We start from the raw sequence: 72089 nt of genomic DNA on the forward strand, positions 1-72089 counted from the left end.
CTGTCAATAATTTTTTACTTTTATTTTATTAAGCAAAATTATCTCACTACATTGACAGATAATTTTGCTTGTTTTAAAAAATGTGCTCAGAAAAAAAGCAAAACTATCTGTCAGTATAGCGAAATAATTCGGTAACACAGACTTAAAGTAATGAGATCACAAAGTAATGGGTAATGTAATCCCATTACATTTGAGAGAAGTAACCTATAATGGATTTCTTTTCTGAGTACTTACTGCAACACTAAAGCGATCTATGCTATCATTAACACACACGTATAGCGTTATGTGTGGTCTGCTTAGCCTGTTCGGCACTCTATTCTGACTGAACAAACAAAGCTTTTGCTTTCTCTCTATTAGCTTTTGCTTTCTCTCTATTTTTGTGTTTTATTGCTGCACTTAGACACTTGATTTTCTCTCACATTTAGCCAGGAAGAAATACATGTTTTTGTATTGCCAAAAGTGCATCGCATTGCTAAGGTGCTCACCAGCCCTGCTTTATTGGTCTAAAAGAAATTGGTTGGAAGCTGGACCTGCAAAAAGGTAGAGGTTCAGGAAGAGGTGTGGTGACCACTGAATTGCTATGAAAGATTCATGAATCATGAAGTTAGCGTGAAGAGGTAAGGTCATGACTGAAAAAAGGGCAGTTTGAACATGAGAGGGAAGCTTGTTCCATCACTGAGGGACAAGATCTCCAAAGTCAAATCTAGTCAAGGCCAAAAATCAACTTCATTTTCCTCTTACGCCAAATGTTGTTGCACTGGAGCTATGATGCTAATGTAATTAACAAATAATAATGGAATGAAAAATAAGAAAGCTTATAGCCCCCAGTTAGAATTGTGAGCCTAGTTATCAAGCATACATAAAGCAAATGAATGGACCGAGAACTGACCCCTAGGGAACACAAGGTGTAAGGTTATGAGATGATGAAAGTGACCTTCTCCAGACCACCTGGTGCGATTGACCTCGACAACATAATAGGAACCAAGACAGGGCACAGTGATAGATGGCCAAGTCAGATTGTGTGGCCTGTGCAACATTATTTTGTGATCAACAGTGTCAAATGTCTTGGACAATGACATTATCTCTCAGGAGATTTTGTTGACATCAAGGAGCTTATAAACAAAACAATATTTACCTAGTATAGCAGTCCCACCACCTTTTATTAAATGACCTTGGGCTGTTTTTTCCACTGAATGATGATGCAATGGTGCTTGTATCAAAAGTCAGTTGGTCAAGGCCAGATGACTTCCCTGCATTTAGCTGGGAAAAGAAATCTGTCTTGGAACCAGAGCTAAATTTGAAATATTTTTTATATTATTCTGATACATGGAGTATGTGGCACGCACAACGCTTTTTGAAAATGACCTTAAGAAATACAATGCTGATTAACATTTTCCCACCATGGATGTGTTAAAATCATGAATACCCTTCATCTTGGCACAGTGTGGGGGACTGCAAGAAGAATAATCCTTAAACAATGACTTCTGAGAAAGCTGTTCATTTAAACTTCTGGATATTTCATTGACACAGAACATTTCTTTTTGAGTGAAATCATGAATGCAGACCTGTCATTTACTGACTCATATTGTATTGCTTTTGCAAATTTCTCCTTATTCATGAAGTCAAATAAGTTGATCTGAAAATCAAGGCTTTTCCTTTTACTCGGTAATCCCAGAAGGGGGCAATATATCTTTACCTTACCTTTAACCCCTAGAGCTCGTTTATTATCCAGTTGTTATTATTCAGTGACTGCTATAAATCATTTAATAGCTACAATGAAACTAATATATAAGTTATGTAGTCCGGAGTCCAGAGTAAGGAACTCAAGCTCACATATGGAGCCTTGGGGTTTAAGGGGATTAAGTAAGGTAGACAGAAATTAAGCTCAGTGCAATTTTAAACTTAACTCCATGCAATTTCCAGATTCAGGACAGGGAAAATAAAAATACATTGTTAACTGTCTTGTCTAAACATTTTCTCTTAACATTTCATTTTCATCAACTTTGCATTACTATTTCTGACAAATACCAACTATTACTGACATCATCTGAGCAGATTCCAAGCACAGTCTCGATAGTTAAGCTCAAGAATATAACTGAGAATTGATCTAGCTTAATTTAAAACATAAACAGCTTGATAACCCCACAAAAAAAAACAAAAACTTTTTAGCATGATGTGCCAACTAAGAATGACTGGAATTCAAATGACTGTGTGCATCAACAGGCGAAAGGTCATGTAAAGCCACATAATATAGAGAAAAGTGAATTTTTCCAAAGAATCATGTTCTTCGAAGGTTCCGAGGTTGCATCTATTGGTCTGTTTCCAGAGGTGAGTTCAGCAGCCTAAATCAATACTTAAGTAAAAGTATTGATACTTGGGTAGAAGTAAAAGTAAAATTACATTAAAAATCAACTTGAGTAAAAGTACAAAAGTATCAGGTGAAAAACTACTTAAGTACGGAATAATTATAGAATAACTATAGTACTGCAGGGGAACTTCTTAGTACTTCCAGCATCTACTATCTTAAAAAGTTGTATATGGTTCTAAATAGAACCTTTTTGAAAAATGTTCCAAATGTTCCACAATGTCAAGCTTGTAACAATTGCAGAACCCTTTTTGGTGCTGCACAGAACCATATACACCATGTCCATCAATCTGGAGAGACATTTTACCATGCAAAGAACCATTTAAGCATGCGAAATACTCTTCCATTCTAGAGAGCTCTTGAAGAACCATCTTTTTCAAGAGTGTATAGCATAGGAACTGAAGTTTTTTAGGCTCTATTCTCCTCTTTTTTAGAATTCTTTTGAAGTCTAAAATAAAATGCTGAACCTCCAAAGTTAGAGGTGTGAACAATCACAAAGCTCTCTAAATGTTGTCACCAGCAAAACATAAACAAATTAAACAAAAAAAAGGAATTCATAACTAAATTTGAAAAATATAACTAAAAGTAAAGAGTAGATACCTTTACTCACTATTATACTTGATTACAGATACAAGTACTATGATTTGGACATACTCAGGAAGGTACAAATCCATCAATATTTTTTTACTCAAGTGATTGTACTTAGTTAATTTATTCCACCTCTGTCCATTTCACACATTACATTCTCTTCACAGAGTACTCCACTGAATTAATTATTAAGCTTTATTTTTCACACGCCTGCAATGTGGTAGATCAGCCCAGGTGTGGCTGATGAGCAATTGAATTTGTTATCGTTTTCCCTGAGCTTAGTTTGGACTAACATTCCTTTCCAGAGTCAACAGAGGTTTAAATATATGTAAGAACATCACACCACCAGGAGTAGGTTGACAAACCCCATAAACAGAGCCTTTGTTTAGCTTCACCATGGAGGAAACTTCATCTCCTTGAGGTTAATTGCATGTCATGTATTGTGGATAATAACACATTAATGGGTTTACACAAGTCATCTTTTTTTTCATGGAGCAGGAATATATTTGGAAGAGGCCAAAACAGTGAACTTATTCCATACTTGTAGTCCTCAAGAAAATGTCTGTATTTTGGCATTTTGATAAACATTTGATGAATTATTTTCCTGTACTTTGCAGCAACGCAACAAAGAACAGTATCTGAATGTTTTGTGAAAGTCTGAATATGCATGCTGATATAGAGAAAACCATTTATGGTTTGTTAATGTGAAAAAAAAAATGATAATACAAAGCCAAATCTAAATAATAGTTTCAAAGGTGTTTTGTAAGTCATTTTTTCTAGTTTTGTTCAGGAAAGGTCTGCACAGTAATAAAAAAAGACTATAAATAATTTAAGTGAGATCTTTAAAACGGAACAATAATAGAGAAAAACATCACACGTGACCTTCTTCAGTGCATAAACACTCAACACAACATCGTGGTTCTATTGTCACATCCAAATCAAGTCGCATAGAAACCGCCCAGTGAATACAATTCACAGTGCAAAGATGTAATCATCTTACTAAAATTACGACCCACATAGAAGATAAAAATATAGTAAGCAGTGTAAAAAATACACTGTGTTTCCCTGAAAATGTGACCAAACCTAATCTACCTGGCCTTTTCACATTCACTCCAAATATGCCTTTAAAAACATAAACTTACACAAGTTATACATCCATAATCATATTATATTAATAAAAAATGTGAAGTAAATTAAAAATATCATTTCTGGAACTCACTATTTTAAGCTCTATTATAGACTGAAATACATGATCCCAACTTTTATTATCTTCTTTGTTCGACAGGCATTGGATGTGATGCATCATATCATTTCTTAGCTTAGAGCTTGGTGTGAACAACATGTGGCTACATATCATCTTCCCACCAACAGTACAGAGAAAATCCACTGATTTTTTCAAAATTCCTATATAATACAATTGTTCAGATGTGTACAAAATAATTGAATGGTTTGATGTGGAATGCTGCTTTCTAGAGAAACATACAGAGTCAGAATCGTTCACAACAGTTATCTGAATCATTTAACGCCTCTAGAAGCTACCCCACAGAAAGTTCTTACATGAAATGGTTACAAATACATTACCTGATGCCTGAGACACTGCTTTTCTATAGTTTTGAGATCAACTTTTGGGATAAATTATATATTTTTTAAATCAATTCTTGGTGGAGAGATACATACATAATAGTTCGTAAAGAGAACATGTTTACCTCTATTTACCACTATTTTATCAATATCAACATTACATATAAAACACCAGAAGACTCATGTAGGTTTGACGGTTGTTCTGAACAGCAAATGAAATGGCTATAGTTGCATCATAGATATTAAAACCCCTGGTTCCTATGGCCACCACTGTAAAGAAAATCCAAATCATTATGTTCCTCTACTATTAACCATTTCACATCAAACCAGTCTGAATGACTTTGTTTGTTTGTCTCAACCATTTAATTCTTCAAGAATTTTGAAAAATCAGTGGAATTCCTTTTTAATGTGATCCTTGTATCATATACTTACCAGTACAGGCGAGTGGAACTGTTGTTGCAGGTTTGATAACATTTGTGAAATTTACTAAATACCTTAATCACCCAAACACTGTGTAAACAACATCACTGACTCAAATTGGAGTAATCTGTGGATTTGTATAATCTTGTTCTTGACCCCTTTTCACTAATCAGCTTCATATTAGAGTGGCACTCTTAAATCAGTTTTATTCACATCATTCTGTTATTGATGGTATTAACACTGTATGTCCAAATGTTTATAGACAGCACTTCTAATTAGTGAATTCAGCTACTGTAAGGTCACCCATCGCTGATACAGGTTCAATCGCACTCTCACAGCTTGTGCAATCTCCATAGAAAAGTATTTCCAATAGAATGGGACACTACGGAGCAGCTACATATGAGCCTAAGGTCACCAAGCCAAGCGTTACAAAGCTGTGGAGCAGTAGAACTGTGTTCTCTGGAGTGATGGAGCCCAGATACCTTTGGGATGAGTTGAAGTGACGTTTGTGATCCAGAATTAATCATCCAGGATCAGTACCTGACCTCACCAAATCCTCACAACACTGTTCCATCTAGTGTAAAGTCTTCCCAGAAAAGCAGAGGCTGTTACTGCAGCAAAGAGGGACAAACTCCCTATTAATACCCTTGATTTCAGAGGAAATCCTGGAATAACAGGTGTTTTGGCAAACTTTTTTGGAAATATAGTTTATGTTTGTCATGCCCAATGATTTTGATAACAGTCTTATCAAGTTTTCTCTGTTCTTTACAGTGTACTTAAACCAGGATTGCCTAAACTGTTGCATGTAGTGTGCTAGTCTTTTAGTCATTTCTTTTTACCTCAATCTTGAGCGCAAACCACAGCCACAGCATCTACGTCATATTTGTTCCAACACATGGAGTGAACCCAGAGCTTTTCGGGCATAGCCTTTAAAACATGACGCAACCACACAAACATTACACCATGGTGCAATAATTACGGTTATCATTATTGTTGTTGTTAGTAATAATAGTACAGAAGTTGTAGTATTAGTATACATAGTAGTAATAATGGTATTAATAGTAGTAGTAGTTGTATTATATGTAGTAGCATTAGTACAAACCTCAATTTAGTACAAACCTCAATTCCAAAATTGTTGGGAAATGTCTGTGAAATGCAAATAAAAACAGAGAACAGTGATTTGTAAATCCACTTTGACCTATATTTCAGTGCAAACAGTACAAAGACATAATGTTTTAGCTGTCAATGTTTTACCTGTTCATGTTTTTCTTTGCAAATATATGCTCATTCTGTAATTGTTGCCTGAACACATTGTAAAAAAAAAGTTTGAACATGGGGCAATTTAAGATCAGAAATAGTGAACTGTTCAAAAAACACCTTCAACAGGTGATGCAATCATGCTTGACTATAAAAGGAGCTCCAGGAACGGCAAACCAAACCAAAACTATGCACATGAAGTTTAATCCCTCAAACAAGGCTGCATTAAAAACTGGCATGCTTCTGTGATAATTATCGCTGCATGAGCTCAAGGATACTTTGACAACCCACTGTCAATAAACACTGTTCATCATTGCATCCACAAATGCAAGGTAAGACTGTGCTCAGACTATGCTATGCTCAATGGAAGCCATATGTCAACAACATATATTTTTGTATATTTACAAAAAAATACAATATAGCTTATAATGTAAAAATAAATAAATAAATATTGTGTTTTTGTACTGTTTTTAATTTAATACAGGTCAACACAATTTACTAAACTCATTGTTCTGTTTTTTTTCTGAAAAATTCACATACTGTCCCAAATTGAGGATGGTATTAGTAATAGTAGGATTAGTTCTACTATTTATTGCTACTAATAAAAGTAGTATTAGTAGAGTAATATTAGTTGTAGTAACAGTAGCAGTAAGTAGTATAAGTAGTAGTAGGGTGTTATTAGAAGTAGTATAGTATAATAATACTATCAGTACTAGTAGTATTGGTAATAGTACTAGTAATAGTAGTATTAGTATTAGTAATAACAGTATTGATAGCAGTAATAGTACCCAGCAAATACAGTTATGTTGTGACAACATTGTGACAACCTATTGTTTGGGTGCCCACATCATTGTCACAACGTTGAAATGTAACCTTTCCTCAGAAAGTTGTGACAATGTTATCCAACAACATTGTGACAACGTAGTGGCAACACTGTCGGTACGTTCTCACAATGTCCTAGAATGCTTCCATTGTTTTGTGCATGGAACTCTACTTAAGCAATAGAACATGAGAGGGAGTGTGTTATTGCGAAATAACATCACGGCTGTGATGTCATTTCACGATAACACACGACCTCGAGTGTTCCGTTGCTTTTATGCAACAGTTAAATAAATAAAGTAATAAATTAATAAACTGGGCCGTGAACGCGGCGTTTAATATGTTTTAATGTTCGCAGTTCCTTCTGCCAAATTATAGTTCCTTAACAAGCAGCTTGTTGCTACATCAGAGTAATGAGCTCCGCTCACTCGCTGCTCCAGCTCCTTACACAGACCAACAGACAGTTTGGGAATTTAGTGTAGTCTCATCTTCAGAGTCTGAACAAATCAGCTGTCGGTCAAATGTGATCTTAAAAGTATCCATTTTCTGTTTGTGGCAAAGTAAGAAGTAAAAACGTTCAAATGGCTTGAGCGTCTCCTACAGCTGTCAAAGTCGTTGCTTAGCAACAGCGTCTCAGCGGAGTGATACAGTGTTTGTGAAAAAAAACCGTGATGTTATGGTGAAAAAACAGCACGGTTAGAACACTTCTCAACCAATCAGCTTGTGTGGCCAGAACTAACTGCTCTACAGCTAGTCATATTACCGCACAGCAATGTTACTTAATAATGAGTTTGTAACAACATTGTGACAACCTTGTTCAGACAATGTAAACAGCACCACCTACTGACAACATTGCAGCAATGTTGTACAAAAGTAAACAAAGTTGTGACAAAGTTGTGTGTTAGTTGGGTAGTAACAGTTACAGAAAGTAGTATTAGTGATAGTAGTAGTAGAGTAGTATTAGTATTAGTAATAGTAATATTAGTATTGGTAATAGTAGTATTAGTAGTTGTTGTAGAAGAGTAGTATTAGTATGATTATTAGTAGCCGTAACAGTAGCAGTGGAATAGTATTAGTAATAGTACTATTAGTATGAGTAATAGTAGTAGGAATAACAGTAGTAACAGTTGCAGTAAGTAGTATCAGTAATAGTAGTAATAGTAATAGTAATAGTAGTATTGGTAATAGCTTTAGTAATAGTAGTAGTAGTAGAAGATGAAGAGTAGTGTTGGTGATCATCATCATCATCATCATCATTTGTATTTTTAGTTCGATCACATAACAATTTAAAGGGCAATTTAACACGCTAAATTAACAACTCTATTGTCAAATCAATAAAAAAGCAAATATAACGTCGTGCAAAAACTGATCTTGTGCTTTGACTGAAGGCACATTAGCAGCACTGGACCGACGGCGTGTGTTTACGGGGCTTTACTCAGGCTAACTTTAAACTAATCCGGGATGAGCCGGGCTGACCTACTTCTATTGGCTCGTCCAGTGGAACCATGGAAGCATCAGTAAGGGGAGGGAGGCGCTAACGGCTCACATGCGGCATCAGTTAAACCTCAGAATGAGAAACATCCTCCAGCCAGCCGCCCCTTCTCCACCCATCGCCGTGCTGCTCCGCTATTGGAGCTCCTTCTTAGCTCTAGCAGCAGCAGGTCCACACACACACGCGCGCGAGCGCGCGCGCGCACACATACACGCATCCGCGTGCACACGTATACACACCCTCCCCTCGCCCATCGACGTCATCGCTACGGTTTGGAAAGCGACGAATTCAAACAGTGTGTTTAGAGCGTCTTCCTGCAACACTGACAAGGTCAGTCAGCCAGGAGCGGAGAGCGGAGCCCGGACGTTACGGTGTCTTAGCGTTTCAGAAGGTAAATCACCATTTCTTTTTCAAAGGCTTCCGCTGCGGAAGTCGACTCGTCACTGTCACTACATTCGCTGACTGACACTTTACAGCTTCGCTCGTTCCTGCTCTTGAAATGATGCTTTGGCAAACTGTAGGCTATCCTGGCTTTATCTTCTCAGCAGACATCGCCCCCAGTGCTAATTATAACGTGCTGAGACAGTTAGTGCTGGTCTTGTTGGTGTTCACGGTCATACGGAGCCGGTCAGGTTTATTTACGTAAGCTCCGTCTATGCCCATTGCATACTGGCGTGTCTTCAGCGCCATTGGTGCTAATGGCAGGTCTTCATGGATGGAGACAAGCACGAGTAATGCATCACTAGGATGGACACCGCGCATCCCCCTCAGCCCTCTTAAGCTTTTCTTCCACCTGCTGGTTGCTAAGAGTGTCAGAGCGGCCCATACAGTGATAGACAGCCAGCTGAATTGAACAGAGCTGCCTGCCTCCCTGTGAATGGTACTCTATAAATATCTAGGATTTGATCAGGAGGCTGTGCCGTAAGCAGGTTTGGCACTAGAAGAGGATGTTCCATCTGGGTCAGCTGGTGCTCTTGCATTATTACAATATGTCATGTGATTCTGACTGCAGAAAGGGGCCCAAGCACCAGAGCCCTGCAGCGTGGCAGCCCGGATGCACAGGGTGGATAAGATGCTCGGCTTGTACACAAACACATTCTTTGATAATGAACAGTATAACTGAGGTTTCATTTCTGAACAATGGTGGGACGACATCCCAACAGTCTTGGTGCAGATTTAGAGATAACTTCCACTGCAGAGGACAGCAAGGATAGAAGGGGCAAAATAAATAAACGAGTGCCCCGCTGTGCATTCCTAATTATTGATGAAGCTGAGATTTATTGCCCTGACTAAGAGCAGCTGGTTAGGCACAGACTCTATGGCACCACTTTTAGATAATCAAGCACGGGTGGAATTGTTTAGGGTGCTGCTGGTGCTGAAGTTTAATTATTCTAATGCCTCAAAAAAACATGGAAAACAGACAAACATTAGGGTAGTAGAAGGTAGTAGTAGGCAATATGGTGAACAATTTATTTCATGGTATAAATAAAGTTTCTGATTTTGTATGTATCGCAGTATGTATATATGTTCAAATGAAACCATTTCTGATGCTTAATCCCTTAAATGGCCATCAGCAGGCCTAAATTTTAATACACACTTCCATAACCATAAGAATAGCTCAGCCAATTTGCATTGAAGTCCCTGTAGTTACTGAATAATAAGTCTTAGTATGTAATAAGCCTGGGATTATAAGGGGTTAATTAAAGCTATTTTTGTAGGTTAACAGTAGCCTATGATTTTGGGATGACCCCTCACTTTTCAAGAGCTATTTTTAAAACCCACATAAATCTGAAATATTTTTATTGTCCCAAATAGTAAAAAAAAAGAACAATATATGGATAAACCTATGTCAATATTGCTTTCTAACACTAGCCTCGCAGGCCAGGAAAGAATGGTCCTAAAAGTTGAGTCACATCTGAATTTCTGCAAAGCCAGCTTTTTGTTCAAATTTTCTGTTCCGCCTTAATTGGAGCACAGGTACATTCTGGCACCTGTACAGGAGCTTGAATGTAACTGTTGCACTATTTAAGGTGGAATGGAAAATTCAAATAACAAGACAACTTTAGTTTCATCATATTTCTCAGATCAATTGTCTCATAGGTGCGACCCATATCCTCATGCCTCTGACTGTCAGAAACGGACGGAATCTGGAAAATATTACAGTCATTTATGCTATCAGTACCAGATGGCTTGTTGCGCAGACGATGTCGGGAGACGGCGTCATCTACTGCAGCTGATCAAGTTACACAGTTCCTCAGACCGCTCTGTTTGGTCTGGTGTCCATGTTAGGCTAAGGCTAACCCCAAAAGATCGGCAATTCCTTTATGTCTGCTGCCTAAAAAAGAAAGCGGACTACTTCAGATGCAACATGCTAGACAGTGGGAGGTGATCGAGGGACTGCTGCCTTTTCATTATCATTTTAAAAGTGACTGAAACACTCTTGGCTCAGCCACCCAGCTAAAGGAGATAATGTTAACATGGTGTGCACTGTTTGTGCAATGCATTATCTGCGCTTATTTGTGGCGTACCCATATAATGTCATACCTGAGGCAGAATTTTGACCAGTATACTGCCGACGACTACAAGGTGACTATTACTGTTTTGAGCTAAGCAACATGCCCTTGTCCATTTTTATAGATAACAGTATGACATACAGTTTCTGAAACCACATGAAGACTATTTGAGATTATTTGAGGCAAATGAGTAATGATTTAGATGTACCATGCTAATTGGTTGGGTATAAACTTTAATTACTTCTTAGCTGCATTAGTCTCGTAGCTCTAATAAAAACAGAAGCAAACTTTAGACCTCGAACATGTCTTTGCTTTACTGAAAATTATACTTCATGCCAGCAACATTATAAGTAAACTATGTCATAACAGTAAAAGTGATTTATAGCCTGTCATTTATTTAATCCTTTCATTTATCGATTCAGGCTCAAACATACTTAAAATGAGTAGCAGAATCAATCACTGCTGTTGTAGATGTTATTTTTTTTGGCCTGTTGTGCCTTGTTACAAAAAAACTTGCCACAGTGAAAGCACGGATGTTCAGGAGGGATGATATTGGGACCACTAGTGAGATCTAACATATAGGAAGGAAATCATGCTGAGTAGTGTAAACAAAACATTTTGTATTGCTCTCTGTGTGTACTACTAACAAACAGAACCCACATGCTTGACTTTTGCCCCAGTTAATTAGCTAACTGCAAAAATCTCTCCTATAGTGTAGAGCATAAAATATGTAATATGTTATTTTTTAAGTCACATTGGGTTTTGCCATTGGAAAATCGGACTGTTTGCTTTTGTATAATAAAAGCTTTCATGTTTTATGTAATACAATTCAGTCAGTGTGGCAATATAAGCTCAAATTCATATCCCACTATTCAGCCAATTACAGTATGATATACTGATACAAATAATAATAATAGTAATTGTAGCTAAGTTTACTTTTCTGCCGTAGTGTGTAATTTACATTCAGTATAGCACAACAGATAAGTGAAAAAAGAGGTATATACTCTACACTAAATATTTGTGCATGTTTTTAAATTGTGTGTACACTTTTCCGTGAGTTTATAAGAGCAATTATGATGTCAATTTTTAATTTGTCTCATAAGTAAGATTGTGGCCAGTGTGATTTTGCTTCATTGGGCGTATCACAGCAATATAGTAAAATCAATATAGTGGGACAATGCCACTGTTATTCAACGTTTTACAGTATAGCTCCCACTCCAGCAAGTCAGTCGTGTTCTCTTTTCAACAGTAGTGTTGCACAATGATATTGGTCAATATCAGTATCAGCAGATATTTGCTTAAAAACAAATACTGGCATTGGACAGATTTGACTGATATTGAAAACCAATATTTGATAACGTATTTATTGTACGACAGAAGAGTGAAAGCTTTAGGTAATCTTGGGCTCCTGTGCTAAAATGCCAGCATTTAATTTGTTTTACTACATTTGCACCTAATACAACTAAATGTTAGACATCTCTGTAATGCTAATCCAGGCAGATTTAGTCACAGTTTCTACAATTTAGGAATGTTTATGTACTGACATTGGCAGACATGTACATGAAAAAATTTGGACATTGGCATCGGCACAGAGTTGCGAAATGGATAGATATACTAAATATCATATCTCACAAGATATGAATCTTTTTAAACAGACTGGAAATCGGGCAGATATGACTGATCCGTATTCAACACTGTGTCTTAGTTCTGGTCATTATACAATTGTAACAGTTTTATAAACTTTGTAGACCACTGTGGTGCATTAGCATCTACTGTAGGGTTGGGAAATATTATGATATTTATCATTTTCATGATAAATTATGTCACAGCTTGCTATTCTGAACAATAATCCTTATTAATTGCATTTAGTGTAGCGCAGTGTGTGTAATACTGATAAAAACAATGCACCTATAGTTTTTGATCGTATTTTTTAATGTTGTTCTGTTCCCACTTATTAGATGTCAGAAAAAATAAATATCATGGCGTATCGTGTTTTGTGAAAATGTATTGAAATATTGTGATCATATTTTTGCCATATCGCCTACACCTACTGTTTATTTCTATATGCTACTACAAAACACAATTGCTTTAACAGAGCACTGACATCAGATCAGGACTCAGTGTCGACCCATACCCTGAGTTCAGATATCATTGTCAATTTCAGAAGAGAAAAAATCGGTGCCTCCCTAGTTTAGCAAGAATCTTTAAAGTTTCTTCTTTCACTGGTCCTGTAGGGCACCTGCACTGAGCAGTTTTGTATTCGCTCTCCAGTACCATATCTGGAAGTGCAGGGTGCAGGGAAAACACAAATGTGGAGAACAAGTGGACCCTCCGTGTTTCTGAGTTGCAAAACACTGTCCTAGTGTGCTGTAATGGGCACTGACTGTTCCTAATACTTACCTTTAAGTGATGTGTTTCACCATGACTGACTCTTTTTCCCAACAGCCTGCATGCTGTGATTGTGTTGGTTGAGTGACACACCTCAGGTGATGTGTACAGTCACATGTTGGAACACCTAGTCATAAGAGAAATGTCATGCTTGGTCAGGAATAGTCAGACCGCTTGATATTTATAGGTTCAATAACAGCTGATGTGGTTATAAAAAGAGAGCAGGCACTTTATTGCGGGTACTTGGATGCTGAATCTTAGAACTACACAGAGTTACCAGTTTATTAGATGTATCTACACTCACTGGCCATCTTATCAGGTACATCCACCATGAAGGTACGTTGTAGGTTTACAGTTACTGACTGTACAGCATCTCTTGCTGCACAATTTGTCATGACATACGTCACCAATTAATCCCAGTCTGGAAAAGGATCAGTGGCTCATTGATTATCTTAAGGAACAGCCCCACAGCTTTGAAGTAACTATTTTCTACTCCAGACCACAATGGTGTCTATTGTTTGTCTGCAGCCATTCTTTTAATGGGAAATTGGAGTATTTCTTGTTGCCGTTTGCTTCACTTACCCTTTGCTCCACTTAACTCACACAAAGAGCTTCAAAGCAGCCTGTGAACCACCCATCCAGCCACTTTTCCTATTCCAACAGCAAAAGACATGGTGAGAAATAATAAGAGCCATTGTTATAACCCAGCATGAAATTACTGACCTAGAGAGAAAACAGTGTGATGTTGTGGTTAATGTTAAACTACAACAAACATTAATCAGTTGATTTGTACAGTAGTTCCGTTTAAGACCAAGGTCATCGTTGTAGTTGAGGTATATAAAAGCTGACTGTTGCTGGTAGCAGTTACAAATAGAGAATGTTTACATTCAATATAGGATATTAACGGCGGTTATAACCTGCTAGTTATGAGGCTAATTGTGTTTTATTATCTGGGTGTTCTGCTCACAGTTGGGAGCCGAAAATGTGCTTTTGACCTTTGACCAGAATTTTTGTATGAATACAGTACATTAGCCAGTGTAACTTTGAGTATTGTTCTGAAACTATGCTGATTCTCATAAGCTATCACTTTCTTATTACTTCATAGATTTATTCTACCATTACCCAGTTTTCTTTAGACAATACAGTGTGTTAAGTGAGCCTATACAGGGCACAGAAATCATGTTGATTTGTGCCTAAAAGGGGGATGATACAGTTTTGGTACCGTATCGGGTGTCTTAAGGTGCACAACAATGTCTAGTTCTGGGAAAATTTTGGGTATAGAATTGGATATTGTACAGTACTATATGAAAATTGTAGGCAACTGAGAAAATTATATTTAAAAAGCTGTTTATCTGTTCAGTAAGCATTTTTTGCTCAGAAAAACACCAATGTTACAATAAATGTAATTGATAATAAAGTATGTCAGTATGTTTGTTTAATCATTTCCAAACCTCTCCTTGAAGCTGCCAACATCTTGTTTGGTTAATCAATAAGAAATCAAGAGTCAAGAAATTCTTGTTACTTTTTTTCACCTGTATTTATGTTTATTTCTATCTATCGTAATGATATATGGTGTATATATGGTGCAAGCACAAACACATTTATTGCCAAAATGAATGATTTTAAACAATGTGCTTAGGTGCCTAAGACTTAAATAAGAATGAACTAAATTGGCAAAATTAAACAATACTCAGCCTTTCAATGGATGCCTCTTTAAAGAATCCAATGATCGACGTTTTTTGCCATTTACCAAATGCATTTTTTAGTTCTATCCAATTCCACTGTGATTTGTGAGAAAAATGCTCCAGATGAATGTGGGCCTATTCCACAGTAGTAGTTCTTTTGAGGGTAAGGGAATCTGAAAATCGGGTGAAAAAAAGCCAGAAGTGGTGTACTGCTGTCTGTTTGTATGACCTTTTCATTCAAATAACATTGCCAACTGGAACAACAAATACAGTTCAGCGATCTGCGGGTGTGTGCAAACAGTGTGATGTGGATGTAGGAGCACCAAGTACAAAGCATTTTTAGCACCTGAAATCTGCTTAGCATGTTTTCTGGAACTAAATGATTTCGATTCCATTATAGGATTTTATACAATATAAGGTGATGGTTATAAACAGCAATAAGGTGATTTAAAATTATTTCATGCACATATGAAATATATATGTTGTTTCTCAGTTTTCTAGGTTTCTGTGTCAAATGTCAAGACTCATCTGTTGGACAACTTGAATTTGACTTGATCTGAGGTAATCATTATCCAGTCTCTGAGGTCGGCTAATAATTATCCAATATTAAACTTCTTTCTGGACATGTTTTTCTATATCATGGAGCCCCTCTTTTATTTTTAATTACACTTGTTGCCAATGTGCTGTTATGTGCTTTTTTAAGCTTAAGCACCCTTTTCCTTTGCTTTTAAACTAGATTTTGCTGTACCTAAGCATTACCAACCATTTTAAGGATTTGGACTATATCCCAAACAGGGCTATTACTTTCTATATGCGATATAAGCAGTTGCTTAGAGCCCCCCAAGCCACCAGGCTTCCTACGAGTATGCACACAAGTAAGATAACAAAACAAAAGTCTATGATTTATGTTCAGTTAACTTGTTATTTGATGTTCAATTAATGCAATATCTTATTGCAACAAAGTTACGTTTTTTAGTTAAGACACCCATAAAATGTGTACAGTGCAGCAAATCAGCAGAAAACATAAATTTGCATTTCCTGCTTCTCACAATCCAAATAATCCTGAACGCATTCAGTAATTTTGAGGTCTGGGGTGGGGTGGTCAGTCCATTGTTTGATTTTCAAATATTATTTTTATAATTATCTATTTTTCTTTTCTCGGTAACAGCTTCCTGACAGCTACACATACTTTCAGGCCTATAGTGCTGAGTTATCTTCTGTCAGTGGGAGTATTTTTTAGAACTGAAGCAAGAGTGGAGCTTGATTTTCCCCTGTCTCTCAAAAATGAAAACAGCATGATGCTTAGGGTCTTTAAATGTTCAGAAACAGCTCTGTTCCCAAAGCCATTTTTATATATCCAGTGCTAGAGGGTAGAGTAAGTATTAGTATAAGTCAAAGGTGTCCAATCTTATCCTCAAAGTGTGCAGTGTGGCTGCAGCTTTTCTTTCCAACAAAACAGGAGCACACCTGATTCTACTTGTTCAACAGCTAATCAGGTGAGCTCCTGCTTTGTTGAAAAGAAGACCTGCAGCCACACCGGCCCTTTGCCAGTAAGATTATGTATAAGTGCTATTAGAGCATTACATTATAATGGTTTTATGTCACCAACCATTTTTTTATATGAAAAACTGTTGGATATATCAAAAAACTGTGCAAATATAGGTCATTAAATTTGTTTTGCTGTTTTATAATCTTCTCAGTGAGCATTTACAGATCTAGCCAAATAATGTAGCTCATATATAAGAGCCAAAGAAAATGATTAAAACCTCTCTATCTCTCTCTCTCTTTCCCTCCCTCTCCCTCTCTTAATGAGTTTATTCAACACTGAGTACCTCCTGGCAGTCTCTAGATGAAGGTGACCCTGGATGTCCTTAGGCACAACACAGACTACACGTTGTAGTCGGCCATGAGTGTGAATCTCTAACTAGGTTAAAGAGAAAATCCTTGATAAGGCATGAAAGGGCCAATGTTGTAAAAAAACTGATTTCCCCACTTCTTTCAAGTAAGAGTTTGATGTGGAATGTAAACATTGCTAAAGTTTTAAAATGTACTGTTCCTTCTTCCCAGTCCACACAGTTCATATGAGGAAATGAATCTCTAAAAACAGCTCATTGTTTCTGTGATGTCATGAAACCCAATGCATTTACATATATCATATTACAGCAGTTTAGCTGTGCCCATTCACATTTTTTTGACCTGGACTGTTTTTTGAATAAAGCACATTACATGGCAGCCAACTAGAACAGAGGTCATTTGCATATCATTCTAAAAAAGCACAGTAACAAAAACAGCTTGGGAATCCAAGGGATAAAAAGAGACTGGAAAACAATTTTACTGTTATGTGCTTTGTTATCCATGCAACAAAACACATAACAGTCATGAACCCTAAAAGTGGACCTCAGGGAATAAAAAGAACAAATAAAATGTTAAGGATACAGACCCTTCAACAATCAGTCAGAATACAAGTGAGAGCTACTCACCTGCTACAGAATTCAGAATTCCAAATCTATATTAAAAATGGAGTTTGAACTGGGCTGTAGGCACCATGCCAGTTTACACTTTGTGTGTGTGACCTTGGAGGAGGGTGAATGTAGGGATATACTTTTATATGTTGTCATGGTCACAGTCACATGTTTCAACAGCAGATTAGATGTCTACCACTACACCTTGCAGTAGAATGGGTCGTACTGAAGAGCTCAGTGACTTTAAGGGTGACATTGTCATAGGTTTCTGCCCTGTTAGAGCTGCCCCAATCAACTGTAAGTGCTATTACTGTGAAATGGAAGCGTCTAGAGCAAAAACAGCTCAGCAACAGAACGGTAGACATTACAAACTCATAGAATGGGGCCACCGAGTAGGATGACTCTGGAAGATCCATCCATGACCTAATTATAGCTTTTTGGCAGATGGATCTTCATTTAAAATCTCTTAGTACTTCATGTTCCTAGGGACATCCTTCTCTTATACCCAACCCAGCTTGAGTGTTGCCAAAAAGCTCTATATTTGTTTCATCTGACAGTAGAACCTGGTTCCAGTGCCACTAGCACGTAGAAAAAATTCCAAGCTCTTACGCTCTGAATATTTTGTTGGCATAGAAGTGACATCTAATTTTGGACACTTGGTGACCCCAGAATGATACCATCTTCTGCAAACCTCCAACAGTGATCCTTTTTGCCTCTCTAACCATCCTCATCTTACAGGCAGGTTGATGAGTGATTAAGGGAAATTGTCCACTGTGGAACCTCATATTTATACCCCTGTGAAACCACTCAAGCTTATGCCAAATTGTCTCTCTCTCTTTCTCTCTCTCTCTCTCTCTTTCTCTCTCTTTCTCTATCTGCTTCTCTACATGCATGAAGATACAAGCATAAGCCTATATGCACTCTCCTTGATGACTCCAGCCTGTTTCATTATTCCTTATGTTTTTATGTCATTTATCAGTAAAGCTGATGCCGTCGTGGGGCCTCTTTTCTTATTGTTTAATCTTGGGGCGGGGTGTGTTTCTCCAGGTATACAGTGACCTCTGGTTGAGCGTATTGTATGACAAGAGCAGACACTTGAGCTTTGCTTGACACATTGTAATCACTACTGGTGGCTTGCATGGGTCAACAATGGTCTCAGGCATGCAGCCGCAGGCATTGGCTACAAAGTGACACCTCTCCAGAGAGAGAATTTCGTTGGTTCAGTAATTTGAATAGATCTGACGGTCGTCTCAGTGGGGGTACTAAGATGCAAATAATGATAGTTTATGTCTGTGTACAAACTGAAAGATCCTGGTTGGCATGATGCCATTTCTTAGAGCACAGTCAGTGTTTTCCCACAGTGTGTTACGAGGGCTTATGGTGTTCTCAGGTGTGAAAGTTTGCTCCCTGGGGCTCTATAGTCTGATGCTCTAAAGCATTGTGTATATTTAGTTTGTATCCATTTCAGGGAAGAATTGGCAAGACTTTAGACCGCTTCCTGTTCTCAGTGTTATGACTGGGTGGGGTGGATGGATATGAACTGTTACCATGAACAGGATAATGTATGTCACGTTGTGTTTTTCAGAGTATATTAATTGTGAATATTTGAATAGTTATAGAGCACTGAATAACTGTGTGTCATAAATAACATCAAATTTAGAGAATGTATAAATAACAACAGAAAGAATAGCAACATTCAGTGTATAGTGACTGCACGAACTGCGCAGAAACAAAATGTGCCACAGTATAGAAAACCACTTTTGGGTCCCTGAAGAACCTTCCAATGTATGGTTCTTTCAAGAACCATTTTTTTGTGCAAATGAGATGTGTGAGTGTAAAGAACCTTTCTTTTTTTTTCTTTTTTTCGGTCGTACAATGGGAAGGTACATCCAAGACAAACACCATTTAATACCTTTTTTTCAGAGTGGATCTTATGCCATTATCTTATTTTACCTGTTTTTTTAGGGGGGACTATTTTGACTTACAATGGCAATTGCCATGAATGGAATAAAAAATTATGTTTTACAGCAAGCTGGTAAAAAATTACATTAACCCACCTCCCCATGTAAAACTAACTTGAATAAGTCATATGTCCGGTCTTCTTTGTTCTTGCTTTCTAGGTGGTTTCTGTTGGTTTCCTTAACACTTACACCTGCTTAGGGGAAGGTATTAATATTTATTAACTACTAAGTTCAATGTAAAAACTAGTTTGTGTGGTGCAACCTGTTTTGATTAGTAATGCATAAACCTGAACTTACTAAACACTTACGTTATAACTGGTACAGCTGGTGCAACCGGCCCCAGTTCCAAAGGCAGCAAATGGCCGGCCCTGTATCACTGTACAGTCACGGCTTAATGACAAGGTTGTTTTTGATTTGAGGGACACATATAAAAGGACAACAAAAGCTTAACCAACACAAGGCCTATTGTTTAGGGCTATATTCAATTGGTACAATATGAAATGAAAGAAGAGTGAGTGTGTGTGTATGTGTGTGTGAATGAATGTGTGTGTGTATGTGTGTGTGAATGAATGTGTGTGTGTACGTGTCTGTGAATGTCAGGGGCACAAGCCTCTTATTTCACACGCTCAGACTCACTAGAGGTGTTGTTTGGTTTGTAAATACAGTTGTGATTCGTTACAGTTGTTTTGCCAGCCCAGATTTCCATGAGCTCTCACACCAAGAAGCGGAAACCAAGATAAGTCGGAGGTGGGAGTTAGAGTACAGATTAGCTTTCCAATTGGCTGTGGAAGGTAAACAGTGTCGCCAAGGTGATTAAATTACACTGAAAGACCTCAGGTCACTCAGGTCTAGCTTAGCGGACGTCCTGTCCAACATATATGATGTGTAGTAAGAGTCCAAAAGCAAAGTCCCTATTTACAATCATATGAAGAAATGTTTTGGGTAATGTTATGATTTGCTGAAAGTCCACTAGTACTTTCCAGTAGTGCGCTGGATTTTGAAAGAGCCTGCTAACTCAATGTCATAGTGACCTAGACTGGTTTAATTAGAGTGAAATGGCGATCTGCCAAGAGCATGACTCAAGACAAAATGCGTTCTTACTCTTCCTTCTCTCTGCCTTTTGAAGGTATTTACTGACGCATTCTCATAAAATGTGTACACTGCTGCATACCTATAAACTACCAACAACACAATCACTGTTATGTTTCCTTCTTTCTCTTCTCTCTCCATAGCAATAGACCTGGGTTTAGAATGCCACCCCCTGTTGGACAACCAGTTGTGCCCCCTCCGGATGGAGGCTGGGGCTGGGCTGTGGTGTGTGGAGCCTTCATCTCCATTGGCTTTTCCTATGCTTTTCCCAAAGCTACCACTGTCTTCTTCAAGGACATCCAGAAGATTTTTGACGCATCATACAGTCAGGTTGCCTGGATCTCTTCTATCATGTTGGCCGTCATGTATGCCGGAGGTAAAGATGCTGTATTTTGTGCATTTCTTTTTTACAATGTTTTTAAATGTAAGGCTCCATATCATGGAAAACCAAATTTCCCTCACTTTTTAAAAAAAATGTTTCATATTATATATGAAATGTTTACATATTACTTTAAAATTTGAAGTAATCTGTAAATATTGACAAAGTTTTACTTTGTTGTACAATTGACTACCCAGTCCATAGAGTCCATATATTGAAACTAAGCTCCGAAAAACAGCCCACTAGCAATTCGTTGTTTCTGTTATGTTGTGAGAAGCATGTATTTACATCTGTCTGTCTGTTCAGCTTACAGCAATTTAGCCCCACCCATTCATAATGAAGTTCTACAATGCTTTCTGAATGAAGCACAGTACAACACGCATCATTAACCAATATGTATTTGGTCTCACAAATGTGTTCAGAGAAGCAGTGAACTTTCCAAAAGGCAAACCAGGACATAGTTGTGCACATAATCTCCTTTCTGTCATGAGCTGAAAGTCTTCTGTTCTTTCTTGATCACCCGGAGCATCCAAAATTATATTAAGCATCAAAAAATAAACCATGCTTCCTTTGTTCTTCACTTGCTTCTTCTACTTTTTATCTTTTTTATATCATCTGCTTTGTACTTTCATTCTCCTGTGGTTGAGGATGGACAACAGCCATATACAGAATTTTACTGACAAAAACATAAGACAAATGTGTAGCTCATGACTTTCAGTTCCTGATTAATAACAGCTGGCAAATATACAGAAAATTGTGATTAAGTGGTGCTTTCTAGACTTTGATTCTACTGTTGTAATTAACCTTTAATGATACAATGGTAGCACATGGTGGCACCATTCAAAACATCTGAAAATATAAGAGAAGCATTTGTTGACAGGAAGCATTTCTTAGTTTATCAGTGTTTGTCACTGGTTGTTTATAAACCCAGATGAATTGTGATGTTCAAATTATTCTCTTTCTGCAGGCCCCCTAGTGGTGGAATCAGATATTCCTAATTAATATAATCAAATGAAACATTATCCCCAGAAAGCTGTTATCAGATTACCTAAAACTCTGTTCGGCTCTCTGTGGGTGAAAGGTGAAACGTAACTCTGTGTTGATCTGCCAGCGAGCAATGAGGGGTAAGAGGGGAGGGGTGGGACCCCTCTGCTGTAAAAACAATTCACACCTCGCCACAAAGGCGGCTGTGTTGAGACAAAAGGGAAGGCGCTGCAGCTTTCTTCACATCAACAAACTGCGGACAACTACCACAATGACAAATAGCACTGAAACAAAAACACTTTCATAAATCTTGACTTAGAAGTCGAAACTCCAGTTTGCTTCCAGTTTACTAAATCATACACGTTTCCATCAGTGTTATTGAAGAAAAAATTGCATAGGTAAATTGAGGGACCTCCACTAAAACAAGCAGCATTAAATGGTTGCTGTGAAAAAGAGTTAATGGGTGCTTGTGACTTAAATTGCCAGATGTATAATGTTTTATGGCTTAGAAACTATGGAGAGCAATTTGTGCCAAATTGAAATGCAATCACTACAGTGAAAAAACATGACAAAATGAAAAGCGACACATAACTATTACATTGCTTTCATGTCGCTTGACTTCTTTACTGAAGAACAATACATGAGGATTTGCATTAAAAAATACATAATTTGTGTCAGAACTGAAAACAATCCATCTTGAAATGTTATCAACGCACAACTGTGGAACTTGCTTTTCACTGTAAACATGTTTGCCATATTGAAATACAGTCATAGCAGTGAAACAAGTGAAATGCAATGCATATATGAAATTTAAACAGGGACATGCAGAAAAGGGAAAGCAAAAGATATTACATTGATTTAATGTCGTTTGAAGTCCACAATTGAAAGCATTATAGCTGTGCGCTGATTACATTTCAGGGTGGATTGTATTCAATTCTGACATGAATTTCATTTTAAAAGCAAATCGTCATTTATTGTTTTTCAGTAAGAGGTCAAGTGACTTGAAAACAATCTAACAGGCTTTGCTTTTCATTTTGGCATGTTTTTGCATGGAAAAGTAATCACGTGTGCGTTGCATTTCCCATTTTCTCACTGTAGTAATTACATTTCAATTTGGCTCAGATTCCTCTCCATGAATACCAAGGTAATAATTTTAAGTAAAAGAAACAGCTTGTGAATTGCCAAACTTCAGAGGCCATGAGTAGGCTGGAAAAAAGTTATGGCACCTTAGAGGAAAGATTTAGGCCTATGAAGCACTTTGAAGTTATGACATAGATTTGTACTTATGCTTGAAGACACTTGATTTTATTTGAAAAGAAGTAAATCCAAAAAAAATATATTATGAATATTTGATTTAATCACTATCTGCTCCTATTATCCTTCTGATGTTTTGACCAGGCCTTCAGGTAATCACTACACAGGTGGTTGCATGTTTACACCCCATTAAGAAGAAGTGACAGATGCTTCTGGACCATAACAGCCTCACAGGTCTGAACCAAAGCAACTTGAGCAGCTTGATTAAATATGTAGACAATGAATACCCTGGCCTCACTTGTGTCTCATTACGAGAAGTCTTTTCCAATTAGAGGCTAGCTCGGCCCTGACACCATTGCTGCTTCGTGACGGGATGGATGCAGATCCACATCTAATTTCCTTCGAAGGCTGCATGTTGTCTTCTGAGATCACAGTAATGATTTTGTCTACCTTTTCTACTCGGGCTCTGTCTTGATTTGTCAGTTTTGTCCAGCCATTAGTTTCCCGATCCACTCCTCCTCTGCTCCAATAGGGCCTTCAGATATCACTTTGATTGGGGTGAGAGCAATCATCTTATGCCATGCGGTGAGCAAATCAAAACTTAGAAGGCCAGCCGTCCTAGGTATTATGTTTGTCTTTGATGTGGGATGCTCTACTTTTTTCGATTAACTCATCCTGTATTGGGGTGGGAATATGGATCAGCCTTTCAAAAGACCTTTTGGTGCAAGTTAGAGGCAAAGTGAAAACTCTTGTCTGACATGAGAAATTCTGGCGTGCCCTAGCAATGGCTCTTTCGAAAGGGAACAGCTTAGCCCAATTGCTGCAATAATCCACTAACATTAAGAAGTACTGTTGTTGCCTGGGGAATCTGAAGAACGCATTTCTGGACCCAGGGGTGCAAATTTGGTCTGACAAGTGCCGGGGGACCAACACTGGAAGAGAAAAGCGTACTTACAACAATTCAAATGTAAGCCTAGGTGAAACAGTATACCTGCATATTATTGGAATATTATTAACAGAAAAAATCATACATAAATAGTATATAGTTTCTTTCGTTGCCCCATTGTTTGGCACTGAAATACACTGAAATAAAAAAATTGTTTGTTTAATACTACACTTACAGTAATACTGTAATGTAATAGTATGAAGTAAGTACTTATTATGTAGTAAATAAGTGTTGCAAACAATTTAATTTATAAGGGCAGGGCAGGTCAGTGCTTAAAGTCTGGGTTCTGTTGCATTTAGTACACATAAAAACATTTAGTGCACAATTTTTTTAACTTCATAACTGGATCACAACAGAAGAGCATCAGTCGCCAATCAGACTGATGATATTCATGACATGCAAAACTCCCCAATTTACTTAAACTCAAGAGTAAACAGCTAATGTACAGTTGACAGTAGTGCTGTACAGTTCTCAGCCTTTTAGAGCCACGACATTCATTCTAAATGACAAAACGTATTTATAAGCTGAATAAAGGCATCAGGAGGCAGAAATACATTCTGATATGATGTAACTGACTGGTCTGCTTTAAGTGGCAGACCTTGTCTGGCAAACCAGCGCTCCAAATGTGGACATTCTGTAGTGTAGATAAACAGTCATTGCGTAATGTTTATAGAAACAAAAGGTCGTTTGGTCGGCTGTTAGACCACACTGAGCGCTGCTGCTGACTAGCAGACTGTATTTCCCGCAGCTCAGCATGAGTACAGCACATCATCATTTACACAGCTACTCTGTTTTAGCTTACAGTGACAATGTGTCTGCGGAGGTTTAATAGGTTATCAATAATATAGACTATGTACCTTTTGTGAAATCATCCCGTGACCCCCAAATTTATCTTGCATACTTTCAAAAAGTAGGGGAATGTCCCCCGTCCCGTCATTATTTTATGCCAGTGTCTTGACTTGTTATATACAGTCAGGCCTATAATTTTGACTTAAATAAAGTTATTGTTATTAAGGTTATTGGAGTTGGAGTTAAAAGATGAATATGAAGTCAAAGTGCAGATTTTCAACTTCAGCTAATTTCAACTAATGTGAGGGCATTTACATCCAAATTGTGTGAATGGTACAGAAATGACAACCATTTTTATACACTCACCCACCCCCCACCCAATTTTTAGGGGCTCAAAAGTGATGCAATCATAACAAATATAATCATGAAATACATTGTCATTCTTAATACTTGATTTAATACTTGTCTAAGGCTGTATTATTTGCTCAGATTCAGCCAAATGCTTCAGAACTCATTGGATGGCACTTTACTAGAGATGGACAATAACAGGAACCATACTGCAAAAGAATGTTCTGCAATAGCAACATCAGTCACCTGATGTTAATCTAATCGAGCATGCATTTCACTTACAGAAGGCAAAACTGAAGGTAAAAGAGCCTAAGAACAAGCAGGAACTGAAGACAGGTGCGGTAAAGGTCTGGCAGTGCAGGGAAGAAACCAAGCATGTGATGATGTCCATGGTTTCCAGGTTTCAGGCAGTCAATAAATGTAAGGGATTTGCAACCAAGTATTAAAAACGACTGTTTAATTTATGATTATGTTAGTTTGTCCAATTACTTTGAGCCCCTAATAATTAGGAGGCTATTTATGAAAGTGGTTGCAGTTCCTAGATGAAAATGAAATCAAATGAAAGCTGAAAGTCCACACTTTAGATCATATTCATTATGTAATTTAAATTCTAATATATTGTTGCAGACAACAAAAGTGATTGCTACAAATACACGTTATAGGCATAATATTTGAGTGAAAACAAAGGAACTGAAATAAAAAAAAAACCTGTATTAGGTAGTTTGTTAGAGCAGTAAATTGACTTAACTGTATGGACTTTTAGGACTGTAGTTGGGAATCTCTTGTCTGTGCCATGAGAAACTTTTACTGTCTTGATATTCAAGAGTGTGCAACATTTTCCCCTTTGCCCATAACACTTGTATTATGTTTAGCATTTATCAGGGTTGCATCAAAAGCAGTTGGAACAGACATTGTACTGAAGGTGAATTAACTACAGACACAGTTGTTTGGTAAACTTTGGAAATGAGTTTGTTCTAGCAGTAGCAAGCTTTGCCAATTATATTCAACATCAGTGTATCATGTAATGTGATTGAAGGGCCCAGGCTAAAACGAGCTGAATCTGAATCCTAGAATATTATGTTCATATGTTGCTTTGTTCCTGATAAACCACAATTTGTACTATACTGGTTCAGTTTGAAAGTTTGTGTTCTTTTGATATTTGGCTAGATGTGAAGGCCAGTTAATTCAGTAATGTTCTGAACCTGTATGGAGTTACATATGTTAGACCTTGGTATCCTTTAGTCAAAGATGCTGTTTGCACATTTTGTGTAGATGACTATTTCACTGATCTTTCACTTCTCATGCCCTTATGTTAAAATCTCAAACCAAACTGCCTTCTTACACACATGTTGAGCATGGAGTTAAATCTACCTGCCTGATCATAGGCCAAGAGAGGCTAGCACTGTTGTGCATCTTTAACATCACCTGGCAACAGGCTTAGCCTGATGTTTATGTTACACGAGTCCTTCAATGTGCAACGAACCATATAAAGCAGATTCATTAGCCTTTGCTTTGGTCATGCATTTCAAAGAGGAGGAACTGAATGGTCTGTTGTCACACATGCATTAACTTGTTATCTTTCGTGTCATAGTGTTGTATCCATAATAAAATCATCCAGGTGTGTCTCTCTTTACTGCACCTACCAGTTGAACTCCTACCAAAGGAAGCCCCTACAAATGTTGGCCAGACTGCTTGTTTAGTGTCTGGTTTGGACTGGCTGTGAATGGTGCTGTTTAGAGATGTAATGATATGCACAATTCATGATATATTTTTGATACAGAATTAGAAAAGAAATGCTAATACAACTTCGACATTTATTTTTATATGTATTAAATTTTTACGAATTCCTAAAACGTGTTTGTTTGTTTGGTAATTTCTCTGAAAGACAACAGTGCTTGTTGGAGCGATAACTGAAACAAGTCATTTTCTTAGAAGACATAAAATATATAAAAAGAATATAAACTCTACAACCGAATAGAGGTGCTAATTGGTAGCTAGTAACATCCCTAATGAGCAAGTTGGTTGCTTTGTCTAGAATACGACGGATTGACTCCTATATGGCTGCTTGAATCCTGTGGGGAGAAGTAACTGCTGAGACTTGTGCATTCACCACAAGGCCAAAGTTGGTTTGTTAAAGCTTACATTCTACCTTAAAAGAAGCAGCACTACCATGTAACTGCTGCTCCATTTAAGGTGGAACAGAGATTAAAGCTGGCTAAATTTAGCTTTGCGTTTTCTCCTTGCTCTGGTAACTGACATATTTGGGTAATGTCTTCGTAAATAAGTGAGCATGTTAGCACAATAATATGAGCCTTGCGTTAAGCAGTGCCAGCACCTTCGCCATTTCAAACAGCTTGGCTAATCAAGCATCCAAGCCTCCTCCTTCCAGTCCAACGTTCTTAAATTTTCCATCTCAACTTTCCCTTTCTGCACCTCACCACCACCCCATCTTCCGTTCATTAAAAAGGGGAATCCAGCCTTGTAGCTTAAAGTAGATGCCGCCCAGAAGTCCTGCCCGAGTTCTCAGCGTTCTCTCCTCCTCTCTCTTGCACTCTTTTGATCAAAACCGAGTGTTTGATGTGTTTACTACATAAATTTGTCAGTGGCATTAAATTCCATTGACTTATTTAGTAATCGTAAGTAATTATTGAGTTATATGATTAATGATATTGTTTTTTATTATTTTGGGCCCTTCGAGTTTGATGTAGTGGTCTTCAAAGTGGTTCTTAGGCCCTGAGGTGTTCCACATTTTTGCTCTTTATGCATTGTGAATTAGATTGAATCAAAAATGTGGGCTGTCTGGACTAATATGAAGACCACAGGTTCAAAGAATTAAAAAGGAAGTTGGGCAGTGAAACATTTATACAACAAATTGTTCTGTAGTGTTTTAATTGACATAAAGCCAGTCAGAAACAAGAAGACAACACAAGCATTAGGCCCTCACAATTTTACACACACCTAAAGATATGGCCTTGTACATGTAGCAGCTGTCAAGTACAAGGGTGAACAAGGGTTGTTGTAAAGTTTTTACATTTTACTTTGTGTCATTTTTAGTGCAAGAATTCAATGATTATTTCACTCAGCCAAGTGCTGCATGCTAATTTTAGCTCCGTCCAGTTCTATTTAGGGATTAAACCATGAGGGAAGGCCACCTACATTAACTGCCTTCATCAAACTCCAGAGCACGGAAGAGTGTGACATTATAAGCCTTTTAAAGCAGAGATCATTTGAAGGCCTGAGTGTAACGGCTGCCAGTGAACCCTTACTCTCACTGGTAGAACTCTCCAGCTGCTCTGCATGCAAATAAGGTGTTCCTGATAGCTTAAGGTCTAATGCAAATTTATATGGGACAAATTAAGCATAGCAGTGTCTCACCTAACCTGATTTCGAACAGCACACTTTTTCAGCAGCGGTAATAACACCTCTCAGGACATTACTGGGATGGTGCAGATTATTTTTTCATTACCGCAGGCCTCTCCTTGTGCTACCATGTTCATTTTACTTTGAAATGTTTTTTCACAGCAATTGTATGGGTAACTATGACAATGATGCTTATTTTTGAAGTTATGTGTATATATATGGCATCCCATTGTAAATCCATAGGTATTAATATGGAGTTAGTTCCCCCCCTTTGCAGCTTACAGCTTCCACTCTTTTGGGCAGCTTTCTACAAGATCTTAGAGTGTGTTTGTGGGATTTTTTGCCCATTCATCCAGAAGAGCATTTGTGAGGTCAGACACAGATGCTGGACGAGATGGCCTGGCTTACAGTCTTTGCTCTAGTTTATCTCAAAGGTGTTTGACGGGGTTGAGGTCAGGGTTCTGTGCGGGCCAGTCAAGTTCTTCCACACCAAACTCACCCAACCATGCCTTCATAGGCCTTGCTTTATGCACTGGGGCACAATCATGCTGGAACAGAAAATGGCCTTCCCCAAAGTGTTCCTACAAAGATTGAGGCATACAGTCCAAAATGTCTTGGTATGCTAAAGCATTAAGATTTCCCTTCACTGGAACTAAGGGGCCTAGGCCAACCCCTGAAAAACAGCCCCATAGCATTATCCCTCTTCCACCAAACTTTACAGCTGGCACAGTGCAGTCAGGCAGCTAATGTTCTTCTGGCATTCACCAAACCCAGGCTTGTCCATCAGACTTCCAGATAAAGAAGCACGATTCATCACTTCACAGAATACGCTTTTCAGTGCTCCGGAGTACAGTGGTGGCGTGCTTTACACCAACCATCCCCCCACCACCCCCGTTTGGCATTGTGCATTTTGATTTTAGTCTTGTGTATAGCTGTTCAGCCATGGAAACCCATTTTGTGAAGCTCCTGATGCACAGTTCTTTTGCTGATGTTGCTTCCAGAGGCCATTTGGAACTCTTTAGTGAGTGATTCAACAGAGGATAGGCACTGTGCGCTTCAGCACTCGCCAGCTCCACTCTGTGTGTTTGCGTGATATACCACTTCGTGACCAAGCTGTTGTTGCTCCTAGACGCTTCCATTTCACAATAATAGCACTTACAGTTGACGGGGCAAATCTAGCAGGACAGAAATTTCACAAACCGACTTGTGGCAGAGGTGGCATCCTATGACAGTGCCATGTTTAAAGTCACTGAGCTCATCAGTACAACCCATTCTACTGCCAGTGTTTGTCTATCAAAATTTCAAGGCTATGTGCTTCATTTGATCCACCTGTTAGCAATGAGTGTGGCTTTTTTGTGGTTTTTCAAAGAAATCTGCAGGGACATTTTTCCATACCTCCAAAATTCAGTCTTAGACATTGGTTGCATTCATTCTTATGATCCAAGTAATCACTTGGTAGTAAGTAATTCAGTGATGTTGAAGTCTGGACTCTGGGGTTGTCTGTCCATTGTTATGAGAACACCAGCAGCTTCTTTGTTTTAATAGAAGCTTCTTCTTTTTTGGCCAGTTCATTATTTCAGTAATAGCTTCTTGACAGCTACACATCCTTTCAGACTCATAGTGTTGAATTGTCTTCTAACAGTGGAAGGATTTACAGAAACACGTGGATTCTTTCTGATCTGATGCAATAGTGGAGCTTAATTTTCTCCTCTCTTTAAGTACTGTTTATCTGATGGTGAGAGTTTTGGTGGTCTACCAGTGCCCTGGTTTCAGTTCTTTTTTTAACTTGCCTTCACCCACTTTGACTTACCACTCGGATGTGCTTTGCAGCAGTTACACAACGGTGCATGTGTGCATGTTACCTATGAAGCTTGCAGCAGAAGGGGAGGAGGAGACAGTAAGGAGCGGATTATCCAAATGTAATGCAACGTCAACAGAATAGCCTCAGCGAGCTTATCGGCTAGCCAATATGCAAAACGCTTTTTGAGAAGTTAAGTGCCAAAACAGAATTGCTTTGTCTTGTTAAAACCGAAATTGAAACAGGGGAAATATCTTGCCGCGCAGTATATATCTGCACAGTACTATATTTATCCTTCTTAACAGTGACAATCATAAAGTAGTATTACTTGTGTGAAGAGATTCTTATTCATGCGGCTGCTCTGTTTGAGCCATACTCCATTTAAAACATCAGTCCTAAAAGCATACGCTCCCTTCAATGACATGTTTGCCAAGGCTAACCCGACCCTCTTTAATTCCAGACCACCTTAGAACCACACTTTTTAGTTTTGAACATTACACTTAGCAAACTCTGTCCCACTTTTTGTTTTCCTCAGACTTGGCACAGACTAATTAGCATGTTAAATCTGGTTCAAGTGATGGAGTCTTTGCCATCCCATTTTAAGGAGTAATGAGCTTATGTCATTAACTAACCATGTTGTTTTTCCCCTTCATATTCCCATGGATTGTTATGGATTGGTCCCAAACAAGAAAACATCTGATTCCCTTCTTAATCTTTTCTGTCCTCTGTTTCAGGCCCCATAAGCAGCATCCTAGTAAACACGTACGGCTGCCGTCCAGTAATGATAGTGGGAGGATTTCTGTGTGCAGTGGGCATGATCTCCGCCTCTTTCTGCTCCAGCGTTGTGCAGCTCTACATCTGCATCGGAGTGATCGGGGGTGAGTGCACGCAAATTCCACTTAAGCTTGTTGCTAATTTGATTAGAGTCGTCTTCTTCAAGGAACTGGCAGTAAACAATGTGCTCGCAGTAATGCGCTGGCAGAGCTGCTGCAGTTTGGAAGATAACGAGACTTTGAGTTTTAACCATGATTGACACTTAGATGAAGGAGATTATGATGGCTTTATAAGACTTTGTCAGAGTTTTAGTAGAGAATGAACACCAAGAGCAGGAAAAAGTCTAATGACACCATACTTATATGGGTGTAGCTGAATCTACTGTCTGTCCCAAATGAGCTCTACAACTATTCACTACAATTAAGGTATACTGGCTGATTGTTTTAAAGGGCCTATATAATATAAAACTACATGTTTCTCACTTTCTTTCTTGAAATATAAGCTCTTGATGCATTATGTAGACATTGTTTCATGTAGCATTCACTCCCCAGTCCATACAGTCCATATATGGTAACTAGCTGCAAAAACACCCCATTATGAATTCACTGTTTCTGTGTTGTCACAAACACATTGGCATACATCTGCCTAATTTAGCCTACAGCAGTTTAACCCTGCCCATTCACACTGAAATCATTAGCAGTGTTTCAGCCTGAACTGTGAATGTGAATGTGGCACATACATGTCCTTAGAAAAATAAAACACAACACAAATGTAGCATATGGGCCCTTTAAACTTATGCCTCTGCTCAAACAGAATACCAGAATCTGCTTCAATCATTTTTACATTCATTAAGGATTAATGTTGAGGGGGGCTCCTACACTACAGAATGATCAACAAATTCCTGATTGTTTACCTTTTTCTTGAAGGGATACTCCAGTATCTGCTGCATGTGAATACAGTTTATTTCCACGGACAATAACTTTGGTGCTCTTCTCTTTGCAGAAAAACATTGACTTGAAACTCACTTATAATGGAAGCCAATGGGCAGCTGCTGACTTCCGTCAATAAATGTTTGAAAATGTGATTATACAAGCCATGCGCACAATACCCTGCGGAGGTCGGGGGTGCCATTCACCATAGCAGTTAACAGTTCTTCGCTTCATCATTCTGTTGAAGTCTAAAATGTATAGAGAAATCTAAAAATGTAGAGGGAACTTTCTTTTACCATTTACATTTTATGAACAGATCTTGGAAGCTTGAATCTTGAAAATGCCATGTCGATTAAAAGAACAGCCACCCACCCCTTTGGTCACTTGTAATGTCTGGCAAGCTTTCACGTCTCTAGTATGCTTATGAAGGTTACATGCATAACACTGTGATCTCTTGGCAACCTAAAGACTAAAGAATGACTACAGACTTGGTAGTCCACATCCAGGTCTTCATTAAGCTTGTGCAGACTTGCGATGTGGTTCAGGACACAGTATGACTTACTGTCAGTTATACAGATGAACAGAACATCACTGTGTAGCTGAATGCTGCAGACAGACACTTTAGACAGCAGAGTCTATGTTCACAAACCACCGAGTGCTGATGAGAATCAGTATTTGTGACAATGACCATCATATATACAGAGGAATTCGATCCAAGATCAGTCTGGCTTTGTGAATACCAGCCCTTGTGTCTGATAGTTTTGTTCGTTTTTTAGAACTCAGTCATGCTGTGCTCTAAACCACATTGGCAAGTCTGCACAACCTTAATGAAGACCAAAATGGATGCAGTTTGAGTGGGTTCAGAGAAGTTTTGGGGAAGTTTTGCAGAAACAATTTTGGCTATTTGGGTGACTATTGCGTTCTAATGTCTGTCTCTGAGCTGGGTGAGAGTTTTATCTTGATGTTGGTTGGGGTGGAGGGAGGGGAAGGTGAAACATGATATTATTGGTTTATATTTTAAAGAAAGATTATGAGAAAAATAGAGAAAAAAATTATTTTCAAATAGTTTTGAATGAAGAATTCATTTTCAAAAAATCATTAAATGAGTATACCCATTTCACAGAGTTCATTTTAGAGGAATTCGGCAAACTGTCCAATAGCTTCTGATTTAAGTTGTGTTATAAATGCGTTTTGAGTCAATGGGATTTCTGTTCTTTTTCTAAATACATAAAGTTTTCGTCTGTGGTAACTGACAGCATGGTACAAACGTGGAAAAAGGAGATTTGTTTGAAAAACACTGACGTGTACCTTTATTTCATTTTCACATTAACCACCTTTGTTCTCTTAAAGGTTTCGGCCTTGCTTTCAACCTTCAGCCAGCGTTGACCATGATTGGGAGATATTTCTACAAGAAACGTCCCATTGCTAATGGCTTGGCCATGGCAGGCAGCCCTGTCTTTCTGAGCACTTTAGCCCCTCTGAACCAGTACCTTATCAATGCCTTTGGCTGGAGAGGCAGCTTCCTTATTTTAGGCGGGCTCCTGCTCAACTGCTGTGTGGCTGGATCCCTCATGAGGCCTCTGCCTCAGCCCCCGAAGAGTAGCAAGGATGAGGAGACTGCTGTCGTTCCAGCTACAAAGACAGAAAAGCTTACCGCCTGGCAGACAGTCAATAAATACCTAGACCTTTCACTGTTTAAACACAGAGGCTTCCTCATCTACCTGTCTGGAAATGTGATCATGTTTGTAGGTTTCTTCGCCCCTATTGTCTTCCTGTCTCCATATGCCAAGGATAATGGTGTGGACGAGTACTCAGCAGCCTTTCTTCTATCCATCCTGGCCTTCGTGGACATGTTTGCCCGACCCTCTATGGGCCTGCTAGCAAACTCACGCTGGGTGCGGCCAAAGATCCAGTATTTCTTCAGCTTTGCAGTTCTCTATAACGGGGTGTGCCACGTACTGTGCCCGCTGGCTGAGACCTACACAGGCATGGTGGTGTATGCTGTGTTCTTTGGGTTTGCGTTCGGGATGGTGAGCGCAGTGCTGTTCGAGACACTCATGGACCTGGTTGGAGCTCAGAGGTTCTCCAGTGCTGTGGGGCTCACCACCATCGTGGAGTGCTGCCCTGTCCTTATCGGACCACCACTGGCAGGTAATAATTGAATTTAATTACCGCCTGCTTAAGTCAGCTGCTGGTGCTTTAACCTTTGGAAGTTGGTGTAATTGTTTGCGATAACAAAACCATGCTGTAATTTTATATTAATTATATCTCATAACTCATTGAAAAAAGTAGAGAAATTCTGTTGAAAGCACTGACACCATATTTGTGAGTACACTATAAAAAATATCTGTAAAAATACAGTAAAAAGTCTGGCAGCAGAGGTGCCAGACAAAACCTGTTAATTAATGGTAAAAGTATGTTTTTTTTAATGACAGTAAAAATCTACAAAATAACTGTCAGTATTTCAAAGAAATTAAATGACTGTAATTTTGAAATAAAGGTGAAAACTTATGTGAATTTACATTCTATTTTTGTAAATTACAACAACAGTGTTCAAATACAGTATAGGTAAGGTTAATTTACATGCATGTAACCTTTTAATGACTGTTGACCATTGCATTTTACAGCACTTTGACAGTAAAAATAAAGAGTCATCTCTTATTCTGGACACGTCCAAAATGTATTACTTGGTTTCACCTTCCTACAAATTATTTGAACTATGAAGTTGTAGGTGCACTAGCATCATATTAGAATCATTTTAAACACGTGTCTGCAAGAAAATGCAATACTAACCTTACAAGATTAAGCTGGCAATGTCAGCAATTAAAAAAAACGCTGAGTGTTCCTTAAAATTATATAAATGTAATTGAATAAAATGTCCTGCATTTGTTGCTTTACAGGGAGACTGGTCGACGTCACTAAAAGCTACAAGTACATGTACATCTGCTGTGGGTCGGTGGTGATCTTAGCCAGCATCTGGCTCTTCATTGGCAACTTCATCAATTACCGTCTGCTTGAGCGAGAGCGCAAGCAGGAGGAGATGTACAAACGGACTGAGACTGAGGATCCAGACAGGGACAAGGACCAGGCTGAGGTGGAGGCTGGCGCGAATACAGATGCACAGGCTTCTGAGGAGCTCTTTGTGAAAGCTGAAGAAACCATGCAGCGGGAAACCAACATTTAAACTTCTTCCAAATCAACTCTGCACTTTTATCCCAGCTATGTGACCTCAGCAGGTGAGGAGACGCTGATCACACTGGGATACAAAAATCAACACTCGACTGCCAAAGCAAACCTTAATTCCTCTGAGGGGTTAGTTGGTAGGAAGGATGTTACATTTGTATATTAGCACTCAGTTAAAGTATGTAAACCAAGAAATGTGAATGGAGGCCTGTGAGGGCCTACTGAGGGAAAAATTGATTTGGCAAAAAAGATACATCCTGCATTATGCTGTATAATTAGAGACTGTGGATGCAAACTAATGAAGTCTACTAAGTGTAAAGCAGTACTCCAGCATTGCTTAAATGAATCATCTGCCACATCTGTATCGTACTGGACAGCAGTTTAGAAAAATGTGTAAATGTGTTTCTCTAACATCAAGGTTCACAGTGGTTGCGTCTACTGTCATTTCTCCACTGTATTCCAGATATGACCGTGCCAACTAATAATGTGAGGTTATGTGACTTCCGTTTCAGAAGCACTGTCCAGCAGGTTGGTTATGGATATAACTATAGTTTCTGGTTAGAAAAGAACAAAACATCTTGACTCAAAACTAGCTTATAATAGAAGCCACTGGGCAGTTGCTAAATGTTAAAAATAAGCATTTGACATATGTGACTGAATACCATGAATTTAATTACATTATATTGTCAGTTGTGCTTCGGACCCCTTCCCTGAGTGGATGAATCTGATGATTGCGAGCTTGTTGAAAACATATTCAAAGAGAACTCAGTCAAAACATGGTGAAGGATGTATCTTCGAGTGAATGATCTACTATTGTCATCATATCTTCATCAGTATAATATTGATTTTGCATTTGGGATCTAAACATTGAGCCTGACCTTCTTTCTGAGACTGTGTGTGTGACATTAATACTTAAAGACGTGGTCTGAAAAACTTGTAAAATCCACCCTGACACCCTGAGATTGTAGTGCCCTCAAAATCGCTAGAATTCCAGAACAGTGACCAACGTTAGTGCCATAAAACACAATGAGGGTCTATTTCAGTCACCTCCAAAGTCTTGCCAAAACTGTTCTTATGAAGTTTTCTGGAGATGAGGCAGAGCCTGTGCTATGCTGGTAGCAAATTAACACAAATGATCTTATCTCTGTAACACTAGTTATAGTCAAATGCAAATGGTTGGGCGCTCCTGGTCAAATCACATCAAAATTAAAAGTGAAAATAAGTACTCATCCTCTACAGGACCTCTGCCGATTTTAATGCGCTATCACTCTGCAAAGGATGTGACAAATCATATCATCTGACTGGGGCACCTAAAATTTGGCAAATCTCAATACAGATTTACAGCTTATTTCACAATGACTTAACTGAGGAATCCACACAAGTGTTGTACAAAAAACAGATGTTTTGCAAAAGCAACGGAATTCAACCGATGCCCATTGCCTTCCGTTATAAATGTGTTTTCAATCAATGAGTTTTCTGTTCTTTTCAGCAGTAAAAGGCAACACATCAAAATGGCTGTACACTACAGACGTGGCAGATTTAAAATAAGACTGGAAAACGCTGGAGTATTGCTTTAATAGAGACAAGCAGAACTTGTTCATATTAATATTTTTAGTATTAATATTTTTAGCTCAGGAACTGATCAGAAACTCAGAATGTCAGAGAAACAGGAAGAGCTCTGCTGAGGATTGAGACTCATTGTCCTTTGAGCACTGTGTTTAGTTTGTGTTACATGCTCAACCTCTGCAGAAACTGTCATGCATTCACCAGCAACATGTCAGCCCTCCACTGCTGTGAGTTGCACACCCATAATCTATAATCTGTGTAGGTGAAATCGTTCTTTCAGGCCAATCTAACATGGTTGAATGTAAATCATAATGCTTGTGGTATTAACAAGGGCCTTATAACACATTCCTGACCAAAACGAAAAAAAAACGTTTCTGGATGATTACCAAATATAGAACCTACGCACATTATATATATATATATATATATATATATATATATAAACCCAATTCCAAAAAAGTTTGGACAGTGTGTGAAATTCTAACAAAAGCGGAAAGCTGTGATTAGTAAATTCTGTTTGACCTGTATTAGATTATAAAACGGTACAAAAAAACAAAAAACAAAACAATATTTAATGTTTAACCTTAAGAACTTCTGTTTTTGTTAGTATACACTCATTCCAAATATGGTGCCTGCAAATACTTATTCCAAATGGTGCCAAAATTTGGGACAGGAGCATGTTTCTTTTAACACCACTAAATAATAACTTTTGGGACAGAAGACACCAAAAGATCCAGTTTTTGAAGCAGACTTTTTGCCATTTTTCTTTTGGACAAGTCTTCAGCAGTGCCACCTTACACACCATCAGTGTTTGTAGTCTTAATTTGCCCCTGGCCCCCCTTTTTTGGAACATGTTGCAGACATTAATTTAAAAATTAATATATATTTATAAAAACAATGAAGATGATATGACAAAACATTCCTTATCTTGTGTTTGTACTGTTTTTGTTCAAATGCAGGTCAAAGTAGATTTATAAACCACTGCTTTCTGTTTTGATTTGCATTTTACTTACTGTCTCAACTTTTTGGAATTGAGTTTGCAATCTTCCATGCTCTAAATGTAAATACTTTATGACATGCAGGGATTTTGCTTTGGAGTGGTGTTTTTTGTGTGTTTTTTCAGGTTTTTTTTTGAGAGAGAGAGAGAGACATAGAGGGAGAGAGAGCGAAAATATGTAAAACTAGATATTTAACGAGTTATACATTGCCTTAAATGTAAAGAACGTAACTAACAACGTGTTATTAGTATAGAGGTATGTGTATAAGAATAATTATTGATGTGGTATACTAATCAGCCTGCTAAATCCTAATGAACTGGAAAACATTTTAAAGGTTTAATTTGAAAGGCACTTGTTATTTGATGAATTATCTTTTGTAGTAACTAAGTAGAGCACTTTGCTGTACTTGAATGACATTTGTGATTCTTGTATATCAGTTCGATTTCATGGCCAATCGAGTATTCTTTTTTTTTCTCTTTATAATTGACTTTTTTGTCATACGTGTATTTAAGGGATTCTTTTAAGATAAAAGATATAACCCCTGGAGGGGTATTATTAAATTATTAGTGTTGTGTCTTTTAAATCCACACCCAATTTACATCATAGCATATATATATAAAATATATCATAGCATATATTTAAAATATCTTGCTTATGTATTACCATATACAACATTAACTGTTGATGTGATGTGAAAACAATGCGTTGTGTGTTAATCTTTGTATGCACTAAACACACACAAAAAACATAAAATCATATCCGTTTGACCAGCACATTTTCATGAACCTCTTTTGTCTGCTATTGGCTTTGTATTGCCATGCCTGTACACCACCAGGGGTCACTAAAGAGAAAAGGTTTATCGGAACAGAGGAGTAAACCAACCTATCAACCAAGAAAGACAAGAAAAGAAAAGAAAGAAAGAATGAAAGAAAGAAATAGAAACAAAAGTAAAACTGAAGTAAGAGAAAGTAAAGGTGCACTGCTAATAACAAGTAAATAACAAATAGCAAACAAAAAATAAATAAGTTAAAAACTAATAAACTGTCTTTATTTTCTTTCTTTTTATATATTTTTTGATATTTTCATATTTTTGATAGTTGATATGTCTTCACTTCTGTCTGTGGGTTGGATATCGGGGGACAGTAGATATCTATATTTGAGTTCTAAAAGACTGTACATTACATATTTATGCATATCCTGTAAGTTGCATGTAGGTGTTTATAGGCATAGACTAATACTGAACTCCTAATTATTCAAATAATAAAGTAGCCCCCCAGAGATGGGGAGTGGTGGTGATGAGGCAAATAAATCAACTTACATAAAATAAAAATTTGTACACCTTTGTGTTGAATTCTAATGCAGAGCATTCAAATGAATCATTAGGTCACTCAACAAGTAAATAGCTGACATAAATAGTTTATGAAAATGTGTTTTTGCATGTGTGATATTTTTTTTCCACAGATTCTGACAGACACATTTTCCCCCACTTTACCATATTAACTTATAGTCGTACGCAAAGTTTGGTCGCCCCTGGTCAAATGACATGTTTTGTTGATTTTCAAAGTGAAAATATGTTAACACATCTTCACGTCCTCTACAGAGAACAGGCTTCTGCACATTTAAATGCACAATCACTGTTTATTTACTGAATTTACCTATTGGCAAAAAAATAGCATAAATATGGCCTGTTTTAACGTGCCAGAACAGAAATAGAAATTGCACACTAACATTTGCAGAAAATGCCATGTTTAAGTGTGTTCTTTGTAGAGCACTGTTGTGTTGACTTCTCTGAGAATATCAACAAAACATGTACTTGGACTGGGAGTGCTCAAGCTTTTGTATATGAGAAGGAGGCTGCACTAGAGTTAGCATATTTGTAAAAACAAAAGAAAGGATTTAACTGGGTACATGGAGCTAATTTAGGCCAGGATTAGGATCTTATAGGGTCACGTTGACTTTTGCAGTTATGCTTCAGCTTTCTGGATCCTGTAGTGTGTACACATTAATTTGTACTAAAGAACACTATAGAGGCCTTTTAGTATAAATCATGTACAGTCTAGTGCATCATGTCCATGAATTATAGATACTGTCTTCATAGTAGAGGTGGGCAATATGGCAATGATGTAATATGATACTTTAAGATGTTTTCACGATACACAACATGTCACGATATTTATTTATATTGGAACTACATTTCACACACTGCGCTGCACAAAATCCAGTTAAACAGGGCTATTTATGCTAATTATGCTCTATTTTTAATCAAATGTGCAGTCAGGTGTTTTATAAGTACTGACGATTTTCACAATATGATCAGAAAAGCATTCTTTGATGTAATTTATCACAATAAATATTGCCATATTGCCCAGCTCTACTTCATAGTCTGTTTTAGTAGCTGAGCTCATTGAATCTTTTGAGTAGTTGCTAGTTATAATATTTACACACTGACTGTTCTGACATGGTGAAAAGTAACCAACATGTGTTTTCACGTTCAGTATTAACCAGTTTGTCAATATCTCTGCATTTTATCATGTTATACTAATGTCAATAAACTCAACTAAAGTGGTGTTTGTAACTGCACCTGCTAAATGGCCATGTGTTCATCGCTAACGATGTATCTTGCATGCTAAAGACCAACAATGCTCATAGTTTAAAGTGGCTAATGAGGACAGTGGCTTCAGTGACTTATCAGTAAACTTATAATGCCACAATGCTTTTGGGAAGCTCAGTTCTAAATGTTGCTCAGAATTAGTGCTAATGACTTTAATTAGAATATGTTAATTGTTTACTTTCATGCTTTTGGAAAGATAAACCACAGATATGGTTAATTTGTTTGAATATAAATCTTAGTTTGTTAAGTTTTAATACGTCTGGAGGCAACATCTGAATTTCTCATTTTAAGACATTAGCACTATCACCACATTGATTGCTGTTTTCGTCTAGTCAAATGTGCATTTTTTAATAAATATGTTTATTCATTTTTATTTAAAGGACTAAAAAGTCATATTCAATGTAAACATAACTGGACATTTGATTTAGAGTAAAAAGTTTAAAGTAATTAAACACCAACTAGCCTTACCCAAGGAAATATGAGACTAGCCTATATGCATTCTTTATGGTGTTAATCTTTTGTTTTAAAACTTTATATGTAATTTTATTTTTATTAAGTTCATTTCTGTAGACAGTTGTGAGTTGCAATTTTAAACAAAACAATAATTAGATTAATATGGCTTGTTTTGGTGTGTTTTGACTATAGATGCAATATTAATATTATAATTGCCTAATTGTTGCAACATAAAAGTCATTTATTAGTGTGTACTAATTCAATTTTGTCTAATTTTTTTACATTTATTTTTCCAAAAAAAAACCCCATTGTATTTAATGTTATTAAAGATATGACCAAGATGTATCAAGCTGTTGTTATCAAACTGTGACAATGGCATAATATTTAATGTGTACATTGAAATTAAACTGCAGTACTGGAAACTCAGACTGTATAAATGCAATCAGCTGCAAACTGAAAAGGTGTGACGTGCTACCTCTTTCACCCCTTTTCATTTGTAAAGAGTATTTTAAATGTAGCCTCTACATCTGTTTTGTGAAGACATGCATGGATTAAACTAGTTAACCCATGGACTAAGCTAATTTAATGTTCATCCCTTGGGAAACACTCTGAAATTAAAAGAAATAAGCAATACATTATTGAGTTAGCATGCAGTTGTGCCTTATAAAAATATTGGAGTATAACGGTTTGGTAGAGTGAGTGGTCACCAACCTTTGTGTATTTCCACAGTCTTCCACACCTGCTCCAGCTTATTACCTTCTTTGGAAGTCTTTGATTGGCTAATACAGATGCATTACATTTAGGTTGGAGCTAAAATCTGCTGGAAAGTAGATCTACAGCAGGATGGTTGGTGACCATTGCAATAATGTCATAATACAGTGGTCATCTGGTTCTGAAGATCTACCTTCCTGCAGAGCCTAGTTCCACAACATGCCTCATATCCTCCAGCATATTAAATTCCTTAGAAGTCCTGGATGGGCTGGATCAGATATGTTTATAGATGAGTTTCCATTCAAACATTTCACAAATATTAAGAGAATTTCTGATAAGTTGCTAAAACGTGGATTGATTAGAGTTTCCATCAACTACGTTTATGTGCAAAGTCCTGAAGACAAGAGTCTCACTTGCCCTCTACAATGGAGGGATTTGAACCCTCATAAACTCTTGGCAGAGTAGTTTGTAGCCCTAATAGTTCAGAGACTCCAGATAGAGTGGACAGTGGTTTATTTAATGTGGCCTAAAGTCACTCTACTACAAGAGCCAGTTTAGGGGGAGGCTGGCCACTTCCTATTTCTCTCATTACATGACTGCAAAATGAGAGCTAGTCCTTGATGAATTGGGTGAGTGGAGCTAAATGGCTAAAACAAAAATACGCACATTTATAACCATTTGAGTGGGACTTTTCCTTAATTTTGAAAGTAGAAGGATGTGTTACACAGAAAAAAAAAAACTACTACTGAGTGCTGATTGGTTAGTGAGCTGATGAGCTCATTGGCTGAGTAAAACGGTTCACATTCACTGATGTCATGAACATAAATCAGCCAAAAATCTAGCAGCAGTATTGAAATATTTTGTGCTGTTCTGTGTTGAGAAAATGAGTGAAATTTTCAGTATAAATCGATTAATATAGCATTTACAAAGTATGATTTTGCACAAAAGCGCCGAAGGAAACCAATCATTTTGGACTCATTCGTGAGCACCCATTTAACTTTAAGACTTTATTAAGTGTCAATTCTCCTCAATACAAATTCTTTGGTACTACTTCGCTGTCACACACAGAAGCCCTAGGAATGTCTCTGCAGCAAGCAGTTCTGATAAGACGCAGTGCCAAACTCATGACTTTCATTCCTGCTACGTCATCAAGCGTTCGAAAAACCTCTATCACCACTTTTTGTGAAGTTTTGAATGTGCTTAAAAAAAGCTGGATGGAAAAGCCAGAAACTGGAAAAATATCTAGAAATCACAAAAAGACGTTTGGATAAAGTGGAAAAGTTGGTAGATCAATTAATGAAAAATGCAAAAATGTTGATGGGAACATTTTTCAAATAAGCGATGATGTTTGCGCATAACCATAGTTGATGGGAACAAAAATTGATCAGCTTTTTGTTTTACTGACTCTTCAAAATTTCAATTAATATTTGCAAAACAATTCTTCAATCAAAAAAACAACTTTTTCACCTCATCCAAGTTGCGGCGTTTCCAGCTGCATTTTTTATGCACATTTTCAAAACACACATGGGCATCAGATGGTGGGGGGGTTGGGGGGGTGGAGCTAAACTCTGCAGGAAAGTAGATCTCCAAAAGTGTTGTTAGTGACCATTGAAAAAATGTTATAGTACTATCCACATATGCCAATAGAACACAGCTACTGACTTACTCACGTCAGCGCCTTGATGTTTATTAGATGTTTACCACATGTACATTTGTCTCCAAAGAAATAAATGTGTGAAAGACATTCATGTCAATGAAATGAAATATGAAATCAGTTTTTACGGCCCTGCAACAAGGAAATGAGTTTTCATGTCCTTTAGATTCCTTTGCTTATTCAAGTGAGCTGTAAACCTATTTAAGCTCTCACACTATAACATATTGGTTAATATAGCCATTTAACCACTGAGGCTACTTTGTCTTGTGGCACTTGCTTGCTAGCATGTTATGTTGATGAAAAAGTCACTTTCTACTAACCAGAATTCACTGGTGTCCTGTATCAATCAAATGAACCTGTATAAATGAGCAACTGAACAGATGAGAGAGCAGAAGGTGTGTTTTTTCATAAGGTTTGCTTAATATCACAATACTAGGACACCTGATTGTGCCAGTGCATCTACTACCTCTGCAAATCAGTTGTAGAGAGACACAGGTAAACACCTCTGTAAATGCAGTTGCACTGTTAGTCAACATACTCCAATAAAACTCCTGTATATGCATGTTGGTGTCTGCTGTTTATTATGTCTGAGTCCAAAGCATGTGGGAGATTAGCATTATGAGGTTAGGCTAGGAAAAAGTCCTCTGCTTTTCAAATATGTACTGTTGAAGATTTGGAGTCAGAAGTGGCACATTGCATGCGCAGAGGAAGCTGACTGGGGTGAATCCAGGAATTGTCGAAGATGATGTTTTCATCCAAAGAAATGTTTATGAAAAATGTTTTAGGGTCATTCTACAGAAACGTCCACTTTTCTATCTCTCCTTAGGTGTCACATGTCACTGGTGTTACCTATCCTCATTGGTGTTACACATAAGAAAGGTAACACCAGTGACATTTTTAATGAAAAATGCATTTTACAAAGTGGCTGCTACAGAGCATCAGACCCCATGTTGTCAGTCATGGAATATCCACTAAAATATGTAATTTAATCCATTTGTATTCTATTTTTTCACACTTGCGTAAGAATAAAGTAGGTCACACCAGTAACTTCAACTAAAAGCTTCATATGAAATCATGAGCTAGATGAGAAAATTTCTGATAACTGAATAGACACAGTGAACTTACCATGGGTTTTTTTATAGATCTTCAGATAACAGGTAAAAGGAAGTCAAGTGATGACATCAGTGTGATTTTATTTCAAAATGAGAGAGTTTATGTTACGCAGTAACACCAGTGACACGACTGGGGTCAACAACTTTCATTATATATTTTATAATATTTATTTACCATTTGTTTTCTTTATGTGATTTAATTTATATATTTCATAGTCATGTATAGATTATTGTAGTTAAAATAGCAGAAAAAGTGTGTTTTTTTCTTCAAAATATGGCACTCACCCTTTACACATGACTGTGGGGACAAGCACTTTTGTGGTGCTTGGAATTCTAAATAATTGATTTAAAAATCGATATTGCTAAATTAATGGCTAAAGACTTTACAGAATGTTGTGAGCAATTACACATTCCCACCAGAGAGGTCTCCAAATCCCCAAATTTGGATCTTTAACTTTTGAAAATGTTGAAAATATTGAAAAATGTATGCCTAAATTTAGTGTCATGTGACAGATTTCCCTCACATGCTTCCTACAAGAAACACAAACAGCATGACGAAGAGAGATTTGGCTGTACTGGAGAGCATTTTTAAAAAGAATGCTGCCACTTTTCAGCTCTTACAGAGAGACATGTCCAGAAAAGACTAGAGCTTTTCTGAGTGGAAAGAGCTCAAACAGCTCTGAGTAACAGAGAAATGAGATCTCTCAAATATGTTTCCAATAGAAAAAAGATAATGCAGTAAAATAATGAAAAGAAATGAACAAAAATGCCCTTTTCAGTAGGTTATGAGTAAGTTGGGGGAAGTCAAAGGAACACAAGTGACATACATGAAATTAGAGACAGAAATATGCCAAGCAACTTTTTTTTTTTAATCAATAAACCAAACTTATGCAACAATAGCTTTTAGCAGGAAATGACATCACTATCTGAAGCATTTTTATCATCAGAAGTCAGTTTGATGAGAACCAGCTGCTGGGCAGCAAAAATCACAAACACATTTTCATTACGTCGCTTGCTATTTGCCCAGGAAGTCCATGGAAACTTAGTTACTGATACAGGCAGCATTATTAACATATCCGTATTCAAACTCCCCAAAATTGGCCACAGGCAAAAAAAAAGAGAAAACCCAGAATAACATGGCTTAGGTTTGCAAATGAGAACTGCAAGACTTCACAAAGAACAGGTACACAGACGCTGATATACAGGTCTTAATGAGTGTATGAATGAGCAGCAGGTGTTGGTGATAATGAGCAGGAGGTGCCAGCGCAGGAGCCAGAACCGCTCTGATCCAATCCAGACTGGAATGATCAATGTGAGATCTCCCAGGGGGGAGACTCCATGACAATTCATATGAAAATGAAGTAAACATCCATTTTGCATTTCTATAATACACAGGTTCCCAACTCTGAGGCTTCATTTATAAAATATACTATTTCATTCTAAATAAGTTGATAAATAATAGATAAATTCTCAGCATTTGCATACGATTGATCTATAAACACAAAGTGATTATGAATTGCCTGTAGACAATTACAAATGTCATTTCCACATTTCTGGTTGCACCCCAAGTCTTCGTAGAGAGGGTAAATATGAGCCCTAGGCTTTGCCTATAGAGTTTTGACTTACTGTGGTATTTTTTGATAAGTTTTGTCAATGAGAATATTTTAATATATAACACTCAATGGATTAATAAAAAATGGTTGTGACGGTCAGTTTCATAGTTTTTTCTTTATAAAAAAAAGGAATTTCTGAGAACAACTCTTCTCTTGATTGGCTCAGTAAAAATAAGACATAAATTTCAAAATATAGATATTTGAAATCAGCTAGGTAGCAAACTACAAGAGCTAATGCTTAGCTGGCCAGGTAATTTAGCTTGTTAACACTTGATAGCAAGAAAATTTTGAGCGTGGCTTCTGTTACTATTATTGTTAGACATGTCACTGAGTGATGGGATGAGAGAATGACTAAATAAATAAATAAGTAAATAACTAAATACTGTTTCACAGACACTTTTTCTTTGAAGAAAACCTGATTCCAATTTTGATCCCCTTTATGCATTTGCGTATGTTTTTCGGGTCATGCATTCTGGGGTTAATGAACTGATTAGTAGGATCAAGTGTGCTGGGAGCAAGAAGAGGGTTTGGAACATGTGCTATGGTGTAACATTCTGTAAGGAAGTATACAGTATTGAACGGAGCTTTAAGCTTAAAAATGTCAATTATCAGCTAATGTTCATGCTCCTTATGGGTTAAAAAAGAGTCCTTGAAAAGTGAAATATTTACAGTAATGAAGACCTCCAAGGTTTACCTAAGAGAAACACTGACTTATTTAGAAAGTGCTTGATGTTTCTTTTTGGATTTCTGCATAAATGGCTCCTAAAAGCTAACATTCGTCATATTCTCAAAAAGGAATTTAACATATATCCTCATTTAACAAATTATTTAAACTGTTGCCTGACGTGTGGCCCCCAGGTCAAAATTGGCCACGTTTATCCCACTCACTCGCTCACTCAATAAAAGATTATTATTTTCCTTTTAGTATGGAAGTATTTCAAGAACAAAATGCAGTGTACTACACTCTTAGAAAAAAGGTATGAAACTGTCACTGGGGCAGTACCCCTCTTGTCACTGGGGTGGTACCCTCAAGGGTAAATCTCAGTACCTTAATCAGGGAACATAATTGTATCATAATCCATTGAAATTATATTTTCTAAGTTGTATTGACTCCACACGTCCCGTCTCGTCTCCGGGCCTTTTACTTTATTGTTCTGTTTTAAAACATTAGGCTATGAAAAGGTCAAAATACATACTTTTCACTTGGTAAAAACTTCTTTACGGTACAAACCACTGTTGTACCTTTGAGGGAACATTTACATTGTTTGTACCTTGATGAATCAAAAAAGTACCTTTACTTCTAACCATATATTATAAAATACATTTCAACTCAATCTGAAACCTACCTATCTTCTATGTTTGTATACTGTCTTGTCTTTTTGGCCCTCTGCTCCCCACAAACATTGCACTTTGGCCCCCCATGACAAATGTTTGGGCACCCTTAACTTATATTTAGAGTTTTTCCTCTATATTTTTATAGTAATCCCAAGCAGACATGCTCTGCAGCTGCCCAGCAGTCCTACACAGTGTCATATTGTACATGTCTTGCTTCAACAGCCTTCTTCAGGTCAGGCCACAGCATTTCAGATTTGGCCGTTCTGAAATATAAAACTCCTGATGTTCTGCTGCAGTATTTCTTGATAGATCACTGGACCCTCAAATAAAGCTCTCCAGGCCAGAGGCATTTTCAGAGCACTGGCTCCCTGCGCTGTAAACCTCTATGAACATCATTCTTGTTCGATGTTTGTCTTAGGTCAGACTTTTGAGCACAGACATTATCAAACCCAATGGATGCCTGGAGATACTTTGCTGACAGTCAAGGTATTCCTCAGCAAGCTTTTGGGCTGATCTTTGTAGGACATCCTGTCCTAAGAAAACTAGTAATGGTGCTGAATTTCTGCCATTTGTATCTCTTTCTAGTTTTATAACCTTTAACTACTCTTTTGTCTGAGGTCCTCTGAAAACTCTTTAAATAGTTCATGTTGCACTGAACAGAATTTCATGAGGATCAGGTAACCATTGTGTGGTTTTAAATGGAAGGTCAAACAGCTTGGAAGATCGGACTCTAATTGCCCTCTTTAAGCCATTTTTGTGCTTGCATGTTTTTTCTATCAATGACCTTGACTGTTTAAACCATTTGTTCAATAAAGAGACAACACTTTAAAATGCTGTTGTTTGTTAATATGACTTACATGATCAGAAATGCAGATAATTCCAGAGAGTTCACAAATTTTTCACACAGTTGCATGTCCTGAAGTCATGAGGCAGTAGATGTATATGCTTTTAGTGCACACCTTAACCACCTATTTTGTTTTAAAGGGGAATTTCTGCATAATTAAATTGTTAAGAAGTACACAAAGTAATTCAGAGTGGTTTGATGTGAAATACTCCATTCCAGCGTTGTTCGTAGTGTTTCTAATAGGCTTTTGAGTACTTAAGTACACAGACATTTAAAGCATTTAATACCTCTAAAATCTCTCTCAGAGAATGCTATTACATAAAACAGTTCCAAATAGGTTGTCTGATCCTACAGACATTATTCTGAGTTAGTTCTGAGAGTAAATTTTGGGGAGTTAATAAAACGGCCAGAAATCAGGAAGTTTCCCTATGATGCTCTATTTCACATCAAACCATTCCAAATGACTCAATATTCAAATTATACATCAAAAAATCTGTGGAACCCCCTTTAAGTCAGTGCTCTCCTTAGATCTTGTCCAGCCCAAAGAAAGGGGACTGGCTTTGTCCACTGGGGGCAGACCTCAGACCCTGTCTGCATGCGCTGGTATTTGACATCCATGCGGGAAGCTGCCAACAATGGCTGCACCCCCTCTGGCTATGTTTCAGGCTACATTTTAATGGGGTGTTGAGGGTCAGCCCTGAGCATAAAGAGTAGAGCGGTCTGAGGGATTGCTTTTGAATCATTTGGCAATGCTGGAGGCATTACGGGAACAACAGGGGGAGTTAAATGCAAAAGGGACTGACCTTCAAACACTGCTGGAGTTTCCCTCTGTGTGGTAGACTCCAGTAAGATGGACTCATGAAGAACTGGTCTCTCTGGTCTCCTGTTGTTATTGTGTGAAGCGACTCATTCCTGATGCTGTAAGTGTGTAAGGTTGTTCATTCTGCTTAAACTCCAATAAGGACTTACCAAGGCTAATTCTGAGCAATAAAGGCCATGGTAAGAGTATGTGGTGTAATTGAAGAGTTGCTTCTGTTATTCAAAAGCCTATATTGTTATAGTCCCCAAAAGAGGCCTATGAAGTGTTTCCAGATAGATTAGTATACATATAAAACCCCTGTAATGTTTTTTTTCTTCTTTTTTTTTAAACCAACTGAAAATATCAGCTGCCCTTTGTATTGTGTGAACATTTCATGACAAATGGACTGATAAAAATAGTGAAAAGTGCAATTTTTATATTTTTACATTAACAGATGTTAGGAATGTATTAAATTCCTTTCCCATTTAGGACACACAAGCAGGGCTGTATTTAAATACAATTGTATGCAAATGTTTGAGCAACACTGGGCAAATTGCATGTTTTGTTGATTTTCTGAGTAAAAATAAGTTACACATCCTCTACAGAGAACACACTTCTGCACATTTTAATACACAGTTACTGTTTATGTCCTGAATTTAACATATTGTGAGGGAATAAAACATAAAATATGGCCCGTGCAAAGATTATGGCACATCTTATGTTTTATGTTTCATTTTTTCTAATATGTTAAACTCAGCAAATATGTAGAAACGGTGCACTAAAATTTGATGAAAAAATGTCATATTTACGTTTCTTCCACGGAGAGGATGTGTATACTAATGTACACTTAGAAAATCAACAAAATATGTAACATGACTAGGTGTGTTCAAACTTTTGTATTCAACTATACATACAGTACTGTGCAAAAGTCAGAGACCACCCTTCATTTATTTGTTTCCAGTCAAAACAGCCACTGAGTAAAATTTATTCATTTTTCAGCAAAGCAAAAAATATGTATTAACAGAAAATTCACAAACGACTCAGCAACTACATTTTTGTGGAGTGTCCACTCGTCACCTTTATCACAGCTTCCATTCTTTTTGGGAAGTAATGATAATTTTACACCTGCAAAGTTCAATATTAGAAGCTGGTTGTGTTTTTTCTGTCTCTCATGATTCAAATAATCCCAAACACATTAGTGATGTTGAGGTCTGGACTCTGGGGTGGTCAGTCTATTGTTCTGAGAACACCAGCAGCCTCTTTGTTTGATATGCAAATGATCCTTTTTTGACTCAGTAACAACTTCTTGGCAGCTACACATCCTTTCAGACTCATAGTGTTGAGTTGTCTTCTCACAGTGGAAGGATGGACAGAAACACCAGTGGAAACTTTTTGATCTGAAGCAAGACACACACACACACACACACACACATCATCTAAACCGCTTATCCTTCTGGGTCGCGGTGGGGTGCTGGAGCCTATCCCAGCTGTCATTGGCCAGAAGGCAGGATACACCCTGGACAGGTCACCAGTCATCTGAAGCAAGAGTGAAGTTTAATTTTCTTTCAAAGATGAAGATGAAGTACTGTTTATCTGATTATCTTTGCTGGTCTACTAGTTTTATCTTTGTGTTGTTTTGTCCTTTGGGCCCTCAGTCCTCCACAAACATTGTACTCTGGCTCCCCAAGAAAAAAAAGCGCTCCTGACCAAAAAGCCCTTTCAGCAGGACTGTACGCTGCGATCTGTTCAAGCTACCAGCCAAATAACATTTAAAGATTAGAAAAAGCAATGCTGCCTCACTGAGCCCTAATCTAGAGGAGAAGTGTATTAGTATGCAGCAAGGCTGCTACAGGATTGTAAAGGGAACTGGCTTTCAGTGGCCAGCGAGCGCAGGAGGTGTTTGATGTGTCTCCCCAGCCCCAGGACTGCAGGGCCTTGAGCGACAAGCTGCTCCAGCGCCCTGACAAGGCTCACATTAACCTCCTTTATTTGTCTGGAGTGATCGCTCGCTTTCAAACGCTCCCAATTTAACCTTCGCTTTCGCTTTCCATCCATGGAGAACTCCCGAGTGCTGCCGTTCATGTGGCAGAAGCCTTTAGAACTCTGGAACAGGCCCGCAGGGCAGTCGCTAGCGTATTCTGACCACAGACATCTGTCGATACCCACAGTATTTACATTTCTGAATCAATTTGCATACAGCTACACCCAAGTGAAATCTTTGTTCATTGCACGCTCAAGTCTAGGGGCAAGTGGATCTTGGATCAGAGATGAAAGCTGTTATTGCATACATACACATGCTCCACAGTGACCTATACACTGACAGGGAATGACTGTCATCCCCTATCAGCAACACAGGGGTTTGTGTTGCCATAAAACATAAGACATTTATGCAAGATAATTACTTTAATGTCAGTGATATAAGATATTATTATAGAATTATTTTATTATTTAATTATATATGCACTTGTACAGTGAAGTACATTTAAAGCAATGCTTTGAAAGATGTTTAGATATGAGTTTGTCTGAGAGGATCAATTGGTGATATTAAAGTCCTCAGGCAGGGGGAGCTCTTCTCCAAGTGATCTACTCTTCCATCAGCTGAAGAACCTTAACACCTCTCTCTCTCTCTCTCTCTCTCCTCAAGTGTAAAAGTTCTTTTGCTGAGGTAAGACCACCATAAATAGTCCAGTTGAAGAAAGACATTATTGTCCTCTGTTGGGAACACAATTACATAAGAAAATTAACCTTCAAAGATTTTAAAAAGACATTTGAAGAATGTGTTCCATGAATGTTTGCGCCCTGTGTCTCTGTGCTCTTGAAAATAATTACATCAATTATACACGAAAAAGATGTAGCTTTACTGCGCGTCCAAATGAAAGTCAATAAAACTAATTTTTACTTAGAGTAAGAATCATCGATTTTGGTTAAGCTAACTGGTTTGATACCCAACAGCCAAATGAATGCAGCCCCTTTCCTCCAAAGCCTCGTCCTCAAAACACATACACTGGCTGCCTAGGCAAAAATCCCTGAATGCTAGTGTGAAATGAGCTTTGCTTGGTTCTGCTTTAGGACTACACAGTGTCGGAAAACCACACCCATATTTACTCATCTTGATCATTTTGTTTTCTCTGTTTAGCTGGCAGGGAAAAGCCAGGCATACTGTGTGATTTTAGACTATATTTGAGCCCAATTTGGTCATAGCTGATTGAACATCATAGTCGAGTCCAGTTTAAGCTTCATCTGTCGTCATCTGACATGCAGTGTGCACATAAGCTTTGTCCGATGATCAGATGGATTTCTAACCTTTTTAGAAATTTTGGTTGCTTCTCTTACAACTTTAAAATTGCCCAGCTGTCTGTAGGGGTTGTGCTTCACATGCAGTGTGAACATATCGCAGTACGTCAACTGAGCCAGGCATTTGTGTTCAGTGTGAGCAAATAAATTGCAGGCTTTGTCCATACAATGGGTGATTCAAACGTGCAGTGTGTGTTTTCACCAAAGATCAAGATTTCAAAAATCACACAGTGTATGCAGGGCTTTAGCCATTGTGGGTAGTGGCAGAATTGGTAACACCGGTGTTATTTTCTGTCATTATTTTAAAAGAATGAATCAGCTGAGTGGATCTTAGCAGAACGTGGGTTTGTAGCTCACTAGCTCACTAAGCTAAATAACCCTCCTTTTCCTGATTGGTTGAATGTTAGATGGTCCACTTCATTTGTTTGTCTTTCATTTAGATAGTCTGCAGCAGCCACAGAGACCAGAGGTTTTCCCTCTGAGAATACTGTATTGGCAGCTGGTAGAACGTGATGAGAATTTGTTCAATTATTACAAAAAGCATTCTGACTTAAAAATCACTGACCCCTGCCTCAAAGGAGATTTTTCATGATTTCAGCATAATTCAGTGGCTCAGATGTAAACAAAGTAATTCAGAGTGGTTTGATGTGAAATGCTGCATAGTATCGAAACTTACTTAGGTTACTCTTTACAGTTTCTTTATAGTGGTGGTGATAGGAACCAGGAGTCACTTGTCCACCACACAAATATTACCATTTTATTCATTATCCTAAAACACCAGGGAACCTACATGTCTTCTGAGGTTTTATATGTAATGTCTTACCATGCCTTGCATGTATCTCTCTGCAGTGCATGTATTTTAAAAATACAATTTAGGCCAAAAACTTTTTACAAAACTGTCATAAAACAATGCTGCAGGTATCAGGCAGCTTATTCATAACCTCTTCATTCAGTGACTTTCTGTGAGGTAGTTTTAGAAGAATTAAACTCTTTGGACATTCGATTCCTATCACCACCACTATGAACAGTTCTGATTCAGTTTCTCTAGAATGTAGCATTAAACCACTCTGAATAACTTCATTTACTTGTTAATGATATAATTTGTCTGGGATCTCACCTTTCCTCACACAAATTTGTCAGATGCTAACTTACAACATTTTCTGCTCTCGATTCTACTTGTCATATTTGTGCACAAGCAGCAGTTGCCGTGATCAGCTACATTCACATCTAGCTAAAGCGTGGACCATACTATTTGTGTACCAACAAGGGGCAGCGAGAGAGGCGGATGTAGGCCTCAAATGTTTTCAGTGATTGGAAAATTCCCTTTCAATCTGCTTATTTAGCTCATATGTATGTACTTAATTACTTAGAAAATTTAAAAACGTACACTAAAGCAGACTTTTTAGTCCAGACCCCTGAGGGCCCCCTACACCTAAGGGCCCTGGGTTTTCCCCAGGGCGTGATGGCTTTGGATATCTGTACTTTTCAGCATCATCACTAAGGCACAGAGGAAATCATATTTCAGACACAGACTAGAGAGCTTAATCCAGTTACTTGAACTGTTGAAGCTACATTATGTAATTAGTATTACAAGTCACTCACGTATTTTAAGATAATTTTTCAAAATGTCTTTATGCCTTTTGTCTGTTTAACCCCTTAACAAGCCATAGGCCTGCAAGTGGGCCCAAAGTTTTACTACACACTTCTATGACCTAAGAATAGCTCCATTAGTTTGCAGTAATGTCCCTGTAGCTACTGAATAATGAGCCTTTGTATGAAATAAACCTGGAGTGTTAACAGGTTAAAAAACAACTGTCATACTGCAGAAAAACAAATTCTTTTGGTCCAAAATTTCAATTCATCAAAAACGCAAAGCTTGAACTAGGGCATCACTGCTCAACTCTAGAGATATAAATTACTACCAGAGTGACGACACATGAAAAGTAACAGCAGCTGCCTTGTATTCATTACAGTGACAGTTCAAGGAAAACAGATTGAGCTCCTTTATTTTGTTACTGTTATTTTATGTGCCTGAAGAAGGTAGACAACCGCACTAACTATAGAAATCAACAAGACTGCAGTCTTCATTGTTGCCGGATTTTGTATATATGAACAGGTCTAGTACACAATAAAACTGTTCCTGCCCAGCTGTCATATGACCTGCTTAACTGGACTTGGAATATCAGCTTCAGCGGGACAGCACAGACCAACCAGACTCTTACACACTGAAAAATTCACTTAGTAGGCCACATTTAGATGGGTAGCCAGTCTGATCTTGTTTTCTGGGGCAGATATCCAATCTTTTTCCCTCAAGCTCAGTAGATTCTGATTATTTTATTCCCAGTTTGAACCCATTTATTTGATTTAGGTCACAAATATTATCAGATCTGAGGAAATGGGTGTATACATTGAGCTGGCAGTTCATTAGGTACACTTACTTTGTACCTACTCATTGGCTCTTTTATCAGATACACCTACCATATAGCTGCACTTTGTAGGTTTACAGTTACAGACTGTAGTTAATCTTTTGATGCCCAGTTTATCAGCCCCCTTCTACCCTGTCCATCAATGGAAAGAGACCAGCAACAGTCCATAAGCCACTGTCACTTTTATAATTATCACTTATTAATTTTTTACAGTTGTCTTAAGTGTATTTGAGGAGAAATGTTTCAACCTCAGATTTTGAGGTGTTCACAGTAAAAGACAAAATTTCTAAGAAATTAAAATGTAATTTTGTGTGGTGTTCATGTTTTTGTTACTCAGTGGTCTGGTGGACCCACAGCATTATTATTTTTTTTTTAAATCATTACAGCCATAACAATTTATGTAAAAATACCAGATTTAAAATATCACAAGTGGCCAGCATAGGGTTCTCCTTTAACAGCTGTAGCCAGTCAGCAGCCTGTCCATGTTGTCCACCCTCACACATACGCACACACACACAAGCACACACACACATATACAAACACACACACACACACATGCACACACACTAACAGCAGGCCATGTAGCAGAAGAACAGAGTGAAGGGATACAGCACCTCCACACTTTTCTTCCCTGTGGGGGTGACCCGAACACCACATATGTAATATATATAGAGGTAATATAAATGTGTTGGGGGTGTGAAGTCATTGAAAATGTGTTATTTGATATGTTCTTCACAGAAAATGAGCAAAGACCAAGGAATCTAAGGTTGAAATAATAATAAATCGCATCATTTTTTCTTTTGGTAAACATTGGAAATGAATTCCACAGACCGAACACCACACAGTCCAGAGATCTTGCTTTATTTTTAAGTTCCCTACAGCAGGCAGGCTTGTCAGGTCCAGCAAAAATCTCCAGCCCAAAGTTTGCTTAAAGACCAGCCACCAGAAACTGAAATGTTATCCTTTTCAACTGTGCCTACATTTTCCCCCAAATTGGTGGGAAAACCTGGCATCCCTGAGGGTTGGTGGGCGTATTGTACCAAATACTCCACAGCATGAAAAGCAAAAAAACCAAATTCTGCATACCTCTTCTGTAGGTGTGTGTGCTCTGCCCTGATGGCCGCCCAACTCGAGTCCTGGTAATATTACTGATTTCATTCCAAACAAACCAATGCTAGTTACCAGCTTTAGAATCTCAAGACAACTGCATTTGAGCTGCAGAATTTTCCTGAACTCTCCTTTGATCTGCCAACCTGGCTGTGTCTGTAGCAATAGGAGGTGGCGGATGAGTGAGCCTTCACCACAGGCCCAAGTCAGATAAGGTTCAGATAGTAGCAGGTTGCCAGGGACAGTCAACAGTACTGTATCATAATCATGGATGCACTATATCTCACCTTCATTAACCTCAAGCCTTACAGTGCTTTATCTGAGCAGATTTCAAAGCTTTTAAAACGATTTAAATAACCATCTTTAGGCTGGGCAAACTGATCAAATCAAAGAATGCAAACAATTATTCTTTCATTCACTATAATTAACATGACAGTCGAGATTACATGCTAGAGCGCCCAACTTGACTCTAGTTATTTGTCACATACACACAGACCCGCAGTTTGCGCTAGTGATTTATTTAGCATATGACTTATTCATACGTGACCAGTGTGTGTTGACACTTGTTCCGCTAAGCACAGTTGGAAAAAGAGCGAGAGAGACAGGAAAAGAGAGATGGGGGAAAAAAGAAAAGGGAGGAGAAGTAAACACCCCATGACCAAAGAGCATGGCAGGGTGTCTTGTTAGGACTGTCGCCTCAGGATGCGTGCAAGACCCTGAGGATACACAGACACAGAAGGTGAAGAGACACAGAGAGGAGAGGGAAATGTATGCTCTTTGATATTCTCCCTCTCTCCCTCTCTCTCCACTCGTTCAGCCGTAAACATGATATGTCCACGGGCCTAAATAACATTGAATATCAAATAGACTCCTTAGAGAGAGAGACTAGGGAGAAATCTTTGCTTCAATGTAGCAGACAAAAAAGACAAAGCTTCCCTCTGCAAATGGGTATTGTGAAACCATGAATGGAAATAGCTTTCACTTCCATAGCAGAATGTAGATATTCCAGTATTGTTCCACTATGGAAGCAGGAAATATTTCCATTCATGGGTTTGCACCATTCTACAGTATAACCATTTGCAGGGGGAAGCTTTCCCTGTTTTTTCCTGGTAGATTAGTACCTGGAACCTTATTTTTGACTCATTGAGTGCCTCCTTGTAATTTTTTTTTTGTTTCATTTAGAGAAGCTTTGAAAATATTAGAATTATATCAGAATTTATGGATATTCAAGGTTTGAGTAACCCAAAAACAATTGCCCAAAACCAAGATTTTCACACTTTATTTAAAATAAGAGTTTGAGGCAGTGTATTAACATTATTAAAGCTTCAGAAGGTACCGTTTACTTCAGTCCATACAGTCCATATACAGAAATGCAGTCCATATAAGCTGCAAAAACAGCAAATTGTTTTTACGGTGTCAAGAGATGAAGAGAGGTTGGAAAATGGTCATGTAAAAAATACATTACAACTGTTTTGGTACATAAACCTGCAGAAACATCAAAAGTAGAAAAAGTAACATCAAAAGTAGAAAAAAAAGATGAGGAAAATATAGGATACCTGATGATGTATTTATTGTACTCTGCAAAAGCAGTTGATGTCGAGTAGCAGGTAATAATGGCACAGCAGTCCTGGGTTTGATTTCCCCACTCGGGCATGTGCACTATGGTACACCAATAAGAATCCTTGGGCATGACTTCTAACACTGCATTTATCTACATCTGTGACATGATTAAAACTGTAAATCACTCTAGATAAAAGCATCTGCCAAACGTGTTAATGTAATGCAGTAGATTCAGGTGACACTGTGCTAAAATGTCTACATTTTATACATTTTACTGCAGTTTAAAAATGGTCAATATCCTTTTTTTGAAAAAAAACTAAAGTTAAATGCATGTCAATAAACCACACATATATTGTATTTTAATACTTCTTTTTCAAAATTCAAATAGAATGTAAATTCACAAAAACAAATTGTCACCTTTATTTCACTGACATTTACGTTTGCTGTTCTTGTTATGGTAATATATTACTATGTCAGACTAACTAGTTGCTGAATTACAGTAAAAGACAACATTTCTAAGAAATTAAAATGTAATTTTACTGATGTTTATTATCATTGAGAAAGGATCTTGTTTGGCACTCCTGCTGCTGGACTTTTATTTTTTTTTTTTCCAGTTTTTTTTCTTTTTACAGTGTGCATTTGTAACCCTTCAGAATTAAATGCTATATTTCTCCATACTGATTATCCAGGAGGATCTAGTTTCCAGCATCTATGTATCAGAATCAGCATCAACAGATAAGAAAAATATCAGATATTGATATTGGTGCACCCCTACTTTTACTGTTCATATGTTTGGGTTTTACCTCAATAATTTGTGAGCCTAAACCTTCTACTGCAGGTTTTATGGAATGAAAGACTTTCCTGGTTGACTGGACCGTCAAGCCTGTTGATTTGTTAATGCTTGAGCACTGATGTAAAATCAATGTTATTAAGGCATCTAAGAGACACCAATTTATCTCATTTTCATTAAACGCAGTGGAAGAAGACATAATCACATCTAGTACAGAAAAAGGTAGGAGTGTGGACGGCACCCGCTGAGCAGCTGCATGTGTATCACACACACACATACAAACACACAATCTCATGGGAGACACTCATTCCGTCCTGTAATTACGGCCTCTGCATCTGAGAACACGTAGCACATTGACTAATAAGACTGTCAGTGAGCCTCCTTTCCATCCGACTCTCCTCTTTCCTTTCACTCTGCCCATAATGATCCACACAGTATGGTGTCTGAACCACAAGAGCAGTTTCTACAATCTTAGCCTCTTCCATGTCTGGCAGGCAAAGTGCTTTGTATCATTGAATGATGCCCTTAATAGCCCATAAATCTATTATCTAACATTGCATTTTGAATGTTTGTAGTGGTTAGATTAAATGAAGCCACATTTTACTACTAGCTTGGTAAAATTTCCAAGCACACAGACAAGAATAATTCCAACACGTGTACTTTGCTTTAATTGTTTTATTTTTCTCTATTAAAAAGAAAAATAGCAGTTCGAAATCCATTTTGTTTAACCGAGCCCACCCTAGCTAAGATCCAAGACATGGCGATTACATGAAAGTGTGTGGCCCGAATGTGCCACCATTTCTTTGCAGACAGGAACAAGACAAAACAAAAACAAAACATTAATTCTTCGACAGGATCCCAACCAAACATACTGTGTACTCAAAAACAGAAATGGCTCAGCAAGTGGTCTGTCAAAGTTTCATCATTCCTTGTAATAGGTCTTGGTTGTTAAAGTCAACATGAATCAGAAGTTGTTACTCATTTTCCTTCCATACTGTGACGTTTTTCCAGGAAGGGTTTTTGAACAAGCTGAATGTTGTCTCTTGATAATAGGTGGTGGTGGGAGAAGAGGCAAAACATGATATTATTGGTAAATATTAATTTTCCCTATGGCACCGTGACATTATCAAACCTCAAAAGACGTTTTAGTCATTCTGTTTTGATGGAAGATTACAGAAAAATAAGAAATTTGTCTTTAAAATGGTATGATATGTTTAATATGGTCAGGGACATGCAAAGTAAAAGAGATACATTTTTTTTCAGGTTTCATTTTAAACTGAGGAAAATATGGTACTGTGGCGTGTGCCGATGGCGGCCTGGTTAAATCAGGTGTGTCTAAGCAGCAAAATCATTAATCTAAGATTAAAAATTCCCCTTCCTTAACTTTATACTATAACTTGCTAGGATGCTGTTTTCTCGCATATGCTAGGCCAGAAGTTCCCAGACACAACATAATTAGACAGCTCAACACAATTAAAGGACTAACTAACTGCCAATTCTGTTACAGATGCTCGTGTTAGCTAAAAAAAAAGAGTGATGTGGGGAGAGGGAGGAACATCTTACCCATCCTAAGGAAGCAAGGCCAATTATGCTGTGTTGGACTCCCAGCCAGATAGCTATGGCACCACTAACTTGTGAGCTCCCAGCAACATGGTCAATGCTTAGATAGTTTTGCTACTCCAGCATGATTTGTGAATTCTGAATATTTGTTCATTCTCATGAAAATATAATAAAAAATAATATAGAACTATTGAGATTAATGCTATGCATCCAAAAGGTATAATGTTAAAACAGTGGGTACAGTATACTATAGTCAAACATGACATCTGCAGAATGACAACAACCATGACAATGATAGAAAGTTTTGAAGAGGAGCCAACCGAGCATCTACCACAAGTAAAAGGTATCAGGATGGTTAACAGCCAGGGATGACTCGGCCCTGAGCTTTGCCCTAGTGAATATATATTCTCCCTAGCCCTAGATTATATCGTTCAAGAAACACAAAAGGTATGCAGAACCGTGTTTCTTACATAGCAATTGTGTGCACAAAAATACGCACAGTAACAATAGAGCATGATTGAAAAAGCCAGCATGCATTTGTGGACCATTCAAATCCAATATTTCCAATTAAAAGGGTACCTTAAAAATGGCTGATTGATTTAATGGAAAAGTAGCTCACTAAAAAATCTTTCAGTTCAGCATTATAGACTGTCAAGCAAGTACCAGTCAAATTTGGCTGCTCTATTAAGTTGCACTCTCTGCCAAAGGACACAGTAAGGACTTTGGGATCTGCTGCACCCTCCAATTGCCCTCTAAGGTTAAAACTGATGAGAAATTAATAGCGAAGACATTAGGAAGCTTGCCGCCACACGCCTAGATTGTCAGCCATTTTTCAAGGTTATTTTTGACATGTTAATCATGTAAATTGAGTATCAAGGCAATGTGGCACTTTTTAAATTTTGCTGATGCTACCAATAATCCATCGATGCAGAGGAAATCAAATATGCTTCCTTATTTATATGCAGATTATTACAGTTATTTCATGTCGGAGTGACAGATTTCTCTTTTGCCACAGTTGTAATTATGAGATTTTTGTTTAGGCCAATTTACACAATATGTGAATGACAAAATGAATTGTTGACTGTAGTGGTGTACTGGGTAGTGAATTGAAAAATGAAGGACTCTCATTGTCATTATTATTATTATTATTATTATTATTATTGTTATTATTATTATTTCAAAATTATTTTCTGTCTTTGTTCACATTTTTTTGTCTTTGTTGACCATGTTTTCTTCAAAATATTGTAACGTTGTGCTACTGGCTGGCGCTGGCACCAAGAGACCGAGGTGTGCCTAGGCAGATGGTTACACACAAAGAGACTTGTTGTGCTTTTTTATGTAGCTGTTTGTTGGTTATAGTGTATGTGTTACTTATGTTGTTGTGTGTCCGGCAGAGGGCTAATGGGGTCACCGTCATGGTGAACCCAGTGGCTAGGGGTGACCTCCCAAATGAGTCTGGTGTCTTCAATATCCCCCATTCTCTGTGTTTAATACAGAGCACTTCTTGTAGCAGAATCAAGGCCACTCCACTGTTTCTTCTTCTGTAGAACAGATATAATTCTACACATAATCTTCTTGTTAATAAAATGTTTCTAAGTATTGTAGCAGTCAGATCAGTCTTCAAGATATAAAAGTAATTATGTGCACTTCAAGTGTTTTATTTTGTGTGCCCTTTAGGTTTGTTCGTAGTATCTTTATTTGTAGTAACTTTGCATTCTGCAGACACTTATACATAATACCTTCACATGAAACCGTCTTCAAACATCTCTAAACCACAGTTTCCAGGTGCATTCTATTGCTGCCAGTGTTAAAAGGCCTGTCAAATTATTTTTTTAATCAGTTTGTTGCTGTTGGTTATAGGGTCCTGAATGAACAACTTACATGGCCAGGCCTCTTTTAATAACCTAAGAATAGCTCAGTCAGTTTGCGTTGAAGACCCTGTAGTTACTGAATAATCAGCTTTAGTATGTAATAAGCCTGAGGTTTCAAGGGGTTAATTTATTATTTATTGCTACACTTTTGTGGTTTCTCAAGCTTTTCATCATTATTTATGGTGGATTTTTGTCAATTATCCTTTGTCAACCTGAGTCAGTGTCTCATAATTCTCCGCCTGTTCTTCATTTCATCATGCTCTCACATTTTTTGTGGCATCCAAACCAAGGGCAAATCCAATCTAACCTAAACAACTTGTTGCCTGATCTCTCAGAAATAAAGGTATAAAACTGTTACTGGGGCAGTACCCCTCTTGTCACTGGGGTGGTACCCTCGAGGGTACATCTCAGTACCTCTAATCAGGGAACATCAATGTGCCATAAGTTGTACTGACTCCACACACTCCGTCTCGTCTCCAGGCTTTTTATTTTATTGTTCTCTTTTAAAACATTAGGCTATGAAAAGGTACAAATATGTATTTTTCACCTGCAAAAAATTATTTAAGGTACACAGCTGGACCTTAGAACCACTCTTGTACCTTTGAGGCACATTTACATTGTCTTTACCTTGATGAATGAAAAATGTACCTGCACAGAACCTCTGTTACTGACAGTGTATAGTGGTAGTCAGCATAAATGTCTATGGCAGACAGTATAAACTAGCAAATGCAATCAAGTGTTTTTACAATGTTTTGGCTTCATTCCTACTTTCATTAGCCACTAGCACTGGCTGTACTCTGTATTATATGCAACTTTTCCTCCATAATCTGATCTCACACAGATTTAAACCCTGACTACTGCTCTAAAACAAAAGCTACAATAGGCGCCGGGTACAATAGGCACTATGGTCCAAAACACACACAGATCCTGAAGTCGTATAGCTTTAATATAACTGAAATATAATATCTGCAGTTAATCTTTAAAGATTTCTATGTCTCTATGGTGAACTCCACTGCACAAAAATTCAGATATTGCAATTTTGTTTGGTTTGAAAGGCAGCTGCGAGTTAAACTGAGATTGTGTGAGGCGCCGAGGCTGTGCCGCTATCAGCTGTGGTGATCTCTGTGCTGTGTGTGTCACGGGAGTGTGTCTGGGAAAGCGGAGGGCAAAGCAGAACTCTCCAATTGCATATCAGCACCGACCGCAAGAGACTAGCTCAGCACTGATAACACCTCTAGAGGTGAGAGACACTGATCGTAGACACTGATAGACGCCCATTGTACCTTCTCTCTCTTTCCATCTATCTCTCTCACTCTCTATCCCTTTCCATTTGTCTGTGTAATTGTGACTGCTCTATATATCTCCATAAAATACACACTCTCTCAATCTGTGTCAACAGAAATGTAATGACAGCAGGAGAGAGAGAGAGAGAAAGAGAGAGAGAGAGAGAGAGAGAGAGATGAGGTTAAGGTTCTAATGCATTCTCTGTAAATATTAGATGAGCCTCAGCATTTAATGGATGTTAAAAGCTCAAAAGCACTAGTAATGGTTTTGGGACGGCTCCTCGAGAGAATACATGGCCCATGATCATATTTTGCCGAAAGTCTGACACTCAAGATCAGCATCTTGAGACGTCTTACATTTCCGCTGTGCAAACTATATGAAGCTACCTATCTAGTGCTAGTGCACCTGTTTCTGTTTAAATGAATCTACTGTCCTTATAGCAATGTCTGTTAATGTTTCAGCAGTTTCATCAACTCGTGCCCTGCAGTTCAGAGCAAGCTACTTACCTGTCTTGTTGTTGCAAATCCTTTTTAAGTCCTTGTAAATGTTGTATGTATATGGGATACATAAGGGAAGCCTCCTATAACAACTTGTTATTATTCATGTGTTTCTTGCAAAGGTTTAGAAGATTATACCTGCTGGTAGGAGTTGCCAAAAAACAGTCAGTGTTATTATGTACAGATTTTTTTTCATCATCCGAGTAATGATACCTCGTTACCCCTGGACATGCATATTAGGTCCACCGGGGAGGATTTCATATGTCTTGAAGTTGGTATTAAAAGCAGGTATTAAAAATAAATTACTGTGTACTAAGACAAGATATATTTTTTCGTATATTTTATACCGTCATTTTGTCTGCAATCTCCTTACACCTCCATCAGATTACTTTAAAACACTTCAGTCTTTATCTGCTTGAACACACATCCTTATACCCTATAGGCATTTAAGCAGGAACTTCCTTTAATTTTGTAAAGCAGATGTATGTCATTGAAAAAAATCAAAGAAAACTTATCATTATCTTTCTGTTTTTTAACAGCAAAACAATTGTGGGTAATAAGATGCTAGCATAAGTGCTACTGAATGCTGATTGGTTGGCGAACTTATTGGTTGAGTAAAGAACGTCAAGAACGTACATGAGGCACTGCTAGTAAGTTCTATAATTTAAGTCTATAACCCTCGTAAATATGACAGCAGTGATAAAAAAAAGCTCCATAATAACTTATTCATTTTGAACTCACTCAGGATTTGGGCGCTATAGCGTCTGACAAACCTGGAGGACATTACTGAGTGGCAGTTCTCCTCACTAGAAATTCTCTGGCCAAGGACTGTTAGAATAACAAATGAATGTCCTTACAAATCATACGTGGAAGGTCCTTACCAAATCTACCAAAGGACTTAGATCCTGATCATCTACTTGGGGAAAAATAATTACAATCACAATATCTGTCTTCATATTACCAAGGCCTAAAAAATTGAGGCGGTACACTGGTCTGAAACCAACATTGGGAGTCTACATACATCTGCAGTCTATAGCCAACATACACTACATACAACAGTTTAAACCTAAAACTAGGGGAACAACACATGCCTACAAGTATCATCATGACATCTAATGAATTACATATAAATTATGTTAGTATAAATTATATTGTTTGTTTTTATATTTTAACGTTCACAATAGAGTAAATATGTGTTAAAAACAGTTTCATTTACTAATTCAGGCAGGTTAGTGCTTCTTCCTGCATGCTTACATAAAAGCAGTATGGTGCTTCTTTCATAACTGCATATAAAAACATTTAGTACTGAACTTCATAATATTGGGTTACACCTGGCATTAATGACTTACTTATACATTTAAACAACAATCTATGTTGGCTTCAAATTTGTGGGAATAATTGCAAACATCTGACAACTCTTACACAACTCAGTCAAACATCTGGCAGCTCTTAAGCAACTCAGAATGAAGCGATAGGTTTACTTTGTGGCTGAAATACAGTGATAGGCAGAAACTTCAAGAAACTTCAGTGATAGATAGAAGTACAAGGCAGCTGAAGGGTCTTCTTCAGAAGACAGAGTAGCAGCTGCTTCAAGCCAGCACCCCATATTTGGATGCTTTATGCTAGGATATAGATACAATTGATCATATAATGTTGATACACAAAAGGTAGCATAATCAGCTAGCTGCTTGGCTAAGCACTGCTCCACATTTCCAGCCAGTTAAGAAGTTAAGAAACTTTTTAAAAAAATGATTGTGGGCACGGCATGCATCTGCACCCATGCAGACTTTCTGTTTCAGCTTGCAATGTCAATATGAAGTCAAACATCTGGGGGAAGTTATGGAAATGCCATTCTAAGAAATAGACCTATGTTATCTATGCTTATTATAGAGAATTACACAGGAAATAATATTGTGTCATTTTGAAAAGTAGGGGGAACCTGTCTGTCCAAACTTCCCCTGAAATTGCAGCAGTCTTTCATTGATTCACTGCTTGATGGTGACTTTGATTGCATCCATACTGATTGCCAGAGGTGTGGACATTCCAAATTGCTCAAATTTGTGCTTGAGGTATCAAAAGGAGCAATAAAGTAGTTTAATCTATATAGGCCACTATGGTACCCTGAGTTATTGCTCTACAAGGAGCCAGGGGTCCTGGTTTGGTACATGTAGGACCAAAGCAAAAAGTAGAATGTGAAGGATCTAATATCTTTGTGATGACTTTGACCATTGCCATCATGTCCTTGTCTCCAAACCCTTAACTTCAATGATGGTGCCATAAATGCCCTCCTCTTGGGCTGCCATTTCAAGTTAAGACGAGGAAAAAATATATGAACAGAGAGCAGGGCAGCCTTAAACCCGCAGAGCTTAAATGTGACTTATTTCTATTCCTGGGCTTTAGATGAGGTCCTGCAGTCAGATGTCCTATTTCAAAATGAATATCTGGCTCTGATTAAAATGCATAGCACCTCTGCCTTTCCGTCAGCCATTAATCAAATATTACACACCAGATTCATCAGAAAGAACATGATGAAGTTAAGAGAGCAGGTAGTGAGATGAAATGTTATGTGCCCACTACTCTGTCCATCCACTACATTGTCAGTCATTTTAACTCAGATCCCTCCTCCATTTCTTTTTATATCTTTAATATTTCTGTAATGTAAAGATGCAACACAAAGAGCTGCAACTGTTGTCTCACTACAATCTCTGTTAGATTGATGTTTGGTTGGTCTGAATGTTGGCTATGTCCACTTTTGATCTTTGGCTTTGTGTTGATGTAATATTGGCTATGTTCACATTACGAGGCTGAAGTAGCAAAAAACCTGAACTTTTTACCTTAATGTGATAGATTAGATGTTTTCAGAGCTGTGTGAATGCAGAAATCTGCCACTACTATGACTGTGTTCACATTACTCTCGTTACTCACATTACATTACTCACATTGCTCAATTTTGTATTTTTTCTTTGTTCACATGAATTCTGATCTGATCTTTAACAGTAAGGTCGCATGGCCATGAATCAAATATGTATCTAATCTAGGACCACATATGTAAGTGGCTCACACCTGATTTGAAAAAAGATTAGATTTGCGTTTACACAGCTCTGAAGACATTAGATCTGTGTCACATTAGGGCAAAAATTAGTATTTGTGCCACTTCAACCTGGTAAAGTGAAGGTAGCCTTTCATATGTGGTCCTAGTTCGGAAACATATCTGATTTGTGAGAAAGATCAGAGCAGAATTTATGTGTTTTTTTCCCAGTGCTCATGAATCATCATGCAGTGTTAATGTGGCAGTGGCAACTAATCTTTACTCACCTCTAAGAGCTGTTCGGAGCAAACTATCTTTGTGATGATGGCTTATTCTAACTAATTCGTTTGTTGTTCATGATGCACATCGTTCATTCACACTACAGTATTGAATTGGATATTCATATGAAGTTTGTTTCAGGGTGCAGGTGTGTCCACCCCTCCACTGAAATTGTTTCATTGGTCAGTGTTTCATTGACTCATTCCACTCGAATGTGAACTATTAAGTTAGAAAGATCGGATTTAGTAAAAATTGGAATTGAGCAATGACGCTTTCAGTGTGAACTAGTTTATTTATGTGCAAATGATGTGATTTAATGCATTTTTTTCAGCATGAATTCCTTTTTCTTCCATACTGTGAAGTATTTCTAAATGAAACCCAGTGTCAGGTAGGGTCTCTGAGCTAGCTGAGCGTTTTCTCTAAATGACAGGTGGAAGTGCTGGGAGGGGGATATTAAACATGATATTATTGGATAATATTATTATTCCCCACCCACTGGCGCACAGTGACATAATCAAAACTCAGAAGGTATCATAGACGTAGGCACAAAAGATTATGGGGAAGTACGAATTTTGTCTTTTAAGATGATCACACGGTTTGTGCTTAATATGACCATGGACATAAACTAGCAAGGTAAAAAAGGATCAGTTTAGGGTTGATTTTAAAGGGCATATGTCATGGAAAACCAAAAACAAATCTTGCTTTTTTTGAAAAATAAAAAAGATTTTGATTTAATATGTTGATATTATTAAAGTTTCAACACATATCATTTACTCTGCAATCCATGCAGTATATATATGTAAAGTAAGTACTTTTTAAATTCATTGTTGTTGTGTGGTCCACCCAGTCAAATTACTACAGTTCAGCCCCACCCACTTAGGCTGCAGTTACAAGGAGTGTTCCAGACTTTTGACTGAGGCATGATAGAGGGCAGCGAATCAGAACAGAGCTCATTTACATATTATAAAGACACAGTAACAATTACATCTCTTTAATTGTAAGTGGTAAAGAGAGAGGTTGGAAAATGGTCATTCATTCATTCATCATCTAAACCACTTATCCTTCTGGGTCGCGGTGGGGTGCTGGAGCCTATCCCAGCTGTCATTGGGCAGAAGGCAGGATACACCCTGGACAGGTCGCCAGTCCATCACAGGGCAGACAGACAGACATACATATTCACACACTCACTCACACCTAAGGGCAATTCAGCATGTCCAATTGGCCTGACGGCATGTTTTTGGACTGTGGGAGGAAACCCACGCAGACACGGGGAGAACATGCACACCACACAGAAATGACCCTGGTCACCCGGCCGGGAATCGAACCCAGGCCATTCTTGCTGTGAGGCGACAGCGCTACCCAATGCGCCACCGTGCCGCCCGGAAAATGGTCATGTAAACATAAATTACATTTTTGGTACATAAACACACATAAACATTATAAATGGATTTCAAGGGAAAAAATTAAATGACTGGAAAACATAGGATATGGGCCCTTTAATGTTCCATAGAACATCAGTGTTCAACAACACAGTGTTCCCTGAGATAGTATGTTAATGGTGTGTAATGGCTTTGAACACATCCTGTGCAGAAGAAGCATGTCACGTATTACTTCGCTCTTGTTTCACTGGGTAATGTACAAAGATAATTTTAGGTTATTCTGAAAAACATGATTATGGAAGTGCATCATTAGCTTATGAATGCTAATGACATTAATTACGTACATTTCCTAGCCTGTCTGTACAGTGTAACATAAAGCTTCCCGGCAGTGGGTATAAACTCAATACAGAGAGAGAGGGAAAAAAAAGGCAGTGACTTCATTACAGATACCAGCTACAGGGATACTTTATTACACACGGACACATATTCATCTCTCACTCTGAGCCATGTGCAAGACTGTCCATTTTTCATTCCCTCTCTCTCTCTCTGTCTGTCTCTTTCTTTCACACTCTGGTTACTATATCAGGCATCAGCTGCAGTTGCGGAGAGCAGCTCCCGCTTAATGAGAGGATGCAACAGAAACCATGCAAATTGATTTTATCTGAGACCCGGGCTAAGCATTGAGATAAACAAGCCCACTTCTTCTTGTAATAGATGCTTACTGCTTTGTTGCCACTGTCAAGGTTGTGCTTGCTTGATCTTATGTTTAAGGTTACACTTATGAAACGTGTTAGAAAGGCACAAACTGATGATTTAATGAAACTTATTCTTAAAATCAGCACTTTGTTACAACAGCATTTACAGTTTCAGCACTACTGCAATGTATGTTTGTAGGCTAGTTCCCATGGTCCAGACTAAAGCAGAAATGTATACATTGATTGACACACTGACATATTTGACATTGAACTAAAACATGTAAACAGAAGTCATATGGAGAAACAATATCGTAACTGAGAGGGAAGATTTTATAGTGTATATTTGGTGACAGTAACTAGGATAATATCCACTAAGTTTCTGAATCGTACTTGCTAAACTAAGCTCGTAGGTTTTGTTATATCTATGTTGTGTGATAATCTAGATCAATTAGCTACAAAACTTTACAAGTATTTATGAAAAAATGAAAAAACTTCAACATGACACCTGATGGTGTATCTTTGTTTTTTATTTGTATTAATTTATTTAAATCCCTGCCTCTTTTATATTGTATATGAATGTCTTGTCTTAATTTTATTGTTATACTGTGTATTGTGTCCTTAAGGTCTTCAAAGGCACATTAACATTTCTTTTTCTTTTCTTCTTCTTCTTCTGCTTATTATTATTATTATTATTATTATTATTATTACTGAGAGCAATTAGTCATGAGAAGCCACAAGAAGCTATGATTTTCCTTGTAAATGAAGAGGTTCTTGAACACAGAAAAGTGATGGTCAAAACTGAAGGTCACAGTGTGGGGACAAATATATACAAGGACTGGATTCGGCACCTGCTCCACTGGATCCAGCACCTTGTACATATTTGTCCCCAAACTGTGACCTTCAGTTGTTCTGGCACAAATTAAGTTATTGTCCTATGACACAAAGCGTGATGAAATCATTGTAAAATGACTGTGAAAACAGACGGCCTCAAGTGACTTGCTGCTGTTATAAAACGCCAAAATTTGGCCCATTAATATGCAATATAACTGATGCATGCAGTGATATCAGTGTACATAGAGTATTTCATAACGGCTGCAAACGTGCCTCAGCCACATTTCAAACCAAAGCTATTTGTTTCATAATGGCCGATTCAGAGCTTATCAGGAGATTATACGCATATCAAAACAGCATCAGAAACTTCTGCTGCAGGAACCAACAAAAGCCTCCAGAGAGGAGATGATGGCTAATTCTGTGTTCGGTCCATTTAGATATCTTGAGTCTGCTTTGTTTTCATATGGCAACCGAACCCCAGCAGAGTTTGTCTGGAAGTGGACCGAGTCCGAACTCCTCAGGGAGTTTCAGTCCACTTATTTGGTGCGCCAGCATTTGAATGCCAGTGTTCTCACTTGTTCTAGCAAACGGCACTAACAAAACAATCGCACTGGGGTTCATTTTAACCGAACAAAACCTGCCAAGTGTGACCATGCCCCAGGATGTGGATAAGATAATAGAAAATGAAGGGCTGAATATGAACACTGTGACTTGAGAGATAACTGAAGTTAAAGCAAGAAAAGTTTGCAATGGTCAGTAAATGCCCTTGATGGGGTTTTTGTGAGTGAACAGATTTTGAGCACCGCTGGAGGACGGGAGTGAGGTCAAGTGGTCAGGCAGCTTGGACGGCTGCTGGAAAAGACAGCTGGCTGAGACAAACCTGGCTACACACACACACACAACCCAGGTGAGTATATTACAGCACCACACATGAATGCACGGATACCCATGCAGCCTAATCACAAACACTCAGGGTGCACACAAAATTATTCCTGAGCACTTAGAGTTCAAGACACGTTCACCTGCCACACCCCATTGCTATACGGTCTGACTGCAATTTGAAGCAATAACATCTCTATCGTCTTACAAGCCTGACTGTATGAAGATTACGTCCCTCAAGACGTCAATTTCATACTGTAAATAATCCATTACAGAAGTGGGCTGCAAGTATGTGTATATGGTCATTTTGGTCATGCCCACAGAGTCTTGTGTATCATCTGCAATTACATCACTAGATTCATTGCTGATTTCTATGATTTGATTTTTAGACAATTATTTTTTTGAGAAACTAATAAACAATAATTATTCATTTTAAATTAGCAAAGAAAAATAGCTCTGATCTAGCACTGGTGCATGTAAAGACTACTAAAGGAAGGTTTGCAATGCAAAACCTTTTAGGATATCTACACTGGAAATGCCAAATCTTACCAAAACCTCACAAATAGCTAATTATGAACATTTCAGCTAATAGATTGAGGGGACTAGCTACACACTTTACATGTGTGTAAAACATTTAAAAGCAGTATTAGTATTATTGGCCAGTACATGCTGTGTACTGTAATGAGATAACACTGATGGATGAAAACACAAATATATATTAAATCATTAATTGTTTCAAATGAGGCTGAGAGATACAATCGTGTGCTGCAGTCTCTTTCACATTGTCTTAGGCCACAATGTCTCTTTCAGCACTAAGTAACTTATAGAACTGCAGTGGAACTTTGTAGTACCTCCAGATGTTTCAGTATATGAACTGAAGATTGTTAGGCTCTATTCTTCTCCTTTTTTGAAGCAGTCTTGGTCTAAATTAAAATGATACAACTCAAATGCCAAAGGTGTGACCAATCACAAAGCAGTACAGATGGTGTCACCAACATAACAATACAGTTAAACCTAAAAAAAACAGAATTAAGACACAGTGGCAGAGTGTTTTACCAGGGGGTACAAGGTACCAGGTTAAATAGAGTGTTTTACGAATGGGTGGCATGGAGTTTTGGGACGGTGGTACATATATATATATATATATATATATATATATATAGATATATATATATATATATATATTTCCATAACTTACAGAGCTCGCACAAACACACACACACACACACACACACACACACACATTTTCTAAGGCGCTTATCCTTCTGGGTTGCGGGGAGTGCTGAAGCCTATCCCAGCATTCATTGGGTGGAAGGCAGGAAACACCCTGGACAGGTCGCCAGTCCATCACAGGTGCCCAATAAAATTTAATGCAATTAATTTGATTAAAAATCACTATAATGTGATTTAATAGAATTTACAAATAGTTAATTTCCACCACTGGTATGTCAGAGTGTAAATTAATAATAATAATAATAAAAGGCAGTTTAGCTCACCAGAGGAGGATTAGGTTCCCGCTGTAAAAAATGCTGCGGACCACTGCAGCAGG

At 37.9% G+C, this 72089-nt stretch overlaps 1 protein-coding gene across 2 annotated transcripts; it reads left to right on the forward strand.

The window, feature by feature from the left end:
- Positions 1–6400: 6400 nt before the first annotated feature.
- LOC118812255 (monocarboxylate transporter 2-like) lies at positions 6401–43919 on the forward strand. 2 transcript variants are annotated; one of them, XM_036577097.1, is made up of 5 exons: positions 6401–6543; positions 20764–20996; positions 31213–31356; positions 33532–34332; positions 35082–43919. In XM_036577097.1, exons 2-5 carry the CDS (start codon positions 20783–20785, stop codon positions 35363–35365), a joined length of 1443 nt encoding a protein of 480 aa, XP_036432990.1. In that variant the 5' UTR covers positions 6401–6543; positions 20764–20782; the 3' UTR covers positions 35366–43919. The 2 variants fall into 2 exon arrangements, with proteins under 2 accessions (XP_036432990.1, XP_036432987.1); XM_036577094.1 differs by lacking the exon at positions 6401–6543 and adding an exon at positions 8739–8913.
- The last annotated feature ends 28170 nt before the right edge of the window (positions 43920–72089 follow it).

The sequence above is a fragment of the Colossoma macropomum genome, unplaced genomic scaffold, assembly GCF_904425465.1.
Source record: "Colossoma macropomum unplaced genomic scaffold, Colossoma_macropomum, whole genome shotgun sequence".
In the NCBI taxonomy this organism is placed as follows: domain Eukaryota; kingdom Metazoa; phylum Chordata; class Actinopteri; order Characiformes; family Serrasalmidae; genus Colossoma; species Colossoma macropomum.

Excerpts from the sequence above, each read along its gene's own strand:
- LOC118812255 (XM_036577097.1), top strand. The coding sequence starts at position 20,783 with ATGCCACCCCCTGTTGGACAACCAGTTGTGCCCCCTCCGGATGGAGGC. Across the intron at positions 20,997-31,212 it reads GGCCGTCATGTATGCCGGAG|GCCCCATAAGCAGCATCCTA; the intron begins GTAAAGATGCTG and ends CCTCTGTTTCAG. Across the intron at positions 31,357-33,531 it reads CTGCATCGGAGTGATCGGGG|GTTTCGGCCTTGCTTTCAAC; the intron begins GTGAGTGCACGC and ends GTTCTCTTAAAG.